The sequence below is a fragment of the Lactuca virosa genome, chromosome 2, assembly GCF_052849685.1.
Source record: "Lactuca virosa cultivar CGN04683 chromosome 2, Lactuca_virosa_CGN04683_v6, whole genome shotgun sequence".
Lineage (NCBI taxonomy): Eukaryota > Viridiplantae > Streptophyta > Magnoliopsida > Asterales > Asteraceae > Lactuca > Lactuca virosa.
Genome location: NC_136427.1, coordinates 100,986,060 through 101,058,148, shown reverse-complemented (window position 1 = coordinate 101,058,148; position 72,089 = coordinate 100,986,060).

Genomic DNA, 72,089 nt, shown 5'->3' with positions numbered 1-72,089 from the left:
TTAGACAGGTGCTCGTGCTGGGAATTCAGAAGATGGAACATTATAGCTTCAAGTCTTGTTTTGTTATTTGTTTATGAATTCTATGTTTTGTGAACACACACATTGTAAACACTTTCTTTCGAAATGAAATGGTTATTCATTACTTGTTTACCATATACATATCTCATGATACTGAACATGACGTCCTCCACCCCCGAACGATTCCGCCGTTCCGGTTTTGGGTGTGACATTTAAAAGGTCTTAATTGATTAAGAAGTTGAGATAAGCAGTTAACGGACAAGCAAAGTCGTAAAGTTGGAAACTTTATGTGTCACACCCCGAAACCGATGGCATAAACGTTCCGGGGCGGAGGACGTCATGTGTAGTATCACAACAGTTGTATCATTGTAAGCGAAGTAAACACAACCATTACATTATAATAAGAATATTTACATTGTTGAAAACATGGTTTATACATAACCGTATATAACAAAAGTAAAAGACGTGACTTCAGAATGTCCTGCCTTCTCCAAAAGTTGGCAGGAGTACCTGTCTATTGATGCCCTGAGAATACAGGCAGTTTTAAAAATATCAGCATAAAGCTGGTGAGTTCATAAGCGTTTAGTTCAGGTGAAAGAAATGCTTCTTTGATTCTTTGAAAAGTGTTTCCCAAGAAAATCCTATATTTTCTTATGAAAGAAGTTTGATTATTCATATGTTAAACAGCCTGTTTACGAAAGGTTTAGTTATCCCAGGAGAATCCTATATTTTCCTTAAAAGTTGATAGTTGGTTATCGATTTTGAAATGAGGTGTACAAGTATCTACCATACTTGTATCGTTAGATGTAGTTTCCTTGAAAAACCCTGTTTACTCTCAGTGAGATGTATTAGCCTTATTACATAAATAAAACTAATAAATAATTAGTGAACTATATCCTATGGGCATTACTAATGCCCTCTAGTAATCAAATTAGTTATTACTTTGAGGTTAGTTCACTTGTTTCATTATTACAAAAGTAAATCTCTGTTATCTAGGTTGCGAGTTTTATAACCATACATTAAACTAGATATGGCACGTAACGGGGCCAGTATCCTTTTTATGAATTTGTTACCCCATGCATGGCTGCCTAACTGTAGCTAGCAGTTTAGGTGCTGGATAGTCAGTCCTGTATAGATCTATACACAATAGTCACGCTCTCCCTACAAGAGATTCTGGTTATAAGGGCTAGTCCTACACTCACGAATCCGGTTGAGTGTTACCAAGGACGTGTCTCCAATACTAAAATAACAAACTTACAAGTAATAGTACCGAAAATCCTGTTTAGGTTTTGTATAAATCCTTTATAAAATATCACATTCTATGATAAGATTTACAAGTTCCTTGCTTTAGTTTTGAAAACTGTTTCTACGAGTTGATTTCTTAATCGATTGGTAAAACGGTTTTTTGAGTTAAAAACATGTTGAACATATAATCATTCTATGCAAAAATGAGATAACTTGAGCACAAGTTTCCTTTTACTTTTGCTTGTATTCCCCCCTGAAAACATGAAAAACTCGGAAAAAGCATAGGGGTATGAACTCACCTGAAGTGAGTGATGCGAATGTAAGATTGGAAAAAGGATGCTAAGTGTCAAGTGAAGTCTTGAGCATACGCACGGATCCTATTTAGCATATAATGACATATATATATGTATACAATTAGTGTTTACTCAACTAATCCGGTAAAGAATAACACTTTAAGGACTAAGAAATCCTTAATGGAAGTGTTACAATCACTTAGGATTGCATAAGAGGGTTGTAAAGCCACTTAAGGGAAGTTTTCGGTCCAAGTGGTTTTCGGTCCATGAAGGTGACCGAAAACTCATGATGTTTGGTGTATGTGGTGATTTTCAAGGGCTTTCAAACATGCATAGGGGTTCTAAGTTTTATCCAAAGCCTTAAGTGAGTTTTAAGGTCTTAAAGGCACCTTTCTTTAGGGTTTTCGGTCAAAGGAGATGCACTATACCGAAAACTCCTTTTGTTCTTGGAAAATGACGATTTCAAGGCCTTAAATAAGAGTTTCAACTAGATAATAAGTGCAGAAAGTAATACTTACGATTTAGAGGCTAAAAGAGTTGATTTTTGGACCAAAACACTAGTGTGTGTTCTTGGTGTTCTTGGTGTTCTTTAAGATTAAACCCAAAAGATGAAGTTAATGGGTGAAATCGAAGGGGGGTGCTAGTTAGGAAGATCTATCAAGGATTTAAGGTGAAAGAAACACTTACATTTTTCGAGAACTTTAAGATCAAAGTGAAGAACTCGATGATACTTGAGAGAGAATGGATGTTTTCTGGCTTTGAAAAGGAAAGAATGATCCAAATGATCATGAAATATATATGTAGGATGGGGTTTTCGGTCACCTTGACCGAAAACTCCTTTTTGAGGAGGTTTTCGGTTTGCTTCATGTCCAGAACTTCAACAAATTCATCCTAACCCCGATTCATTTGATGCATTAAGTTTAGAATATTCCGTTAGTCCAAAAATATTACTGACGTGAACAGAAATAAATCCGAATTGATTTATTTAAACGCAAAGTCTTTCCTAAACTATCAAATTTGACGGAGTTAAATAAAAACCCGAATTTGATTAACGGAAATTGAGTAAGGATAACGGAAAAAGTTTCGGGTTGTCACATTATGACTCTTGAGAGTATTTTAGCCATGGATCTGAAAAATGGACTTGAGTGCTTAAGACATTAAGCACTTATTGAGTTTTGATGCTTTTGGAAGTATGCCCTGCGTACTCGGAGTATGCCCTGCATACGAGGTCAACGATGGTGGTCAACATGAGAGGATGTGAGTACGCCCAACATACCTTCGGAGTACGCCCCGCGTACTCACTCGGAGTTGATTCGGTTGAGTTGACTCAGTTGGGTTGACTCAGTTGACCTAATTGGTTTGACCACTTTGACTTTTACTTTGACCAAGTTTGACCTTAAGGGTATTTTCGGTAATTTGGGATTTTGATGGTGATTGGTCATTTGTTTGGAATAGGTGTTGGTTAGAGAGATGAGATTTGGAGTCGGGACCTAACCAGCTTTTGTCCAGTTTGTGATGTGAGTTTTCCTCACTATACTTGCAGGTCGAAGGCACTAAGGTCAGTCCTTTGGATTTGATATCCTGTTATGTGATAGTATGTTATCGTGTTGTAGTGATCTGTTAGATCGGTATCGTGGTATATATGATGATGCTATGCTTAGTGATTTGTAGAATAACCTGACTATCTGTAGACTGTTATATGATTATCTGTTATATGTGCACATATTCCAACATGATAGTTGATTGGGCCTAGGGGTATTCCAACCTGATGGTTGATTGGACCCGACATGCTGTTATTGTATATGTTATCTGTTTATGTGTTGGTACTTTGGGGGATCTCACTAAGTGTTGGCTTACCGTTTTGGCTTATGTTTCAGGTACTTCGGATGACCGCGGGAAGGCGAACGCATGACTATACACATCCTCTTGTTTGTGACTTATGGTTTTAGGGGACTCTGATGTTTGAAAATGTTGGAAAACTATGTTTGTAAACAATTTATGATTTTGGGTTGGTTTTAAAAAGTTTAAATTTCTTGTGATCTTTATGGGTGTTACAAGTTGGTATCAGAGCCTTGGTTTGAGTGAATTGGAGGAACACTCATGTGAATCCAGTGTCAAACTAAGGAAAAAGATTTTTTTGAAAAATGATTTTCAAATTGTTTTCAAAATAATCAAGGACGATGCGATGTGTACGATCAGTCGGATCCAATAAGTATACCCCAAATTACCACACTGTTACTTGATATTGTGATATGTTAGAACAACATGCTAGTGATAGGCTAGGGATCTTCAGGAATTGCATGATAGAATTTCCTGATTATATGATGCCTGATAACCTAGGGTTTTTCCTTATATGAAATTGACATCATTATTGTAGTTGCTTAGTGTATGCATGCTAGTTGTACATAACTAAGATTCTATAGCCTGAGAATGTTTGGTTTAGCCTTATTTCCTATTCTTGTTTGATGAAGGGCTTAGGGTAGAATCAGTTATTCGACTATCTATAAGGTCGAGTGTTATGCATGATTACCATACACGAGTGTTGCAGGGTTGGTGGAAGTTTGATGGATGGGTTGTGTGGGGACAGTCGGCCAGTTTCGTAATATTTAGCCTTCCTCTAGGAAGTGAGAATTGAGTGTATGTGTATGCTAGTGTGTATTGTTATGGTTATTGTGATGATCCTCTAAGAAAAATACGGGTAGGTGTGGAAGGTAGTATGGGCTCGTACTACTGGAAGCACAGGACCCGTACGCGTAGCAGGGAAGTCATAACCCCTAGGGCTTTATTGGGAGTTGGTTCCCCTGGTATGATATGTATTTTGTATGATATCTCTCTGGTTTATTTTCAGTATGGTGATGACGAAACAGTTTGATGCGAGATACGGGTTAGGATCGGGAGCTGGTGGCCAGGATAGGCCAACTTTGACTGAGGAGCGAGTAAGGGAGATCATGCAGGAGGAAGTTGTTTCCATCTTTCAGGAATAGTTTCCAGAGATGTTTGGGTCTATTATGACTACCATGGTGGAGTACTTTGACGAGCCTTATGCTGCATTGTCTAAGGCTGCTTCTGCAGCAGCCACCGCGGCCGTTGCAGCAGCAGGGATTGGTGCTTTGAGAGCGTTTCAGTATCGGGACTTCGACAATACGAATCCCCCGACAATTGTTGGAGTTCAGAATCCGATCATAGCCATGAGGTGGCTTTCTGACATTAGGGGATGCTTCTTCACTTGCTCTTGCCCAGCTGACCAGAAGGTCAGGTGCTCTGAACCTTCTTACGAAGGATTGGTGGAGACTTGTTACCAGCTCGTATTCTCCTGAGCAGAGGACTGCAGTGACTTGGGAGCAGTTTTTGGAGATGATCCGTTCTAGATATGTTCCGCAGGCTTAGCGTGAGAGGTTGGCCCAGGATTATTTGGACTTGAGACTGGGGACTAAGTCGGTGATGGAGATCACCAAGATGTTCACAGAGAGGGCCATGTTTTGTCATGAGTTTGCTGCTACTGAGCAAGCTAAGATGAGTCGTTACTTGAGCATGCTTAAGACGAACATCAGGCAGTTTGTATCCAACCAACTTTTTGGTTCATTGTTGGAGTTGCAGGAGGCCGTCAGGCGGCATGAGATTAAGATGGAGCTCCAGACGAGGGAGCAGAGACTGTCCCCGACGTAGTCGTAGCTTGAACTGAAGCGATTCATAGCTAGTAATACTAGATATGGGAGTCAGAAGGTCCACACTTGTGGGAAGTATGACAAGGTTCAAGATGGATCTTGTCGATCCTCTTCGGGATGCCACAAATGTGGCAAGGAGGGTCACATTGCGAGGGACTGTCTGCAGCAGGCTCCAGTATCCAGAATCAAGATTTGTTATCATTGTGATCAGTTGGGCCATATGAAGGCCCAATGGCCCTTGCTTGCTGCTAGGATGGTGCAGGCTCCATCGCTGGCTACTTTAAGGATCACGGATGGGAGTTAGGGCAGGGCAGAGCCCCCGAGGGCTCGGGGTCACGCTTTCTTGTTCATGACAGAGGAGGACAGGTCGGCACCAGACATCATGACCGGTATGTTTCTATTTAAATTTCTGTTGATTATGTTTTATGTTATGCTACTGTTTATGCTCCTAATAGGTACGTTCTTAGTGAACTCTTTGCTTTCCCTTGTATTATTTGACTCGAGCGTGAGTCGGTCCTTTGTATCTCGATCATTTAGTAGGGAGTTTGATATGCCTATTGGGGAGTTAGAGTGCCTGTTGTGGGTTTCCATCGCCAACGAACACGAGGTTTCTGCATCCATAGTGTATCAGGGTTGTATATTGGAGATCTTCGGAGTGCCTTATCCGATTGATCTAATCCCTATCCCCATGGGGGATGTATGTGTGATAGTAGGTATGGAATTGTTGGATTAATGTCTAAGTCTATAACTATATTTGGTATGTACTTGACCCGACCCGACATGGTCCATTTGGGTTGCACTTCACCGGCACAATTTATATGGATAGTCTTTTGAGAATAGTATATTTATGATTTATATTAATATATTATAAGTTCTAATATATTAATATGGAATCATATTATTTAATTAGTATTGATCAAGAATTAATTTAGAATTAATTAAATGATCAAAAAGAACTAATTAAATATGGACTCTTATATATATGGAATGGGCCAAGTTCATTTAGGTTGGGCTAAGCTTTCATGGATGGTCCATGGAGCTTTTAACCCATGGATCCTATGTAAATGAAAGGTCATGGGTATTAGGGTTTACATGGATGTAACCCTAATCCTCCATAATATATAAAGGGGTCCTTGGCTCACAAAATTGTAACAAGGGTGTGAAAATAAGAGTGGGCCGATTTTAGTGTGCATACATATTCTCTCAAGTTCTTCCAAGGTGTTTTGGTGATTTGTGATTCCATTTGAGGCTTCCACACTATTGGGGCTAAGCTCTTAAAGCTTGAAGACATCAAGCTACATCAAAAGGTATGCCATCTAACTAGAACTTTGTAGTATAGGTGCTTCATAATATGCTAGTTAGGATGAAACTTTGGAATAGTTAATATTTGCATGTATAATAGAGAAAACATAGATCCAAGGTTTATAGGGTTGCATGTACACCATAGGAGTGTTAGAATGCTCAAAACCCAACAGTGGTATCAGAGCCAGGTTGTTTTATGTTATATTGATGCAAATGTTTTATTTTCAAGTTGAAAAAAAAAAGAAAAAAAAACATGACGTTTGTCAAATTTTAAGATAATTACTTGTTTTGTGAAAAACGAATTATTTGTAAAATTTGAATCATTTGTTATATGAGTTGAATTAGGTCAAATTTAGTAAAAGATAAAATGATATGATTATTTTATTAGTTTTAAAAGTTTGATCTAAATGTTTTAAGGAGTTACATATTTTGTCATAAAATTTTGGAGCTCAAAAGTTTTTTTTTAAAGTTGTGATCTTAAGGGTTTTTGAAACTTCCATAAGTTATGGATATGAAAGTTTTTTTAAAAAAAACAAAAAAATTTTGATTCAAAGTTTTTATGGAGTGACAAAATTTGGTGTTAATGTTTTAAAGAATTCCATAACTTGTTCTTAAGTTATGGAACATGGAAAGTTTGTTTAAGCTGTTAGTGGAGCGTGTGTGGTTAACCGGCACACTAACCTGGACTTAACAAGGTAAGCAAAGTGTAACTTAATGTTTATCATAGTATCGTTGGAGCGTGTGTGGTTAACCGGCACATCGATTGATGGGTAAATATTAAGGGTACCAAGTATATTTGCATGGTTACTTCACACCTTGTTTTTTGATCCTCGTCATCCTAGTCACAAAACCTGAAGGGCACACTCGAGATTGAAACATGCCATTGAAAAGTTCAATGAATCTCAAAAGAATCTAGGAGTTTCAAAACCAGTGAAAACCTAATAATACATTTCGTTTATCTTGGTGGAAATTGGTGAATCGTCATTCACCTACCTTCAAATATTTTATAGCTTGGATTACGGCATCCCTCTTCCAAGTTATAAAATAGTTTGTTGGGTCCTAGCCTTAATATATCATATTGGGTGTTATATTAAGGACTTAAATCAACTTTACGTGAATTTCTCCCATTGTTGATGTCTGGTTTAGACAACAATGATCTTCCCAAACCAAGCTTTCCTAATGAATATGACTTCCCGAGTTTGGCTCATGGAAGTCATACTTCTCTTCCTCTACCTCCTCCAATTATTCTCCCTAACCCACAAGTTCAAGGTCACTCAAGCCCTAATGGCAAGCAAGGTCTATGTGTGATCACATCTTAGAGATGAAGTCACATATTGACAAGCCGGGAGAGTTGGGTGTCAAAGTCTTGAGAAAGTTGGATGTTCAATCACTTTCTAAGTCACATAATGAGTTCCTTTGGGACTACTATGAAACAGACTATGACATGAACCTTAATGATCATATCTATTTGCTTGGTGCTGCTGAAACACCAATGATTTGGAACGATAGTAAAGCAAATTTGATTAGAAGATCAACTTCCCAAAAACTTTATGGACAGTGACAATGGTGACACTGGAAATATAGAAAAAGCATTCTCTTCCCAATGGAAAGGGATTGGCCATAGTCAACCTGGTTGACCAAATGGTAAAGAGAAAGGCTAAGTCTGAGATAGTCCCATTACCAAAGGGTCCATATGTTTATTTTGCCAAAGGAAGGGGCGTTGATTGCAAAGCTGCCAAATTTACCGAAGGATGTTAAAGTCAATAAGTTTGACTCTACATCAGGTAGAGCCCATTATCTAACTCTATTAAGTTCTATTCTGAGATCCTCATTACATGATGTGACTGGGTCACATGTTGATGTTTTAAGAATCAAAGAATAGAGAGAAATCTTAAAGGAAGTATATGCTGATTCTGATCGCGAAGGTGGATTTCGATCGCATCAGAATTTTGAGCAGTTGCTTAAGAAGTTATGATACATTGCTAAGGAATAGATAACAACAATTTTCCATGTGGATTGTAAGGATAAGTTTTTCCACAAAGTTTTAAAATAAAAGAAAATTGTTTAATTTTATTTATTTGAAGTATCCTTACAATGGCATTTGTGGAAAATTGTTGCTTATATGATTCCACTGACAGTAATATTGGAAAATGGATTTGATTCTTTCATTTGTGGTAGTGTCTAAATTTACCAAATTAGGAAAGTTCCTCATCACCCAAGTTTCAATTGGACCGAAACTTGGAATCATGCAAGTTGAATAGTATGATGAATGAGAACTTTCAAGCATTGGAAAATCATGACTAATTACTTGTTCATATAGATGTGTGAGTCAAGTGAAGGACAAAAGTGTGACAACCGTCAAAATTCGAGTCAGTTCTAGATTTGACTAGACTTAGTTGCATATATAGGCACTACACATACTAGACTTAGAAACTAGAAGCTAAGTTATAACCTACTAGAAACTTGGAATCAATTAGAATCAATGGATAGTGTACTTAGATTTCACATTGATATGTGAATTCTACATCTACTGAGCTGTAGTGACTATCCATATTTGGGTCACTCTTTGACTCGAACAACATTTCATGAATCATATACACAGATCATGCACTTGACCTAGAAGTAGAAGTTAGTTCAAAGTCTCATAGAAACTTAAGTCAAAGTTGAAGAGTAGGACTAGTATACTTGATTCCTCAATTTCGCTTGAATCTCGGAATCACTACATAGAATGCCAATAAACCGATAAAAATAAATTACAAACATTATTTATAACTATAAAAGAGTTATAATACCATAAGACAATTTGAAATCTCAAAGATTCAATTGATTTTTATATTCAAAGTTTATGAAACTCCAAAACCCTAAAAGTCATAAACACTCAAATTTATGAAGTTTTATATTAAAATCTTATAATTTTTTTTATAAACACTATAATATCAAATTAATATATTTAAAATGTTGAAATGTAATCAAGGAAATTAATTTAATTCATTAATATTGACATTACATTTATAAGTTAAACATCCAAGAGTTATGAACAAATTTTATATAAAATGCATATTTTATATAAATTGAAAGAAAATTTATAAAAATTTAGGAATTAATATAAAATAAATAAGCAAAACAAGATAAAATCTCATCTCTCCACTCAAAGGTCGGCCTCATCCCTCCCAAGACCACTCTTCCCCAAAACTCAATCAATTCACTCACTTATTCACTCTACCACTCCATCTTCTCTCTCACTCTATCCCTCATTCTCTCTCACACTCTTCATCACCACCACTCCACTTCTCTCTTCATTTCTCTATACCCACGAAATTTTCCAGAGAATAAGTCCAAGAACACACCTCAAACTCAAAATCTGCATCATCTAGTGGTGTTCATTAAGGTAGAACACGATTTCCTTTCATTTTCCTCCATGTTTTCAAGGTTTTTCTTGCATTTCCTTCTTCTTCTACACCTTTCTCTTAGAAAATATGTGTGCATGTTCATTCACTTTCGTTTTGATGATGATGGTGGTAGGATTTCACCCAAAAACAACATGCATGTTGTAAATGGTGAAATCCAAGGACCTAAACCTAAGTCAAGATCATGAAAATGCACTTTTCTACAAGTTTTGGTGGAAAATCACCACATGCACTCTAAGTTTTCTTTCAAAAACGATTTTTGAACATTTCAAACTCATGAATGGTCTTCAAACAAACATGCATGTGATGATCTTCAAGCTTAGATGCTAGACCATCAAAGTATGTTGTTAAAAGCTTTCAAATATGTTCATGAAGGATTTATTTCCAAATAAATATCTAAAACTCCTTTTCTGACCAAATCTGATTTTTCCCAGATTCCCATCAACAAAATGAGATGTTCAACAAATTTTCCGAAAATAATTCATTTTTCTCGAATTATTATAATTATTGAAATAAAATAGGGCAATAAATCATATAAAATACTTTCTGAGGTCTATAAATCCTAGGTAAATTCGTGGATGACCCCTATGCTAAATAATGACCCCACATTAAATTTCATCGGTTTTTGTTACTGTTTAATATAGTTTTGAATTTTCTGTTTGTTTAGCCCCAATAAATCATAAAACTGCTTTAGATAATTTGAAAAGGGTATATAATAATTTTCGCAGCTTATACTCTCTGTGGAAGACTTAGAAAAATATTTTCAGAATTTTTCATAATGCATTCCTATTTTTCTCCGATTTTTGTATTTATAATGGACTAAAAACAGGAAAAATAGTTTTACTCATCTAAAAATTATGAAAATGTAACAAAACACCTTGTAGTACATTAGGAGGCTACATAAAAAGTTTGATGATTTTTCTCTACTGTATACTATTTTTCTCCTATTTTTTAAGATTAAATACACTTAAATACACAAAATCGGATTTCAGTATATAAAAACCACATTTGGTATTTTTCCCAGATTATTAACTCTGTAAATGAAGTGTAAATTTTTTTTGGTAATTTACTTTAACTGTTTAATAATTATTATTCAATTAATGATTATTTAAGAGGATTAAACAAGGAAAAATAGCAACACTAATTGAAAAATATCTTTTATATTTTTCACAGCTTCTATATATGTAATAACAGTGTTACAAAAATTTTGGACAATTTTGGAAACTGTTTTCTATTTATCTCGATTTTTATTAAAATAAATGCACAAAAATCATAAAATTTGGTTAAACAGTTTATAAATCCATTTTTATATTTTTCCCAGCTTAAGTATGTGTAATGACAATAATATAAGAAGTTTAGAGAATTAATTATAAGAAAATTGGTTATACATATCTATAAACCATGAAAATTTATCTGGAAGTCTTTTAATGTAGTTAGAACCAAAATCTGAAGTTTGGTAATTTTTATTAACTTTTTTACTATTTTTCCATGATTTTATGATTATTCAAGGAATTAAATGGTGAAAAATAATTAGACAAATCAAAAAGTCAAGAAAATTTATCTTAAGGTCTTTGACTTCAATTAAAACTAAAATGAAAACTTTGGGAAATTTTAGAACTAAATTAATTTAGTTTTTGAATATTTAATCATTGGAACACCTCTTAAAATGTTAAATATTAGCATTTCAATAATGGGAAATTTCCACTTAAATTGTTATATAACAATTGATTCATTGAAATTAAATTTTCACAGAAAAATGTTTGTAACTTGTCAATATTAAATTTTGACACACTATTGGCATAATTCTATTGTAGTAGTAAGTATACTAGTGTTAGATTTCGATTAGAGACTCACTAGCGAATACCATTATTGTAGGAATCAATAGTGGTACGAGTGGAGCGTAGTCAAGGCACCATTTGCATCATCTCAATGCATATTGTGAGTATTCACGCACTCCCCTATTTTCAGTTTTTATGTTTTGGGGTGGAAAAGCATGTCCCGAAAAACTATTATTTGAATGTTGTATTTAAATTGATTTGTATCAAACATGATTGCTATTTTATTGCTATGTCTCTCTATGTATGTCTATGCAACACGGAACATGAGAACTTATCGTACTAAGGCCCTTCCCTTATCTCTAACCATTAACTCTTTGAGCCAATGGTCATTATGGATAGCGCTATTAGGAATTGACAACTCCTCACTCGCCCTATTGCTGGAGTGCATGATACCATATTCATCTATGGAACGATAAGCATAGATCTTGATAGGGCTTCAGTCATAGGTTTGGTTGAGACTCATTGTTTGCTCATACACATACAAACTCGTTACTTATTATAGCAATAAACTTGTTTATTAATTATAGCAATGAACTTTGTTTCTCATTACAACAACGAACTGTTATTACTGAAAACTTATATACATGTTTTAGCAATGAAATTGTTTGCTCCTTGTAGCAACGAAATTGATTACTCATTTTAGTAATGAAACTTGTTTGCTCGTTTGAGTAACGAACTTTATCTTCCATGAGAATATGAATGTTGCATCTTATTTGGGCAACATACCTTATCTCTCATGATGACAAAGAACTTTGTTTTTACAAACTTATTTACTCATTTTAACAATATACTTTTATTATTGGAAACTTTTATCAAAACTTTGATTTCAATTCATGGAACCAGTATTATTTTGTTTATCTGTGAGTACTCACCAACTATTTTTATAGTTGACGCTCGTTTTACATGCTTTTTCAGGAATCATCGAGTAAGTGGCACTTAGGGACACTTCACTTTTAGGAGCATTCGCATGTGTTGTATTTCAATTTACATTGTAATTTCTTTTAAAAGTTTTTCAAACCCATTGTGAATTTGCAATGATTTTTAATACCATGGTTGGTGTTGTCTTTTAACTTTTGCGATGAAACCCTTTGTACTGCCACGCCCTGTGTTTCCGCTTTAGCGGGGTGTGACAGAAAATGGTATCAGAGCCGAAGGTTATAGAGAATACCGGTTTTCCTTTGGAAAACCACAACTATAGCCAAAAAATTTCTAAACGTTTTTAAAATACTGAACATACTACTGGTATAACTAATTCGAGTACGCATTATTGGACTTTAATTAAGTATAGCCTGGCCAACTATGCTTAATTAAGGAAAGTTAATGTGAGGCTGGAAACGGTTATAGTAGAATTATGTTCAAAACAATTTTCAACTTAAACTTTTGAAAAACAAAATTTTTTTGGTGTGCGTACGGGCATTGCATATTATAGGCATTCATCTAGATACACTTAGAAACTAAGTGCACTTTTATAACAATGTCTTTATTTAGAAATATTCTTGTCCCTTATCAAGTGCTAGGTTAACCACTTAAGTTATATCACTAGCCACTCTAGGAGCAATGCACTTAGTACTAAGAATGAGTATTCCTTGGTAGCTATTGACTTTAGATGTAAGGTTAGTAGCTAGATATACACTAGTAATAATCATAAGTCGAAACCTATACGAATTATTCCTCAATACCTCTTCATCGTCTTCGTACTAGAGTTACAACTATGAAAAAGCGTTTTGATATCGACACAGATGAGAATTGGAGCATCACGTAAGGAGGTAGATGAGTCTCCACTAAATAATCACTTGGATACCATTGGCGGGCATTCCGGATTCAACTCACGAGGAGATACGGACGTTTAACCCATACGTGAGACCTTATTACTACGTTACGACTTAGCTCTAGGTTGTTTCCACCTTGAGCTTAAAACTTAACATAAGATGTCCCTTTGACCTCTATAAAAGGTCGTAAACTACATTGACATCATAAAACGTTTTTCAAACAATTTTTCTTGTCCTTTATCTTTGGAAAAAAAGACATCGGTACTCGTCTTATACTCGCCTTGTACTCGCCTTAGTATTTAGGTACGATCAGCTACACTAACATACTTATTCCTTACTTCTTAATCTTCCATCGAAAAATTATTTCGCTTCATCGGTTTTATTTATCATTGATAAAATATTTTATAACCACTTCATTCAACTTAGTAGACATTTCCTAACAATGTAAGCCATATTCTCGCTAAAAATCTTTTGACAACTTGCTTTAATTTAACACTTTTCTTCAAAACTCAATTTAACCAATATTTGTTTTAACATTGCTATTTCAATTTCATTTCAATCCATTTCAATGGATAGATGTGCTTTTAAGGGCATATACACCATTTTAAACCTTGCTTACCATTTTGGCACGTTTTCGAAAAACTTAGAAACATTTTCTTTTATAAAAGTGTTTAAACTTTATGCTATAAAACTTAAACATATGACGTTAAAGTTCATATTATGTGTAAAAGCTTCATCGGATCTTCAAACCACTTTTGTTTTAAGACTTTTGACTACCTTCTCATTTAGGCATTGTACTTTACTTAAATGTGTTTTCTTGAAACCCAATACGGTATTTTTACAACTTTCTAATTTAAACATGTTTATAAGAAATCTCTAATTCCTACATTTCCAACATACCTCATTTTTTTATTTTATTTCAAATTAGTTTTATAATTTGTAAAGTTTCTAAAATTTAAAGAATTGAAAACTTAGTGTTCACTTTTAAATTTTCAGTGAGGCACTTTCAAATAAAAAAGTAATTATTCTTTTAAATATGTTAAGTATTTACCTTATCCGTTTTAACCATTGTTGGACCCCAGTAAAAAAAAGTCAAAATTGTCAGATTTTCAATTGCCATTTGTAGGGCTTCTTCTTTTTCACAAATGGAGTTTAACTTAATATGTAACTTATGAATTTTTAGCAATCCTTAGCAAACACTTTAGAACTCCCACATGTCTATTTAATCATCAATATACATCAAATATTGATGTTTGAAATATATCTCAACCTGGTTTTAAATCTACCTATAGGTATTGTTCTTATAATTTTAACAATAGCAATCATTGCCGCCGCTACCTTCCTTTTTCTTCCCCCCTAACTTGATTTCTCGCTCTCCTTCTGATTTTAGATCTCGCACGCCCATGATAACAACATAATATATTGTCTAACTTTGTTTTTGTATATTTTGCTTCTCTTGGTACCATGTTCTTACACATGCAGACTAGAAGTCTACCCTTTCGTTTTGAGCAATTAATACGTGTATAGTCCTGAGACATAATTTTGATTTAGTCAACTTTGATATATTCAATTACGCCTTTTATCATATGCATCTTGTTTTTATTTTGAAATCTCTATAAACAACCGATCCTTATTTACATTTTCTCTTTTGTTCTAAATTCAGAAACTTGATATAAAATACAATTTCCATTATATTTTTCCTTATAATTAATACACACTATGAATACCTTTATGCTTATAATTTTTTTATATCCGAAAAATATATGTGGAGGATATGTATCCTTATGTTTCTTCTTTTCTTTAAATACATCAAAAGTTTTGAATTTTACGATTATCTATTCTCTAAATGATTGTTTTTGTAGAAACACTAAACTATGAATGCACTATTTTCAAAGATTGACATTTTTACACCTTTCTTAAAATAATATTTTACTTTGCAATTTTCAGTGAGTTCCTAAACTCTCAAACTTGTTTTCATAAGTATTCTGAGTCCTCGTAAACTTGAATTTGTCCTGACTTTGACAATTGGACAATTTCTCAAAAGTTTAATACAAATATTTCTATACAAATTCCTTTAATGACGACTTAAACCTTTAACCTTAATTAATCTTTATATTATTTCACTACTTTGTTGGATCGCCACACATATATCTTCATTATCTTGGAATTATTACACATTTTGATAATAGTGAGATTAATTATCATTTATAAACACACATTTTGATAACAGTGAGATTTTTATCACTTCTAAGCACTTAAAATGCTATCTACACAATGTGATTTAATTTATCATAAACTTTCACCGCCTTCATTAGAAAAAATGACTCTCTAATTATATATACTCTTCGAATATAGTTCTATTATTGTAAGAGTAACCGTAGTAGTAATTATAGCCTCGAAGATCCTCAATCATTTCGTAATTTATTTTGTAGACGACACTTAAATAGCCTTTACATTTGAGATGTACCAAAACTTCGTTACCTACCCTTAGTACGTATTTTTAGGAACTTACCCTCGATCGCTTCCCTTTCATTCGTGCTACCCCTTCTTATTTCAAAATATATCTTTTCCAGATGTAGTAGCCAACCCGAAAGTGAACAAATTGTTCCTAATCTCTTCTTTTTTTTAAGCGGCGAAGTTACACGTAGTGCTAATTTAGAATGCAACTTAAAGATCAATGCGGATTTAACGCTCAGTGCAGTTGGTGCATCGTCGAAACTTATACCGCTCTCTTAATTCAGATAATATCTAACTAGAAAATCTTTTCAACTAGGTCGCCATGGTCGGATCATGATTTCCATGATCCTAATTTCTCGCAATCTAGGCTGTAGAACTCGAATTAAGGAAACACTAAATTGTTGATAGCAAAAAGAATTGGGCTTTTCCCTTGAGGAATTAACCCAAAATAATCAAAGAGCTCTTCAAGTCACCACCTCTCCAACTATACAATAGTATTCGGCTGAGTTCTAATAGAATACGTCACGAATTGAATTTCGGGACGAAATTCTTTCAACCGGGGGAGACTCTGACAACCGTCAAAATTTGAGTCAGTTCTAGATTTGACTAGACTTAGGTGCATATATAGGCACTACACATACTAGACTTAGTAACTAGAAGCTAAGTTATAACCTACTAGAAACTTGGAAACAATTAGAATCAATAGATAGTGTACTTAGATTTCACATTGATATGTGAATTCTACATCTATTGAGCTGTAGTGACTATCCATATTTGGGTCACTCTTTGACTCGAACAACATTTCATGAATCATATACACACATCATGCACTTGACCTAGAAGTAGAAGTTAGTTCAAAGTCTCATAGAAACTTAAGTCAAAGTTGAAGAGTAGGACTAGTATACTTGATTCCTCAATTTCGCTTGAATCTCAGAATCACTACATAGAATGCCAATAAACCGATAAAAATAAATTACAAACATTATTTATAACTATAAAAGAGTTATAATACCATAAGACAACTTGAAATCTCAAAGATTCAATTTATTTTTATATTCAAAGTTTATGAAACTCCAAAACCCTAAAAGTCATAAAAACTCAAATTTATGAAGTTTTATATTAAAATCTTATAAATTTTTTTTTATAAACACTATAATATCAAATTAATATATTTAAAATGTTGAAATGTAATCAAGGAAATTAATTTAATTCATTAATATTGACATTACATTTATAAGTTAAACATCCAAGAGTTATGAACAAATTTTATATAAAATGCATATTTTATATAAATTGAAAGAAAATTTATAAAAATTTAGGAATTAATATAAAATAAATAAGCAAAACAAGATAAAATCTCATCTCTCCACTCAAAGGTCGGCCTCATCCCTCCCAAGACCACTCTTCCCCAAAACTCAATCAATTCACTCACTTATTCACTCTACCACTCCATCTTCTCTCTCACTCTATCCTTCATTCTCTCTCACACTCTACATCACCACCACTCCATTTCTCTCTTCATTTCTCTATACCCACGAAATTTTCCAGAGAATAAGTCCAAGAACACACCTCAAACTCAAAATCTTCATCATCTAGTGGTGTTCATTAAGGTAGAACACGATTTCCTTTCATTTTCCTCCATGTTTTCAAGGTTTTTCTTGCATTTCCTTCTTCTTCTACACCTTTCTCTTAGAAAATATGTGTGCATGTTCATTCACTTCTGTTTTGATGATGATGGTGGTAGGATTTCACCCAAAAACAACATGCATGTTGTAAATGGTGAAATCCAAGGACCTAAACCTAAGTCAAGATCATGAAAATGCACTTTTCTACAAGTTTTGGTGGAAAATCACCACATGCACTCTAAGTTTTCTTTCAAAAATGATTTTTGAACATTTCAAACTCATGAATGGTCTTCAAACAAACATGCATGTGATGATCTTCAAGCTTAGATGCTAGACCATCAAAGTATGTTGTTAAAAGCTTTCAAATATGTTCATGAAGGATTTATTTCCAAATAAATATCTAAAACTCCTTTTCTGACCAAATCCGATTTTTCCCAGATTCCCACCAACAAAATGAGATGTTCAACAAATTTTCCGAAAATAATTCATTTTTCTCGAATTATTATAATTATTGAAATAAAATAGGGCAATAAATCATATAAAATACTTTCTGAGGTGTATAAATCCTAGGTAAATTCGTGGATGACCCCTATGCTAAATAATGACCCCACATTAAATTTCATCGGTTTTTGTTACTGTTTAATATGGTTTTGAATTTTCTGTTTGTTTAGCCCCAATAAATCATAAAACCGCTTTAGATAATTTGAAAATGGTATATAATAATTTTCGCAGCTTATACTCTCTGTGGAAGACTTAGAAAAATATTTTCATAATTTTTCATAATGCATTCCTATTTTTCTCCGATTTTTGTATTTATAATGGACTAAAAACAGGAAAAATAGTTTTACTCATCTAAAAATTATGAAAATGTAACAGAACACCTTGTAGTACATTAGGAGGCTACATAAAAAGTTTGATGATTTTTCTCTTCTGTATACTATTTTTCTCCTATTTTCTAAGATTAAATACACTTAAATACACAAAATCGGATTTCAGTATATAAAACCACATTTGGTATTTTCCCAGATTATTAACTCTGTAAATGAAGTGTAAATTTTTTTTGGTAATTTACTTTAACTGTTTAATAATTATTATTCAATTAATGATTATTTAAGAGGATTAAACAATGAAAAATAGCAACACTAATTGAAAAATATCTTTTATATTTTTCACAGCTTCTATATATGTAATAACAGTGTTACAAAAATTTTGGACAATTTTGGAAACTGTTTTCTATTTATCTCCATTTTTATTAAAATAAATGCTCAAAAATCATAAAATTTGGTTAAACAGTTTATAAATCCATTTTTATATTTTTCCCAGCTTAAGTATGTGTAATGACAGTAATATAAGAAGTTTGGGGAATTTTCTTAACTGATTGCTATTTTTCATGAATTTTTATCTATTTAGAGAATTAATTATAAGAAAATTGGTTATACATATCTACAAACCATGAAAATTTATCTGGAAGTCTTTTAATGTAGTTAGAACCAAAATCTGAAGTTTGGTAATTTTTATTAACTTTTTTACTATTTTTCCATGATTTTATGATTATTCAAGGAATTAAATGGTGAAAAATAATTAGACAAATCAAAAAGTCAAGAAAATTTATCTTAAGGTCTTTGACTTCAATTAAAACTAAAATGAAAACTTTGGGAAATTTTAGAACTAAATTAATTTAGTTTTTGAATATTTAATCATTGGAACACCTCTTAAAATGTTAAATATTAGCATTTCAATAATGGGAAATTTCCACTTAAATTGTTATATAACAATTGATTCATTGAAATTAAATTTTCATAGAAAAATGTTTGTAACTTGTCAATATTAAATTTTGACACACTATTGGCATAATTCTATTGTAGTAGTAAGTATACTAGTGTTAGATTTCGATTAGAGACTCACTAGCGAATACCATTATTGTAGGAATCAATAGTGGTACGAGTGGAGCGTAGTCAAGGCACCATTTCCATCATCTCAATGCATATTGTGAGTATTCACGCACTCCCCTATTTTCAGTTTTTATGTTTTGGGGTGGAAAAGCATGTCCCGAAAAATTATTATTTGAATGTTGTATTTAAATTGATTTGTATCAAACATGATTGCTATTTTATTGCTATGTCTCTCTATGTATGTCTATGCAACACGGAACATGAGAACTTATCATACTAAGGCCCTTCCCTTATCTCTAACCATTAACTCTTTGAGCCAATGGTCATTATGGATAGCGCTATTAGGAATTGACAACTCCTCACTCGCCCTATTGCTGGAGTGCATGATACCATATTCATATATGGAACGATAAGCATAGATCTTGATAGGGCTTCAGTCATAGGTTTGGTTGAGACTCATTGTTTGCTCATACACATACAAACTCGTTACTTATTATAGCAATAAACTTGTTTATTAATTATAGCAATGAACTTTGTTTCTCATTACAACAACGAACTGTTATTACTGAAAACTTATATACATGTTTTAGCAATGAAATTGTTTGCTCCTTGTAGCAACGAAATTGATTGCTCATTTTAGCAATGAAACTTGTTTACTCGTTTGAGTAACGAACTTTATCTTCCTTGAGAATATGAATGTTGCATCTTATTTGGGCAACATACCTTATCTCTCATGATGACAAAGAACTTTGTTTTTACAAACTTATTTACTCATTTTAACAATATACTTTTATTATTGGAAACTTTTATCAAAACTTTGATTTCAATTCATGGAACCAGTATTATTTTGTTTATCTGTGAGTACTCACCAACTATTTTTATAGTTGACGCTCGTTTTACATGTTTTTTCAGGAATCATCGAGTAAGTGGCACTTAGGGACACTTCACTTTTAGGAGCATTCGCATGTGTTGTATTTAAATTTACATTGTAATTTCTTTTAAAAGTTGTTCAAACCCATTGTGAATTTGCAATGATTTTTAATACCATGGTTGGTGTTGTCTTTTAACTTTTGCGATGAAACCCTTTGTACTGCCACGCCCTGTGTTTCCGCTTTAGCGGGGTGTGACAAAAAGGGATCGAGTACACATTCTTGTGCACTGGTTATGTCCACCACAAAGCTCGTTAAGACTATTTGATTTACTAAAGTTTAGTAAATATGGTTATACTTACAAGTTTAAGTATAATTCTGAAACATTGGAAAAGTCTCAATGTATGGCAGAACGAATGGGAAGAATTAAATTAGGCAGAAAGATAAAAGTTTCTCAAATTTGAAAAGATGGGAGAGTACTTTAGTATCATGTTTGTGATCATCTTAATGATTTAGAAATCATATCACAATTAGTCCTCTAAAGGTCATCTTAGTGCATTCTTATGACTAAGAAGAGGAGTCATGAATTGTTGAAATGGTTAGATCAAGAAGATGAGTCATACTTCGTTCCAAAACAATTCTTAGAGTCATACTCCAAGATTGTAACTTGAGTGACATATCTTAAAGAAAGGTTTAAAACACTTGTCAAATGTAAGAGTAAAAGTGTCCTACTCTTGTACATTTGAAATTGGTAAGTTGTGATGTTTTGGATAAAACAAAGACCAACTAAGGCCAATTGTGTGAAGTGTTTGTCTTGATAAAGAATCTGCACTATCTCTTGAATATTTGGCAAGATAGTTTTATATGTCAAGAGGATAGTGGGAGTCTTAAAGATCCTAAAAAGAATTTCAAGAACTAATCAAGAATAAAACCTGAGGTTCTTCACTAGCACACGACTTGAGGTTTATAACCTATCGTGTTGACATATTCTGTGCCCATTCCAGTTAAAGTTGGCTTTGCATAGGAGTTCTGAAAGTTCTCAATTGGTTGCATAACAACTTGGAAGCAATGGCAGGCCTTGTACTGCCAGGTGGCAAGAAGTTAAGATTGCATAAGTTCAGTCCATATGAGTTTGGATTTGTCATTATCCTTGTCTTGTGACTATGGTTTTGACGATTCACATGGATAAGAACACATACACCATAAAATCTAAGGGTCATAAGGTTTCTCTCCGATTCATGAAAATGATGGTGAGGAAACACTTCCACCAAGTAGATTTGAAGCAGATGGCAAAAGGTCTAAACAATTGAGACTATGATTACGGCATCCCTTTTCATAGTTCTGAAATTGTTTAGAGACACATGCATGTTATCTAAGGAAAGGTGTATGATTTTGATAAAGTTTTATCAAAGCATCTCGTATCAGAAATCTGAACTTTGGTAAGAAAGTCAATAAAGTATTGATTTCTAGAAGTCCAGCTGATTTCTGAGTACATGTCAAAGCTAGTGGGAGCATAAGTGTTATGCTAATAATCATCATGTTAGTGGGAGCATGATAATTATTGTTAGTGTTGCAAGTTAGCAATGTTAATTATAGAAAACAAAAGTTTCAATTCGTGAGGCTGCAGGGATTGAAAAAGTTGTTTTGCTATAATTAAGGGAGAGGATATACTTCATTTCAGTTCTAAAGGCTTAGATTAAGACCTTAATCATCTTTAGTCAAGAATATATATATGAATTTCATGTTGGATTGGTTCAACTTAAGGAAATTCTATATATTGCGTTCTAAAAATTCGATTATGATTACGGCATCCCTCTTCATAGTCAAATTTTGAAAACATGGCAAATAAAAAATTATAGCAAAAGACTGGTCTAGACTCATGTCTTTATGTGAGACATCATGAATCGTGTACCATTTGCTTTGGGTACAGGATCGATTGCATGTGCTATAATATTTTTCATTTCTAAATTTTTCCAAATGTCGAGAGGCATTAAGAAGGGAAAAGGTCTAGAATTGGATATGACTAAAATGATTAAGCAATTGTCGAGGACAATCTGAGGTTTACCAAAGATTGGTTGCTCAGGGACAGTTGGAAGTATAGTGCTAAGTTTGGAAGGACCATATTGACATATTCTGAAAAGAGGTATCTCTTATTCAGAAGTGATAGTCAAAATGAGAATATGGAGTTGTCTCCATAGGTGGAAGTTATCTGTGTAAGATTAGAAAACTTAATGCAAGAAGCATGTCCAAAGCAATGTACTTTGAATATGAGACTTAGTTTCCATGGAGTTGATCTCCATTGGAATACCTTATAATGACTGTTGACAAGTCTTTGTGACTTTGTACATATTCATTACAGGAGGGTCAGTGCATATATGTTTAAAATCTAAACAGATTTCGATAAATGATAGGAATTTGAAATTCTCACATTTTTCAATAAGGATTTGGGAGTGTGAAATTAGAATCATTGAAATTATGTTCAATTGGTTTATTTCACAAAGTAAGGGTCATAGACAAACATAGAGTGCATACTTGGTGTATGGCAAATCTATTGTTTAAGAAAAACATAGTGTACATGCTTGGAGAATGGGACAACTAGTGTTGTTAATTCAAGTATAAAGTTGATAAAACCAAAACAATGAATAATGAGTAATGAGTATGGTGATAAATAAAAGTGTTTATTTATATTCATAGGATTTGATACCATATTTGATTCATTTATTCTTGTGTTTCACTTTGCATGTTTTGACTTCCAGAATAACTAAGTCGCTCTTCCTGAATGATTAAGTTAGTCAAACCATCCACAGTCGGTCATATGTTGGAAGTAGATATGAATCAAGACTGTCATGGGTTGGTTTGTAGAGGTCCAAGTTGGTGGACAGAGTGGTGCTACAACACTCATGAGTGCTCATAAGTTCTGAGTATTGGATTCAACCCACGCTCATTTGAATCACTTCATGGATTTTATCACGAGTGATCATGAGATGATAATATCTTATATTCTTAAAACCTAGAGATATGAGTTGTTATTATGACTTGGTTATACATTGATTGCACGAAAACGCATTGGTAACTCGATGTTATAAAACGTGCCTTTGTGTATGATTCAACAAGTAGTAGAACAAGCCATATGAGTCGAAGTTTATCCATTCCTTTTACGTTCGGGATAAAAGCGATATCTGTGGGCCCCTCGATGATTTAGCGATGACACATGTGAGTGCTTGGCCAAGCCAGGACTGATTTGATTTGTTCAATCAGTCAGTCATCATAAATCGAAAATCGGGAAACAACAAATGGACAGAGAGAATGATTATAATCCATGTCTCAGTCCATATGATATCTAGAATGGAGGAATATATGATCCCTTATCTAATGGACAAGTCATTGACAAGGTCAGAGTTCGACAGCGGCTTTAAGAGCTACGATTGCCAGTTAGGTTTTGAAGTCATACTCAATAATAGTTTTAGACTTATCCAAGTAGGAGACTGTTGGATTAATGTCTAAGTCCATAACTATATTTGGTATGTACTTGACCCGACCCGGCATGGTCCATTTGGGTTGCACATCACCGGCACAATTTATATGGATAGTCTTTTGAGAATAGTATATTTATGATTTATATTAATATATTATAAGTTCTAATATATTAATATGGAATCATATTATTTAATTAGTATTGATCAAGAATTAATTTAGAATTAATTAAGTGATCAAAAAGAACTAATTAAATATGGACTCTTATATATATGGAATGGGCCAAGTTCATTTAGGTTGGGCTAAGCTTTCATGGATGGTCCATGGAGCTTTTAACCCATGGATCCTATGTAAATGAAAGGTCATGGGTATTAGGGTTTACATGGATGTAACCCTAATCCTCCATAACATATAAAGGGGTCCTTGGCTCACAAAATTGTAACAAGGGTGTAAAAATAAGAGTGGGCCGATTTTAGTGTGCATACATATTCTCTCAAGTTCTTCCAAGGTGTTTTGGTGATTTGTGATTCCATTTGAGGCTTCCACACTATTGGGGCTAAGCTCTTTAAGCTTGAAGACATCAAGCTACATCAAAAGGTATGTCATCTAACTAGAACTTTGTAGTATAGGTGCTTCATAATATGCTAGTTAGGATGAAACCTTGGAATAGTTAATATTTGCATGTATAATAGAGAAAACATAGATCCAAGGTTTATAGGGTTGCATGTACACCATAGGAGTGTTAGAATGCTCAAAACCCAACAGGAATGACTGAGGAGGTTTGGTGCCATGATTGATTGTGAAGGCCAGTGAGTGGTAGTTCGAACCCCAAGTGGGGAAGAACTGGTCATCTATGGAGAGGGCACCAGGGTTGGTTCAAGGATCGACAATATATTCAGCACGGGTGTGCAGGTTATTTGGCTTATGTGGTTGATACTCGGGGTGGGGAGCAGATTTCAGTTTCATAGGTTTCACTTATCTGGGAGTTTGCTGATGTTTTCACGGAGGAGTTACCCAGTGTGCCCTCTGAGAGGCTAGTTGAGTTCACTATTGATCTTGTGCCAGGTGCGGCTCCGATTGCCAAGATGTCGTATCGCTTGGCACCACCTGAGATGCAGGAGTTGTTATATCAGCTTCAGGAAATGCTAGGCAAGCAGTTCATCAGACCGAGCAGTTCTCTGTGGGGAGCGTCGATACTGTTCGTCAAGAAGAAGGATGGTTCACATCGGATGTGCATTGATTAACGGGAGTTGAACAAGTTAACGGTGAAGAACCGTCATCCCCTTCCGCGGATTGATGAGCTCTTTGATCAGTTGCAGGGTGCATCTTGGTTCTCCAAGATGGATTTGAGGTCTGGGTATCATCAGGTGAGTGTGAGAGAGGATGAAATGGAGAAGACAGTGTTCCAGACTCGTTATGGGCATTACGAGTTCTTGGTGATACCATTTGGGCTCACCAATGTGCTTGTTGTGTTAATGGAATTAATGAATCGGGTATGTAGGCCGGTCCTCGAGTGATCTATCATTGTGTTTTATTGATGATATCTTGGTGTATTCCATGTCCAGAGAGCAGCATGAGGAGCACCTTCGAGAGCTTATGGGGGTTTTAAGGCGAGAACGACTTTATGCCAAGTTCTCGAAGTGTGAGTTTTGGTTACGAGAGGTCCAGTTCCTTGGGCAGAGGTTATGTGAGGCCCCAGTATTGACCCTCCCAGAAGGGATCGAGGATTTTGTGGTATTCTGTGATGCATCCATCACCGACTTGGGGGCGGTCTTCATGCAGAGAGGACGAGTTATTTCTTATGTTTTGTGGCAGCTGAGGCCGCATGAGACACGATATCCCACGCATGACCTAGAGTTGGGGGCAATGGTGTTTGCCCTCAAGATTTGGAGACATTGTCTATATGGGGTTCGTTGTACTATCTACACGGATCACAAGAGTTTGAGATATCTGATGGATCAGCCGAACCCTAACATGAGGCAGCGCAGGTGGCTAGATATGGTCAAGGATTATGACTGCGAGATCCTTTACCATTCGGGTAAATCAAATGTGGTAGCGGATGCTTTGAGCAGCAAGTCGGATGGATCTTCAGTTGGGGAGATGTGTATGAGGATATCCGTTGATTCTCTGCTTTTGGGATTGATCAGAGAGGCTCAGGTAGAGGGAGTCCACAAGGAGAACTAGAAATAGGAACAAATCAAGGGTGAGATAGACACATTTGTCACGGATAGTCGAGGTTTGTTGACCCGGTGTGATCGGCTTTAGGTTCTAGTTTCTGGTGGGATCAGGCAGATTCTGTTAGAGGAGGCTCATAACTCTCGTTTTTCTATACACCCGGGAGCTACCAAGATGCATATGGATTTGAGATTGAGTTACTGGTGGTCGTGTATAAAGAGGGAGATAGCATGGTATGCCGAGAGGTGCTTGACCTGCAGGATGGTAAAGGCGGAGCATCAGAGGCAGCATGGCAAGCTGCAGCCTCTGGAGGTTCCCATGTAGAAATAGGAGCATATCACCATGAATTTTATCACCAAATTGCCGAAGACGGCAAAGGCTTTTGATTCTATATGGGTCATCATGGATCGATTGACCAAGAGTGCCTACTTTTTGGCTATCCGGGAGAGTTGTTCGCCCGAAAAGTTGGCCGGTATTTATGTCCGGGAGATCGTTTCTCGCCATGGGGTCCCGATATCCATTGTTTCGGACCGAGATGTTCGGTTCACTTCCCGATTCTAGCAAAAGTTCCACGAGGAACTGGGCACAAGATTACATTTCAACACTGCATATCATCCGCAGACCGACGGCCACAGTGAGCGGACTATACAGACACTGGAGGATATGTTGCAGTTTGATGTTATTAATTTTGGTGGGAATTAGGATTCCTACCTACCCATTGCGGAGTTCTCCTACAACAATAGTTATCACTCCAGCATTGGTGCTCCACCTTTTGAGCTCTTGTATGGTCGAAGATGTCATACCATGGTTTTTTGGGGAGAGTTTGGTCACAGGGTTATGGGAAGGACCGAAGTAGTCGTTTAGACCATGTAGCTTATCCAATAGATCAGGCAGAGGCTGTAGACCAGTCAGAGTCGGCAGAAGATATATGTCGACCGACGTCGATCAGAGTTGGAGTTTCAGGTCGGCGATATGGTGCTCCTGAAGGTCTCACCCTGGAGGTGTGATACGCTTCAGGAAGAAGGGGAAGTTGGGTCCCAGGTTCATTGGACCTTTTTGGATGATTGACAGGGTTGGCAAGGTGACCTACATATTGGATTTCTCGAGCGAGCTCAATCAGATCCACAACACTTTCCATGTCTCTCAGTTGCAGAAGTGTGTGTTGGACAGCGAGATGTTGGTTCCATTGGATGATATTCAGGTCGATGAGCGCCAGAACTATGTCGAGAGGTCGGTAGCTATTCTAGAAAGAAAGATGAAGGTCCTGCGCAACAAGGAGATACCTTTGGTAAAGGTACATTGACAACATCAGAGAGGCTCCGAATGGACCTGGGAGCCGGAGGCTAAGATGTCGGGGCATTATCCTGAGTTATTCTCTGCGGCATACTTCGAAGAAGAAGTCTAGTTCAAGTATGGGAGAATTGTAATTCCCCAATCAGCTTGTGTATCAATCAGATCCGTTTGATGGTGCGGAATCCCAATCAAAACGGATGATGCCAGATCAAATGAAGAAGAAGAAGAAGAAGAATATGATCAATCTATGTATGAATTGATTAGAATGAAGATCCAGATACAAGAGATTCACACACACAAAACTTCTCTCTAATTTCTCTCTCTAGAACACCTTGGGTTTCACACACTTAAGCTCTCCTCCTTGCTAAAATTATGCACTCCTCACCCTATATATAGTAGACATGGGCCTTGAATGGGTTTACGGCCATAAACCTGTTCACGGCCGTAAACACAACCGTAAACATATATACGGCCGTAAACACCAAGCTGTTTACGGTCCAAGACACAAAACTACATTTTCCTACAAAAGTAAAGTATAAACCATATTTTTGACCCAACAATCTCCCCCTTGGTTTATAGCTTTCTTTTCTAATTGACCCAACAAGCTCCCCCTAAAAAGTAGCTGGCTTTTCTTGTTAATCTTCATCGGGAGCTTGGCTTCAGCATTAATCTTCAAATTCTTCACACCTTCAAGATGAACTTGATGAATCTTCAATGAATGACTTCATGTTGAGCAGTTGGGCTTTTCGTCAGGATTTGGCTTTGAACGCACGTTGGGTGAGGAGGCTTCTTGATAAGATTCTTGAAAGATAGCGCTTTCAGCTTGAGAATCTTCAGAGAGAACATCAGAGAGAACTGATCTTCAAGATCACTTCAGCAGGTACATAGACAGGAGCAAATTGATTGAGGAGGCTTCAATGCAATCTGTCACATAATCTTCAAGTACAGCTTGACCTTGTTTCTGGGGTTGAAGGATTGAAAGTTGAAAGAATAATCTTCATTTCTTGCTCCTTCGAATGAGAATTCTTCGATGCTCACGGATGAAGCCTTGGCTCAGAAATTTTCGATTCAGTCTCCATGAGTCTCATCTACATCTGAATTCACTTTTCAAGACAAAACAAAACTAAAAGAAAACTTAGCACACAATATTTTTGGATTTTTAATTTTCTGATTTTTGTTTGGTTTTTAAAATTTTTAATTATCCCCTAATATTTTTTAAATTAGAAGAAAACTATAAACAAATTCAACAAAAATAAAAATAATAGCTAACTTTAAGAGTGATTTGGGATCAAAGTTTTTAGACAACCTTTATCCGTTTATCAGTACCTCTCCCTTCATGAATAGATCTGGTCAATCGCCGGTATTGTGGTCCACTTAAACACGAGAGATTGTGATAAAATTGGGACATACTACAAGTGATAAGACAATGTGATCCTATGTTCCTAGATAATATTCCTAAAGGACCATTCAGCTGACGACGACCAAAGATATTGTTGTCCACCAAAATTGAGCAGCGAGATCTACAGACAACCTAGTGATTGTTCAATTTTAAATGTACTAGAACATGTTTCCCGCTTCCTGACATACCCCAATAATCAGGAACTTCCAAAGTACTCCTTACTTTAGGTGAGCAGACAATTATTATGAGAGAAGTCAGATTTAGAATGCATATGCTATACACCCAGGTCGGATCTCTTCCAATCTCGCAGAGGGTGAAACATATGACTAACCAGATTTAGAGGGATTGAGAAGTAGAATGGTGCATATGTTGTGTACCAGGTCGGATGGTTAATCACGCAAAGGAGACAGCATATGGCTAACAGGTAGGAAGAATTGCATAGATATAAGATGCATAGAAATAGAGTTGCATATGTTGCAGTCCAGGTCGGATGTATTTCAATCACGCAGAGGAGGCAACATATGACTAACAGAAAGAAAGAAAGAAAATAATTTCCAACAGACCTACTTTATCGGAATTCCCCAGTCGCCCCAACAAAACCGGAATTAAGGACAAAGACCGTACATCGAGGAAGAGTTAAACCACAGTTCTAGATACGGATTACTTTAATGTGACCGGTTGATTATCATGTATATCTCCCTGCTCAACCTATCTGAGCATCGTATTGTCAGGATAAGTGGATCTATCTAGGTCAAGATTTTTCAAGTTTCTAGATTCCTTCAGTTCATTAATGCCTAGTCAAGTCCATTTTAATCTCTCGTGCCTACCAGCGCATCGAACACGGAGCCTAGACAATTCAGATTCAGTCCCTTCCACAGATTCAGATTTCCTGTTATCACATGATTATATTACTTCCCAAAACATCTCCCTCAAGCACATTTCATAAACACCATATTTTTTGATTTTTTGATTTTCTAATGTTTTTGGATTTTTTTAAAATTTTAAAATTTTTATTTTGTTTTTATTTCTCCCCCTAAATTTGTGCATAGGAGAGAAACGAAATTAAATGCACAAATTTAAACTATCCTAAAACAAAAATTAGTCTTTAAAGCGAATCAGCTTAAGAAAAACTCAGGAGTATCGAGAAGAAAACTCAAACCGTAAGTCACCGATTGAATTTGCATCCAGAAGGTCTGAGAACAGCACACATAATCTCATAACAGATCCAAAAATTCTTCACATCGTTAAGCACTAACCCCATGAGTGATCCCTTCCTTTCTTCCTTTCCCGCAAAGGAGACATACTCTCAAACAATGTTCTGAGTGTTGTATAGTTGAGAAATGCCTCCTATCATGTGCTTGGAGCAGCCACTACCAACAAACCGAAGTCTGATGATATGCCTCCATAGCTGCTCCGACACAGAGTGGGATCAGTTGGTCTTTGGAACCCAGTCCCTTTTGAAACTGGGTTGACCTTTGTCGTCTTTGCAAGGAACTCTCTCCCATGACATGTTCTGTTTATCACAAACAGAAGATGTAGAAATATTAGAATCATTAGATGATTTGGGAGATTGAACCTTCGGAACCCATCTGTAGTCGGGTTTAACCGATTTCTTTTTCGATTTGTTGGGTGCCCCGACACTTGTTTCAGAACTTGAAGCCGGTCTTCGAGATGACTTTGACATAACCGGTCTTGGCTTCACTGGAACCCATCTGCCACCCTTATGCATAGTAGGGAACGTATGCACGATTTGGACAATTTATGACAATGTGTCCAGGTGTTCCACAGTGAAAACAAGTCTTTTTCTTCACGGGGAAGTTGTTTCTTCCTGCCCCTGGTGGCGTATGCTTGCTTTGTCGCTTGTTGTTCCCACAAGCACAATTACAGCACGCACTTTGTTTCGCTTGTCTGAATTGTTCTCTCACTCTATCCATCAGTCTGAGGATGGTAAGCTGTGCTCATATCCAGCTTAGTTCCAAGAGCTTTTTGTAGTGACTGCCAGAACCTCGAAGTGAACCTGCTATCTCGATCGGAGATAACGGACACAAGCACACCGTGCAGTCGGACTATCTCTTGGATGTAGATTCGCGTGAGTCTCTCCATTTTGAAAGTTTCTTTGATTGGTAGGAAGTGGGGGGACTTCGTCAACCGATCGACAATTACCCAGATGGCGTCGTGCCCACTCGGAGACATGTGTAATTTGGTGATAAAATCCATAGTAATTCTCTCCCACTTCCACTCAGGTATCTCCGGCTGGTGGAGTAGACCTGAGGGTTTCTGATATTCGACCTTCACCTTGGCGCAAGTTAGGCACTTGCCCATGAAGGTAGCGATCTCTGCTTTCATGTTCGGCCACCAATACAGTTTCTTGAGATCGAGGTACATCTTGTCCGAACCTGGGTGAACGGAGTATCTAGTCTTGTGAGCTTCATTCATTACAACCTCTCTATAACCCCCGAACTTTGGGGTCCAGATCCGGTCCATGAAATAATAGACTCCGTCTCCCTTGATCTCTAGGTTCTTTTCCATTCCTCTCAAGGCTTCACCCGACATGTTCTCTGGTTTTAAGGCTTCCAACTGAGCCTCCTTGATCTGCACGGATAAATGGGAATGGATAGTCATGGTCAGTGCCTTCACTCTACGACCTGAGTATTCCTTCCGGCTGAGGGCATCTACGACCACATTGGCCTTGTCGGGATGGTAGCAGATTTCACACTCGTAATCGATGAGTAGTTCAACCCATCGCCGTTGTCTCATGTTCAGCTCCTTCTGTTCGAAAATATATTGCAGGCTTTTATGGTCAGTGAAAATAGTGCACTTGGTTCCGTAGAGATAATGTCTCGATATCTTCAGTGCGAAGACCACTGCTCCTAATTCTAAGTCGTGCGTTGTGTAGTTGACTTCGTGTACTTTCAGCTGTCTTGAGGCATAAGCAATGACTTTTCCCCGTTGCATGAGCACACAGCCTAGGCCCTGGTTAGACGCATCACAGTAGAGAACGAAGTCCTCCATACCTTCGGGCAGGGACAAAATAGGTGCACTGCATAGGGCCCGCTTCAATGTTTGGAACGCAGTATCTTGCTTCTCACTCCAACAAAAGGGTACGCCTTTCTGAGTCAGAGTGGTTAAGGGTTTGGCAATTCTGGAGAAATTTTGGATAAATCTGCGATAGTAGCCAGCGAGACCCAAGAATTGACGGATTTTTGTGGGTGTCTTCGGTGCTGACCAGTTCTCTATCGCTTTGATTTTGGAGGGGTCCACGTGTATGCCTTCTTCGCTTACCACGTGACTTAGGAAGGTTACTTTTCGAATCCAGAATTCGCACTTGGAGAATTTCGCGTACAGCTTCTCCGTCCTTAGGGTTTCCAGCACCGATCTCAAGTGATGTCGATGATCTTCCTCACTTCTGGAATAGACAAGTATATCGTCGATGAACACAATTACGAACTTGTCCAGGAAAGAACGGCACACCCGATTCATCAGGTCCATGAATACCGCCGGTGCGTTGGTTAGACCGAAGGGCATCACTACAAATTCGTAGTGACCATACCGAGTCTGAAATGCTGTCTTAGGAACATCACTCTCATGGACTCGCAGCTGATGATACGCGGATCTTAGGTCTATTTTGGAAAAGTAAATGGCTCCTTGAAGTTGATCGAAAAGGTCGTCGATTCGAGGAAGAGGGTAACGGTTTTTGACTGTGAGCTTGTTCAGCTCTCGGTAGTCAATGCACATCCGAAAGGGTCCATCCTTCTTTTTCACAAATAAGATCGGGGCTCCCCAGGGTGAGGAACTCGGTCTGATGAACTCCTGTATTTCGGCCGGCGCCAATCGGTATGGGGATTTAGCTACGGGGGTAGCTCCGGGGACTAAGTCGATACGAAACTCGGCTTGGTATTCGGGAGGGATTCCCGGGAGGTCTTCGGGAAAAACATCGGGAAAGTTGCAGACTTTGGGGATGCTCTCGAGGTCTTTAACTTCCTGCTTCTCGTTAAGGACGTGATCGAGGAATGCATAACACTCCTTTCACAGGAGTTTCTGGGCTTGGATGCATGAAATGATAAGGAGGTTCGAACTAAGTTTATCGCCGTAAATCATGAGAGGAGAGATTGAGGCGGATAGCTTTTTCGTAACACAGGATATCAGCATGATTGGGGCTCAACCAATCCATGCCGATGATGACATCGAAGGTTTTTATGGAGACTGGCATAAGGTCGATGGGAAAAGAATGATCGTTTAGGGTAAGAGTACAACCTACCTATATATCATTATTGCTCTCTTTCTCACCGTTAGCCATCTCGACGGTAAATGTTTCAGTTAATGGTTGAGGTTTATGCCTAAGAAGATGTTTGAATGCATGACTAACAAAACTTCTCTCCGCACCAGAATCGAAAAGAATGCATGCATAAGAGTTGTCGAGGGGGAACGTACCCGAAACAACGGTGGGGTCTGCAACTGCCTCTTCTTGACCCATCGTTAGAACTCTCCCTATTCCACCTGCTGTTGTTGCCTTGAGGCAGTGTCTCTTGAAATGCCTGACTTCCCCACAGCCATAACAGGCTTTACCGACACCTGCTCCAGAGGCCTTATCGGTTGGTTGGACTTGTGTTCTGCAGCTTTGAGCCATGTGACCCTTCTTGCCACAGTTGTTGCAGAGCGTTTCACGGCATGGGCCGGGGATGAGACGATGATAGTTGCATTTGCTGCACCAAGGGAGGGTAGCAGTATATCCACTGGTAGGTGCTTGAGTGGCAGGAGCAGCAGAAGGAGTAGTAGCAGCGTGGACTGCCACCGTTTACTGTTTCTTCGAGGGCTCCTGTGAAGACTGGCCCTTCCGCTGCTTCCAAAAATTTCTTTTCTCACCACTCCCTTTAGCTGGCTCAGGAGCGGTTGCCACTTTATCAAGATCAACTCCGTGATCTATGAGAGTTTGCGCCAGACACTTAGCACTGTCAAAGGTGTTCGGCCTAGCAGCCAAGACATTTCCTTTGGTGGGTTGTGTCAGTCCCCACACGTATCTCTCTATCTTCTTGCTTTCCGGGGTAACCATTCCCGGGCAAAGAAGCGCTAGGTCTTCAAACCTAGAAGTGTAGGCAGCAATGTCGGATTCTTTCATCCTCAGGTTCCAGGGTTCGTGCTCTAGTTTCTGCATCTCGCCTCGTGGGCAGTACTCGACTATCATGAGTTCCTTTAAACTTTCCCAACCCATAGCATTTGCCACTGGTAGGGTTAGGGATTTGACCCGACCATTCCAGCAGGTCAGTGCCCTGTTGGCGAAGGTGCAAGCGGCGAATTTTACTTTGTTGACCTCAGAACAGGAACAGATTTCGAAAATGGACTCGATCTTTTCGAACCATTGAGTCAGGGCAATAACTCCTCCTTTTCCATCGAAAGATGTGGGTTTCGCGCTCATGAAGTCCTTATAGGAACATTCCTTCGGGTGTCCCTGACCACCTTCATGATTTTATGGATGCGTACCACCTCCCTGACCACCAGATCTGTCAGGATTCATCTGTGACATCGCGGCAGCCACAGCAGCGGTAACAGCTGCTTGGAACATAACGGGATCGAACTGAGGGGGCGGTGGTGGTGGTGGAGTATCGTCATTTCTTCTGATGGGTCTTTTTCGGGGAGGCATCTCGTTCTAAAAACAACCAGGAAGAAGAGAATGGTAAGTCCTCAAGATATATGAAACAAAATATAACTCGTTCTGAAAATAAAGCGTTCTACCAAGCGATAGGCAAATAAAAGTTACTAATGCAAGTAAGTTATCGCTAAGAAACGAATAGGTAGCAACACTAGGAATGAATTTCTACAATGTATTCGGCTCTGACTAAAATACTCCTATGGTATTTTAAGTTGTATAGATATTGGGTAAGTTTTAGGCCTGTTGCAACACCAAAATCACTCCCAAGCACATGTTGGTCCTAAAGTGAGTTTTTGGAGTGGTTTTGAAGAGAGAAGAAGGCGGTGAGAAGAGCTTTGAGTGGATAGCACTTTGGATATGGGATTTCTTCTTGGTGTGCATCATGTTGAAGGTATAAAGCTTGCATCCTTCCCACTCCATCTTGTCGATCTAGGTTTTTACTCTCTTAAGTCACTTTTTGGTCCGAAGATGATGATTTTTGACCCATTGAGATGCCCCCCACCATTGGAAAACGATTTGAGCACACTTTACCATGAGTGTATGGCCGCACACTCCCCTGGCCGCACACCCATGGCCGCACACTGCCTTAGTTTGAATCACACGTGATTCCAACACTTGGTCAAAGTGTTTCCTAGTCCCATGAAGTGATTCCTTGCATTTTGTTGCTTCCAAGCACTATATTTATGTCAATATATGTCATTATATGTCGTTTAGGACTCGTTAAGTCTCGGGATCTTCATTCGTGGAACTTCTCATCCTTACCCACATACCCGTTTGAATCACCCCCATCAGGTGAGTTCATACCCCGTAATGAATCTTTTAACTGTTTTAACTGTTTTAAGGGGGGAATACAAGTTGAACACAATGATAATTGTGTAAATGTTTGTTATAAACGTCTTTCAAAATGTTACTTTCTAGTTATACAAAACCTTGTTTTTAAGGTACAAACATAACTTAGTAGATAAACGAGCTTTCCAGTAACAGTCCAAGTAGACATTAGTAAGCTATAATAGGTATAGTTTAGGAGAATGCTATTCATTACTTCTAGTACAATGAAGCAAACAAGGATCCAGTTCATACATGAGTCAAACACACAGTGAAGAGAATCAAACAATACCATACAAAATATATAGTGAAGAGAATCAAACAATACCATACAGAACATATAGTGAAGAGAATCAAACAATACCATACAGAGAGAACACACAATTATGAGAACTCATACAGGATCTAACTATACCAATGAATCACTAACTCATTGTTTTAAACAAAAGGTGATAGTTATATTGGGTATACATGATCATATACTTTAATGTGAATTACACGGCTTGCAAGAATTTGCAGAGGTCGTGTTTGGTTCCATTAATCTCTTGACAAGGAGAGCGTCTAGTAGGGGTTCTAGCGTTCACATTATAACCGTAATAAAACAAATATGTTTTTAGGTTATTAGTACATTCGCATGTCATTATAAACGACAATTGTGTACTTACATTGCCCATTACTTTCATAAAGTGACAGTACCACTTGAAAGTCGAACTATTTTCTTGTTAAGATAGTTATAAACTAGGGAAAATTTACATTTTACAAACGACAAACAGAACAGTCGAGTGTAGCACATCACAGAAGATGCCTTGGTAGAAGGCTACGATTAAGAGAAAGGACCATAATGTTAGTCTTATGATTCCTTAATGTATACACCACAGGATATATATATACTAATAGAGTCTGACAGGTAATAGGATGTGTGCTCTCCGCTTCATTTCCTGTTCCTCGTTTGGTTGTGGGCTTGGAACGAATTCACCCAATCTATTTTCTACCCGATTATATATATATGTATGCGTAGTATACATTAAGTCATCATAAGGGTACCAGGTATGGGTCAGGTTATAGGACACAGAGTCAAAGCACAGTTTTTCTAGTACAAAACATACTTTCAGTATTTTTGGTATACAAAACTAGAAACTTCCTAGTAAAGGGTTTAATCCATTTTATTAAACCAATACAAATTAAAAGACCTTAGGTGAGTAACTCTATAAAACCTTAGTTTATACACCATGTTTATATATAAAACTAATACCCAATAGGTAGTTGGATGTGTGCTTTCCGCCTTAATCCCTGTTCCTCGTTTGGTTGTGGGCTTAGGGCAGATTCACTCAATTAACTTTTTATCTAATATTAGATTATATATAGCAGTATAAACTAAGCTATTATAAAAGTTGTCACTGTGGTCACTATTTTATTATAAGAAATAAGGGTTTTCTTAAGGAACTTTTCATTAGATATAAAGGAACCATTACAATTAACTCCATGAGTAACAAGTGTTTACACAAAGGCTATATACGACGATGACCTAACAACCAATGGGATGTGTGCTATCCGCCTTAATTTCTATTCCTCCTTTGGTTGTGAGCATAGGGCAGATGCGCACAATCGATTGTTTGTTTACTCTGAGTCTTATATAACTCGTATCCGCTTAGTACCCATAGAAAGGGTTGTAGTGTTATTTACTTAAACTTACATCAAAGTAGGAAATATATGATTTTCTAGAGGAACAGGTGATCTTTTCAAAACAGAACTCACAACTTACATCATTTTACATCTACATTTTTAACAACACTTTACAGCTTACTCACAACACTAAAATCTTATGAACTCACCAGCTTAATTGCTGATCAACCCTTTCAAATAACTTGTATTCTTAGGAGACTATTAGACAGGTGCTCGCGCTGAGAATTCAGAAGATGGAGCATTATAGCTTCAAGTCTTGTTTTGTTATTTGTTTATGAATTCTATGTTTTGTGAACACACACATTGTAAACACTTTCTTTCGAAATGAAATGGTTGTTCATTACTTGCTTACCATATACATATCCCGTGATACTGAACATGACGTCCTCCACCCCCGAACGATTCTGCCGTTCCGGTTTTGGGGTGTGACAGATTGGTATTAGAGCATTATTTATAGTGAACTAAGTATATCAACCGATAAAAGATATACAACTATAAATACAATGGGGCTTAAGTGCTCTAGATAATGATATATTTTAGAGTATAACTACGAGTTATAAAAATATACCTACTTGCTTATACATGTACATAATAGAACTAGTGTCACGAGGAGAACATAACTAAAGTATTTAAAGGTTGGGCACTGTCGTCAACCTGAACAGTTATGTAATCATAGCTAGGATCAATATAGCCTGATCAACTATATTCATTCGAGATGTGACCGACATGTGTTTGGGAATGACGTGGTGTTGCAACAGTGTTAAAACTTACCAGAACACCAGAACAAGTACATTCAGAGTTAGAATACTATAGGAGTATTTTAGTCCACATAAATAACTTATGTGAGAACTTAAAAGACCCTTGCGGATAGGTCTATAATCTTCCAAAGTATATTCCTAAAGTTCTATATATAATCAAGATCTTATAGACTTAGAATCTGTGGTCTACGCTTCGCTATCTATTCCTCTTAAGGGTGTAGTGTTGGGGTAGGGTCACTTATTCGAAGGTCTATTTAATCTTCAAATATATACCAACTTGTGTACCTTGTACAATTATCGGAGGACTCCGTAAGGATCACCCCATAAAGTTACCTTAAAGCTCATAGATTCTTTAGTCACTTTCATTCTCGCACGAAAAGCCCAGATAGATGTAACCACTTCGTCATAATAGACAACAGAAGAGTCCAGGAGGAACAAGAAAAAGTTCATGAGAAGTTTTCAAAGAGGGATCAGCCGGAGTAACCAAAACGTCTTGCACGTCACACTATTAAATAATAATCTTGTTAAAAGAGCGAGTGGAAACACTGCTCACATTATATGTTAGGATTATTTTCTTACATGCAGCTGATAACAGTTATTCAGGCAACATATATTCGTTCGAGGATAGTTATTTCAAATTCATAAGAGTTTATTAGGTATAGACTCTTTTATGAATTGTTTCTAGAACCATGTGGAAGTCAGGACCCGATACACCCAGAACTAGGATAACCCTTGTCTTTTCGGCTTTCGGCTTGTGTCCATTGCTTTAGACTTATTCTGTCTCGTCTTTGTATTCTTTTAGCATAGATGCCTCCTCGCAGATCTAACAGACGCGCTACTCCGATAACTCCAACGCCGCCTCCTTCGCAAATAGATATGGCAGCTATAAACGCTGCAGTGACTGCGGCTGTCGCAACAGCCATGGCTCAATATCACTCCATCAGTACCAGTGGAGGTGAAACGCCTAATGATCCTACTCGAGGTGAGGTCCTCGTGCGCTCGAGAGAGTTCTCCTACAAGGACTTCACCAATTTCCAGCCATTGTACTTTAATGGGACTGAAGGAGTCATTGCCCTCATGCAATGGTTCGAGAAGACAGAGTCGATCTTCGAAATCTGTTTATGCCCAGAAGGAAGCAAAGTGAAGTTTGTTGCCTGCACCTTCTCTGGCAAGGCCCTAACATGGTGGAACAGCCATGTTAAGTCACTGACCCTATCAGTGGCTAAATTAATAGGTTGGGAAAACCTAAAAGAGTTAATGCGGGAGGAATACTGCCCGTTAGGCGAGATTCAAAAACTGGAACAAGAGCTGTGGGGACTATAATCAGGAGTCGGGGAACAAGAGGAAGAAGAAGCGAACAACACAAGACACCCCGCAAGAGCAACGAGCGAGTAGTATGTACGCCGCTACAACGCCTACTGTTCCAGCACCTGCCATTCGATATGCTGGAAACCTCCCGAAGTGTAGAAAGTGCAACTTTCACCACACCGGAGTATGCCAGGAAATGCAGTGGCTGAACTGCCGCAGAAAGGGACATACAGTCCGTTTCTGCAGGGCACCGGCTCAACCGATCTCCCAAGTCCCCGGAGCTGAAGAAAACCAAGCCTGCTATGGCTGTGGTGAGACTGGACACAATCAGAGGGGCTGCCCGATAATAAGGAACTCAGGCGCGGATGGACGCATTCTGATGATCACCGCAGGAGAATCTACCCCGGAGTCGTCGACGAGTAGTGGTACGTTTTCAAAATAGTAATTACTTTTAAAAATTAATTTATATTCATATAAGATTATAATTTGGGGATAACACCTAAAAGTAATTATAATAACTCACATGTTGAAATAGGTCACAGTATTCAAGAGAACTAAAAGATCCGTTTAGAGAAGCTATTATGGCTTACCATATACATCAGGGTTGTGCATAACTAAGATGTTGCAGACTTAGAGTGAGTGACTCCGCTTAGGTCCCCATTCCTTAATTGGTTGAGGATTTGCGGCAGAGTTACTCAGTCGACTGCCTGGTTCATCTTAAATATTCATAACTTGTATATGGAAGGCAATGGTAGTGGTACCAAGGAGGATTATGATATAAAGTATCCCCAACAGTTAGGAGAGCACTTTTGTTCGTATGTATGCGCACATAACGGTAGGATACGTAGGAGTGTTAACTTCAAAAGGAAAACATAAAGTACTAAAACAATTACAAAGAGTACGTTGTCGAACAGGAATAAATCGTCGTATATCAGACGTTTCTTTCATTTGACCAAAACTTTGTTAAGTAAAGAGTCCGTTGCTTTCATTCGTCATGGGTTGGCGTGGTCCTCACCATACTGAGTTCATATGTTTCTATCGCCTCGATTGGCAAGTTCTCGAAACTTTCGTCCTTCGTATCGAAAGTCCGACCTAAACCTAAATTTTATCTTTCATATGCTAAACCCCCAAAGTACTCGTGCGAAGAGTACTCTGTCCTCCGAAGACTTATCGTCAGATGTCCGTAGACTGTCACGAAATACCACTCGTCCAGCAGACCAAGTTCGAGCATAGGGGCTATGGACGAATACAGCCCACCTATTACTATTTAGTGTATACGCGAGGGTGGTATATGATTATGATTATGCAGACTTAGTATGTGTGTTTCCGCCCTTTCTCATGTTCCTTGTTTGGTTGTGGACCTGGGGCAGAGTCGCACATCTGACCGTCTTACTAACCCTAATTATATACGACTTGTATACACGAGGTAATGATAGATGGACCAAGTACGAATCCTATCATGAACAGAAGCGTAAAGTTGCCAAGTCTACGAGTGGGTATTCTGCCAATCAGAAGAGAGCAACCCCAGTAGTAATGCTAAGAAAGCTAATTTCGGGACGAAATTCCCTCTAACGGGGGGATGATGTGACAACCCGAAATTTTTTTAAAATTTTGTCCTGGTAAAACTCAGCCATTCAGCTCAACTGAGTGTCAAACTCATTCCTGCTATCATTTAGACTTGTTTAAAGGCGATTTAAAGGTCCAAAGGTTAGTACATGCAAGCATTGAACATAGAAAAAGATCGCGTGCGCTTTTAGCATCAAAACCGGGCCTTACACTCCAAAACAAGGAGTGTACGGCCGCACACATTTTAAGCTTAGATCTTCGAGTTGGTAACTGTTCTTCTCCCGATTTGTTGTTAATCTTCATAAATTAGTTACATCCCTTCATTTCATCCATTTGAAATCATGTTTTGTCTAGATCTTCAAGTTACACCAATGTAACAACAGCAAAATTTACGTAAAAATTTAGACTTTTATAAAACCATAATTGAGTATACTGAGTGGTAGATATCGTAACTAGGTTTCCGAAAATATAAAGAACACTAAAATCCGAGTTATAACGAGGAAGTTATGACCAATCGAAGATCCGCGGCAATGCCGATAAAACACTGTTAGGCGTAAAATGCGAAATTCCAATAAAATACTTTTTAGCCTTAAGTATCTAAATGAAAGTCGTAGATATCATTAAACCATGAACATACATAAAAAGAACGCCCAAATCTGACTTCGTATGAGGAAGTTATGATTTTTCGAAGTTTCGGTATAACAGTAGACAGCTAAAAACTCGAAATAGAGATCGAGCGGTCTTTAGCCGACACAACCTAAACGGAAGTTGAAGACCCCGTCAATAGGAGTACAACAGTAGAAAGTCTGACGAAAATGGACATCAGATGAAGGAGTTACGAAATTTAAACGGACTTTTCCAGGTCCGGCCTGCTAAAAATAAATAAAAAAAATAAAGTCAAAATTTGCTGACGAAGTCTAAACGAAAGTTGTAGAGCGTAGTCTCACCTACGCGTGGATATAAATAACGTCGAACACGGAGTTCGTATGAGGAAGATATGAATTTTCGAAGTTTATTAAATAATTAAATATTAAATTTAATTCTAAATACCCGATATTATCCGAAGGAGGAGGAGTCACCGGGCTGATCCGAGTTACGCCCAGTGTACTCGGGTGCTAGGCATCGGTTCGTCCACGTCGCCCCTACGCCTCTATGCCCTCCCATTCGAAGTATGTATGCAATGACGTCCCGTTACGCCCCGCGTAACCCCGTACGCCCAGCATATCGAGGCGGTTCAGCCTCCCTATAAAAGGGGTGCGAGGGTTCCGGGCATATTTGCTCATTTCTTCTCTTTCTCGTGCCGAAGCTCTGCGTTTAAACCCCCGAAGCCATCCCGACATCCCGGATTTCATACCCAAGTTTAAACCCCCGAAGCCATCCCGACATCCCGGATTTCATAAAAGGGGTGCGAGGGTTCGAGGCGGTTCAGCCTCCCTATAAAAGGGGTGCGAGATTCCCGAGATTCCCGAGAATCCCGAGAAAAATCAACTTTTCCAATCAAAGTTCTGCTTGATTCTTCTCACGACTACTTCAAAACAACCACTTCAATCAAGTGAGTTCATACCCCTACACCTTTTCCAAAATTTTTATATGTTTTATAGGGGGGGAAATACAAGTAAACACTCGGTTAATCCCGAGTGAAAACATGAATCTTTTGATAAGCTTTTCTTACTATTGCTACAACCATTTTATGAAACTGTTAACATGCAAAACACCTCACGACACTACTTTACCCTATCTGAATGCTATATGGGTTATAAATAGAAATCCGTTTTATTTATACGTTTACAAATCTCGTTATACCTATGCTACCTATTTCAACTACAACAATTTATGTATCCAAGTAAATGCAACTTAATTAATGCCATTATCAACACCGTCAAAAGGATAATATCTTCATACAAACTCATATAGATTATATTGGTTATAATTTACAAATCAAATACACTTTTATATCGCACAAAGTTATAAATAAAAATCGTTATTTTTATTTACTAAAAGGGATGTATCAACAATTTTAATGATCTTATTGTTAACATATAATTTGTGAGACAGAGGCTTTGTTTAGTATTAAATGAGAGTCCTTCCCTTAATCAGAGTCTCCCGTTCGGAGAGCGTGAGTTTGTGTATAGATCTATACGGGACAGACAATCCCATGCCCTGACTGTTAGCTACAGTTGGAACGAAAGTTCTGGGGTTACAAATGTCATTTACTAGAAGAATATCCGTCATATTAGTATGGTTATAGGAACTCGCCACACGGAAACAATAACTCACACACGAACTAATGTACTACTCTATCATACTGGGGGATAATAACTATATGATCACTTAGTATTTACATCAGGGTTATATATGGTTTTCATTTGATAAACAGTGGGATGTATGATTTCAGACTCATTTCCTGTTCCTTGTTTGGTTGTGGATTTAGGGTAGAATCACTCAATCGACAGTTGGTTCTAGTCTTAGTCATATATAACTTGTAGGGACTAAGTAATCATGATAGGGTATTATCAACATATTCTAAACACAACGAATCACAACTATTTTATTAGGAAAATATGGGATTTTCTGGATCTAATACGTTTACTTTAAACACAACGACTCACAACTATTTTATTAGGGAAAATATGGGATTTTCTGGATCTAATACGTTTACTTTAAACACAACGAATCACAACTATTTTATTAGGGAAAATATGGGATTTTCTGGATCTAATACGTTTACTTTAAACACAACGAATCACAACTATTTTATTAGGGAAAATATGGGATTTTCTGGATCTAATACGTTTACTTTAAACACAACGAATCACAACTATTTTATTAGGGAAAATATGGGATTTTCTGGATCTAATACGTTCATTTTACAACTCAACGAATCATAACACTTTTCATTAGAAAACATCGGATTTTCTGGAAACATATACAAGTATTTTCGTATTGATGTGATCACTTAGTGGATATGTTTGGGTTATATAAAATGAAGACTCGATAGATTGTGGAATGTGTGGTTTCCGCCTCATTTCCTGTTCCTTGTTTGGTTGTGGACTTAGGGCAGATCCACTCATTCGACTGTTAGTTCGATCTTTGATTTTATATAACTTATATGCACTAAGTAATCATGGTAGGAACTAGATTTGGTTACTTTTCATATACAAATTCGAAGTATCATTTATCACTCTTTTAAACGTAAGAATAAAATATATTTACCATCAAGGCTAAGGGTTACACCTCAAACTATTAAGAAAATATAGGATTTTCTGTAATATCATACTAACATTTTCAAAGGAACAATAAACTTTCTTTCTAAATCAAATGCTTATGAACTCACCAACTTAAATGTTGATACACTTTCCAAATCACTTGTATTCTCAGGAAACTAATAAGCAGGTACTCGTGCAAGTGTCAAGAAGTTGGAGCATAGTAGCTTCAAGTCTTTGTTTTGGTTATCTACTTTTGAAATCACATTATCTACTTTATGTATTCAATGTAAACACTTTATTATCAATAACATGGTTGTTGTTGCTTTGATTACTATTTTACAATTGTTATGATACTGTTCATGATGTCCTCCGCCCCCGAATGTTTCCGCCGTTCTAGTTTGGGGGTGTGACAGATTGGTATCAGAGCATTGTTTATAGTGAACTAAGTATATCAACTTATAAAAGATATACAACTATAAATACAATGGGACAAAAACACTCTGAGCAACAGTTATACTTTTAAATATAATAGTATTTTTATAAAAGTATACAAGTGTACATATATACAAGTATAGTATCATAATTAAAACAAGACAAAAGTATTAAGATTGTTGAAAAACTCGAGTAGGCCTTGGAATATATAATCAGGTCTGGGATGAATATAGCCTGATCAACTATATTGTTCGAGAGATGATTATCATATGCCTAGGAATAGTCGTGGTGTTGCAACAAGGTCTAAAACTTACCAACCCTTCGTACAAAAGAAATTCTGAAATCAAACATAAATTTAAAATACTATAGGAGTATTTTAGTGCAATAGGAATAACTTATGTGAAAACTAAAAGACCGTTACTGGCAGGTCTATAATTGCGGAGTGCATGCTCCAAGGTTATATATAATTAATATTACATAGACATAGAAGTAGTGATCTTCGCTCTACTACCTGTTCCTTGTTTGGTTGTGGTATTAGAGTAGGATCACTTAATCGGAAGTCTATTTAATCTCAATTATACACAACTGGTATACACTGAATAATTATAGGAGGAACCAATAAAGGATCACCATAAAAACTATTAATATCCATTATTCATCCTCATTCTCGCACGACAACATAGTTAGATATAACCACTCCACTACATCAGTAAACAGAAGCGTCAAAGGAGATCAAAAAGTGACTCCTAAAGAGAATCCCGAGAAGGGAACAGACAAGGATCAAGGAAATAGAGAATCAACAAAGACCTGATGCGTCATACTAATAGCTAATAAATTGATTTAACCTAGTGAGTTGGTGATTACACTACTCACACTACGTGTTAGGCTTAATGCTTTTTCTAACATCACAAGTAACAGTAAATTAAAATCATGGAATTTCAAGTGGAGATTTTCAATATCAAAAATTCATAAGTTTATTTTATAAACCTCTATTGTGAATTGTTTTCAAAACACTTTCGAATCATGATGCGTTTAAAAGCTAAGATAGACAAGCTCTTATGCCATTCGATTTATAACCATATCCAGTATCTTATCAACCTTTCATCTTTAATCAAAAGGATGCCTCCTCGTAGATACAACAGGCGTAACAACAACATGTCAACAAACCCACCACCGCCTCCCCCACCGTTGGATCCTGTTGCGATCCAGGCTATCATAACTGCCGCTGTAGCAGCTGCCATAACTCAAATTCAAGCGAATGGTGCCAGTGGAGCGGGAAGTGGTGCCAACAACTTTAACTTCGGCAATAACCACAGACACTCTAGGGAGTGTACATACAAAGACTTCATGAACTACAAACCCAAATCCTTTAGTGGAAGCGGAGGAGTCATTGCTCTAATGCAATGGTTCGAGAAAGCAGTATCTGTATTCGAGATATGCACATGCCCGGAAGGAAGCAAAGTTAAGTTTGCTGTCTGCACCTTCTCAGATAGGGCTCTTACATGCTGGAATGGCCATGTCAAGTCACTAACACTCACAGTGGCAAATTCAATAGGCTGGGAAGGCCTGAAGGCATTGATGATGGAAGAGTACTGCCCAAGGGGCGAGATACAGAAGCTAGAGCAAGAACTATGGAACCTGACTATGACAGGCTCTGATATAGTAGCCTATACTGATAGGTTCAGTGATCTAGCGGCACTATGCCCCGGGATGGTTACCCCGGAGAATAAGAAAGTGGAGAGTTATATCTGGGGACTAGCCCCTCAGATTCAAGGGCATGTATTAGCTTCAAACCCAACTACTTTCGATAGCGCTAAACGCTTGGCCCAGAGACTCATCGACCATGGAGTCCGCCAAGGCGTGATGACCTCAACTCCTGAGCTAACAAAAATGGACGACTATAAGCGGAAATCATGGAGTAAGAAAGAGGGACCACAAACACAAGAAACCTAGAAAAGACAGCAGATAGATGCTGATTATACTACTACAACACCTGCCACTCCAGCACCTACTAGTCGATATGCTGGGAACCTTCCGAAATGCAATAAGTGTAATTTTCATCACACAGGAGCTTGTCGGAGGATGCATTGCAAGAACTGCCATAGGAAGGGACACACTACTCGTTTCTGTAGAGTACCAGCACAACCTATCTCGCAGATTCCTGGCTGTTATAGTTGTGGCGAAACGGGACACTTCCAGAGGGATTGTCCAATAACAAGGAACTCTGGCGGAGATGAAGGAATACTAATGATCACCGCAGGAGAGACTACTCCAGAACCCCTGTGAACAACGGTAGGTTTTACGAAGCTTAACTTTTTCTATAGGAATTTTATTATGAACATGTTCAACCATCGAAACAACCAATTGCTAGTAAACGCTAAACAAAGTACAATATTCGCAGTAGTAATAACAAGGATAGACTAAAAACACTGAAAACAAATACGTAGAATGCACTATCGCCCTATCAAACACTTTTCCCCGATTGGCTTAACACCTATTACGAAAGAAGTTTCCTTTGAGCTATTAGAAATGGATTGGCTTGGTCTTCACCATACAAATTGCATGAGCTACAAAACCAAGCTGCTGTAAACTACGAGTGAGCATGCTAACTATTAGATGAACATAAACCCAAAACCACACGACCTCTATCGGTCGAAGCGATAGACGGAATAATGAAGGTCCGCTGAAACACCCACGCTACGAACTAGATTCACTAGAGAACAAGGAGAACAAATGGATCAGAAGCACATACACCTTTCTTCAACATTTGGAGTCCCAGACGAAATGCGAATTTCGGGACGAAATTCCCTTTAACAGGGGGATAATGTAACAACAGCAAAATTTAGGTAAAAATTTAAACTTTTATAAAACCGTAATTGAGTATACTGAGTGGTAGATATCGTAACTAGGTTTCCGAAAATATAAAGAACACTAAAATCCGAGTTATAACGAAGAAGTTTTGACCAATCGAAGATCCGCGACAATGCCGGTAAAACACTGTTAGGCGTAAAATGCGAAATTCCAATAAAATACTTTTTAGCCTTAAGAATCTAAATGAAAGTCGTAGATATTATTAAACCGTGAACATACATAAAAAGAACGCCCAAATCTGACTTCGTATGAGGAAGTTATGATTTTTCGAAGTTTCGGTATAGCAGTAGACAGCTAAAAACTCGAAATAAAGATCGAGCGGTCTTTAGCCGACACAACCTAAACGGAAGTTGAAGACCCCGACAATAGGAGTACAACAGTAAAAAGTCTGACGAAAATGGACATCAGATGAAGGAGTTACGGAATTTAAACGGACTTTTCCAGGTCCGGACTGCTAAAAATAAATAATAAAAATAAATCAAAATTTGACGATGGAGTCTAAACGAAAGTTGTAGAGCGTAGTCTCACCTACACGTGGATATAAATAACATCGAAAACGGAGTTCGTATGAGGAAGATATGAATTTTCGAAGTTTATTAAATAATTAAATATTAAATTTAATTCTAAATACCCGATATTATCCGAAGGAGGAGGAGTCACCGGGCTGATCCGAGTTACGCCCAGCGTACCCTCGTACGCCCAGCGTACTCGGGTGATAGGCCTCGGTTCGTCCACGTCGCCCCGACGCCTCTATGCCCTCCCATCCGAAGTACGTATGCAATGACGTCCCGTTACGCCCCGCGTAACCCCGTACGCCCAGCGTACCGAGGCGGTTCAGCCTCCCTATAAAAGGGGTGCGAGAGTTCCGGGCATATTTGCTTATTTCTTCTCTTTCTCGTGCCGAAGATCTGTGTTTAAACCCCCGAAGCCATCCCGACATCCCGGATTTCATATCCAAGTTTGGAAGGAAGTTTTACGCTCCCGAGATTCCCGAGATTCCCGAGAATCCTGAGAAAAATCAACTTTTCCATTTAAAGTTCTGCTCGATTCTTCTCACGACTACTTCAAAACAACCACTTCAATCAAGTGAGTTCATACCCCTACACCTTTTCCAAACTTTTTATATGTTTTATAGGGGGGAAATACAAGTAAACACCCGGTTAATCCCGAGTGAAAACATGAATCTTTTGATAAGCTTTTCTTACTATTGCTACAACCATTTTATGAAACTGTTAACATGCCAAACACCTCACGACACTACTTTACCCTATCTGAATGCTATATGGGTTATAAATAGAAATCCGTTTTATTTATACGTTTACAAATCACGTTATATCTATGCTAGCTATTTCAACTACAACAATTTGTGTATCCAAGTAAATACAACTTAATTAATGCCATTATCAGCACCGTCAAAAGGATAATATCTTCATACAAAATCATATAGATTATATCGGTTATAATTTACAAATCAAATACACTTTTATATCGCACAAAGTTATAAACAAAAATCGTTATTTTTATTTACTAAAAGGGATGTATCAACGATTTTAATGATCTTATTGTTAGCGTACAATTTGTGAGACAGAGGCTTTATTTATTATTAAATGAGAGTCCTTCCCTTAACCAGAGTCTCCCGTTCAGAGAGTGTGAGTTTGTATATAGATCTATACGGGATAGACAATCCCATGCCCTGACTCTTAGCTACAGTTGGAACGAAAGTTCTGGGGTTACAAATGTCATTTACTAGAAGAATATCCGTCATATTAGTATGGTTATAGGAACTCGCCACGCGGAAACAATAACTCACACACAAACTAATGTACTACTCTATCATACTGGGGGATAATAACTATATGATCACTTAGTATTTACATCAGGGTTATATATGGTTTTCATTTGATAAAGAGTGGGATGTATGATTTCAGCCTCATTTCCTGTTCCTTGTTTGGTTGTGGATTTAGGGTAGAATCACTCAATCGACAGTTGGTTCTAGTCTTAGTCATATATAACTTGTAGGGACTAAGTAATCATGATAGGGTATTATCAACATATTCTAAACACAACGAATCACAACTATTTTATTAGGGAAAATATGGGATTTTCTGGATCTAATACGTTTACTTTAAACACAACGAATCACAACTATTTTAATAGGGAAAATATGGGATTTTCTGGATCTAATACGTTTATTTTAAACACAACGAATCAAACCTATTTTATTAGGGAAAATATGGGATTTTCTGGATCTAATACGTTTACTTTAAACACAACGAATCACAACTATTTTATTAGGGAAAATATGGGATTTTCTGGATCTAATACGTTTACTTTAAACACAACGAATCACACCTATTTTATTAGGGAAAATATGGGATTTTCTTGATCTAAGACGTTCATTTTACAACTCAACGAATCATAACACTTTTCATTAGAAAACATCGGATTTTCTGGAAACATATACAAGTATTTTCATATTGATGTGATCACTTAGTGGATATGTTTGGGTTATATAAAATAAAGACTCGATAGATTGTGGAATGTGTGGTTTCCGCCTCATTTCCTGTTCCTTGTTTGGTTGTGGACTTAGGGCAGATCCACTCATTCGACTGTTAATTCGATCTTTGATTTTATATAACTTATATGCACTAAGTAATCATGGTAGGAACTAGATTTGGTTACTTTTCATATACAAATTTGAAGTATCATTCACTCTTTAAACGTAAGAATCAAATATATTTACCATCAAGGCTAAGGGTTACACTTCAAACTATTAAGAAAATATAGGATTTTCTGTAATATCATACGAACATTTTCAAAGGAACAATAAACTTTCTTTCTAAATCAAATGCTTATGAACTCACCAACTTAAATGTTGATACACTTTCCAAATCACTTGTATTCTCAGGAAACTAATAAGCAGGTACTCGTGCAAGTGTCAAGAAGTTGGAGCATAGTAGCTTCAAGTCTTTGTTTTGGTTATCTACTTTTGAAATCACATTATCTAGTTTATGTATTCAATGTAAACACTTTATTATCAATGCAATGGTTCTTGTTGCTTTGATTACTATTTTATAATTGTTATGATACTGTTCATGATGTCCTCCGCCCCTGAATGTTTCCGCCGTTCTGGTTTGGGGTGTGACAACCAAGAACACCAAGAACACGCACTTGTTCTTGGTGATTTTGGACCTTCTCGGGTTTCCGGATCGTAAGTACTTCTTCCGAATGCTTGAAACTTGTTAAGAACACTTGTTTAAGTCCTTAGAAATGCCCAGAACTCGTGACCTTCTGGTGTGTGCGGCTGCACACACTCATGTGGCCGCACACCCCTCAAAAACCCTCAAAACACCATTCAAACACCCCTAAAGGCTTCCATATTGTAAGTACCATTCCCCAAGCTTGTTGCTTACTAGATATGAGCCTTAGAAAACATCCAAAACATTTTCATCAAGGTGTGTTTGGCCGCACACACTCATGTGACCGCACACCCCTTTGTTTGGTGCTTTAGGGCTTCCAAAGTGCCTTTCTAGCTTCAACACTTGATGAGAATCAGTCCTACTAGTCCCCCCACCATTTGGAAAACGATTTGAGCACACTTTACCATGAGTATGCGGCCGCACACCCATGGCCACACATTCCCATAAGTGGCCGCACACTCCCTTAGTTTGAATCACACGTGATTCCAACACTTAGTCAAAGTGTTTCCTAGTCCCGTGAAGTGATTCCTTGCATTTAGTTGCTTCCAAGCACTATATTTATGTCAATATATGTCATTATATGTTGTTTAGGACTCATTAAGTCTCGGGATCTTCATTCGTGGAACTTCTCATCCTTACCCACATACCCGTTTGAATCATCCCCATCAGCTGAGTTCATACCTCGTAATGAATCTTTTAACTGTTTTAACTGTTTTAAGGGGGGAATACAAGTTGAACACAATGATAATTGTGTAAATGTTTGTTATAAACGTCTTTCAAAATGTTACTTTCTAGTTATACAAAACCTTGTTTTTAAGGTACAAACATAACTTAGTAGATAAACGAGTCTTTCCAGTAACAGTCCAAGTAGAACATTAGTAAGCTATAATAGGTATAGTTTAGGAGAATGCTATTCATTACTTCTAGTACAATGAAGCCCACAAAGAGCCAGTTCATACATGAGTCAAACACACAGTGAAGAGAATCAAACAATACCATACAAAACATATAGTGAAGAGAATCAAACAATACCATACAGAGAGAACACACAATTATGAGAACTCATACAGGATCTAACTATACCAATGAATCACTAACTCATTGTTTTAAACAAAAGGTGATAGTTATAATGGGTATACATGATCGTAGACTTTAATGTGAATTACACGGCTTGCAAGAATTTGCAGAGGTCGCATTTGGTTCCATTAATCTCTTGACAGGGAGAGCGTCTAGTAGGGGTTCTAGCCTTCACATTATAACCGTAATAAAACAAATATGTTTTTAGGTTATTAGTACATCCGCATGTCATTATAAACGACAATTGTGTACTTACATTGCCCATTACTTTCATAAAGTGACAGTACCACTTGAAAGTCGAACTATTTTCTAGTTAAGATAGTTATAAACTAGGGAAAATTTACATTTTACAAACGACAAACGGAACAGTCGAGTGTAGCACATCACAGAAGATGCCTTGGTAGAAGGCTACGATTAAGAGAAAGGACCATAATGCTAGTCTTATGATTCCTTAATGTATACACCACAGGATATAGATATACTAATAGAGTCCGACAGGTAATAGGATGTGTGCTCTCCGCTTCATTTCCTGTAACTCGTTTGGTTGTGGGCTTGGAACGAATTCACCCAATCTATTTTCTACCCGATTCTATATATATGTATGCTTAGTATACATTAAGTCATCATAAGGGTACCAGGTATGGGTCAGGTTATAGGACACAGAGTCAAAGCACAGTTTTTCTAGTACAAAACATACTTTCAGTATTTTTGGTATACAAAACTAGAAACCTCCCAGTAAAGGGTTTAATCCATTTTATTAAACCAGTACAAATTAAAAGACCTTAGGTGAGTAACTCTATAAAACCTTAGTTTATACACCATGTTTATATATAAAATTAATACCCAATAAGTAGTTGGATGTGTTCTTTCCGCCTTAATCCCTGTTCCTCGTTTGGTTGTGGGCTTAGGGCAGATTCACTTGCTTTCCGCCTTATCCGATATTAGATTATATATAGCAGTATAAACTAAGCTATTATACAAGTAGTCCCTGTGGTCACTATTTTATTATAATAAATAAGGGTTTTCTTAAGGAACTTTTCATTAGATATAAAGGAACCATTACAATTAAATCCATGAGTAACAAGTGTTTACACAAGGGCTATATACGACGATGACCTAACAACCAATGGGATGTGTGCTATCCGCCTTAATTTCTGTTCCTCCTTTGGTTGTGAGCTTAGGGCCGATGCGCACAATCGATTGTTTGTTTACTCTGAGTCTTATATAACTCGTATCTGCTTAGTACCCATAGAAAGGGTTGTAGTGTTATTTACTTAAACTTACATCAAAGTAGGAAATATATGATTTTCTAGAGGAATAGGCGATCTTTTCAAAACAGAACTCACAACTTACATCATTTTACATCTACATTTTTAACAACACTTTACAGCTTACTCACAACACTTAAATCTTATGAACTCACCAGCTTAATTGCTGATCACCCCTTTCAAATAACTTGTATTCTCAGGAGACTATTAGACAGGTGCTCGTGCTGGGAATTCAGAAGATGGAGCATTATGGCTTCAAGTCTTGTTTTGTTATTTGTTTATGAATTCTATGTTTTGTGAACACACACATTGTAAACACTTTCTTTCGAAATGAAATGGTTGTTCATTACTTGTTTACCATATACATATCTCGTGATACTGAACATGACGTCCTCCACCCCCGAACGATTCCGCCGTTCCGGTTTTGGGGTGTGACATTTAAAAGGTCTTAATTGATTAAGAAGTTGAGATAAGCACTTAACGGACAAGCAAAGTCATAAAGTTGGAAACTTTATGTGTTACACCCCGAAACCGATGGCATAAACGTTCCGGGGCGGAGGACGTCATGTATAATATCACAACAGTTGTATCATTGTAAGCGAAGTAAACACAACCATTACATTATAATAAGAATATTTACATTGTTGAAAACATGGTTTATACATAACCGTATATAACAAGAGTAAAAGACGTGACTTCAGAATGTCCTGCCTTCTCCAAAAGTTGCAGGAGTACCTGTCTATTGATGCCCTGAGAATACAGGCAGTTTTAAAAATATCAGCATAAAGCTGGTGAGTTCATAAGCGTTTAGTTCAGGAGAAAGAAATGCTTCTTCGATTCTTTGAAAAGTGTTTCCCAAGAAAATCCTATATTTTCTTATGAAAGAAGTTTGATTATTCATATGTTAAACAGCCTGTTTACGAAAGGTTTAGTTATACCAGGAGAATCCTATATTTTCCTTAAAAGTTGATAGTTGGTTATCGATTTTGAAATGAGGTGTACAAGTATCTACCATACTTGTATCGTTAGATGTAGTTTCCTTGAAAAACCTTGTTTACTCTTAGTGAGATGTATTAGCCTTATTACATAAATAAAACTAATAAATAATTAGTGAACTATATCCTATGGGCATTACTAATGCCCTCTAGTAATCAAATCAGTTATTACTTTGAGGTTAGTTCACTTGTTTCATTATTACAAAAGTAAATCTCTATTATCTAGGTTGCGATTTTTATAACCATACATTAAACTAGATATGGCATGTAACGGGGCCAGTATCCCTTTTATGAATTTGTTACCCCATGCATGGCTGCCTAACTATAGCTAGCAGTTTAGGTGCGGGATAGTCAGTCCTGTATAGATCTATACACAATAGTCACGCTCTCCCTACAAGAGATTCTGGTTATAAGGGCTAGTCCTACACTCACGAATCCGGTGGAGTGTTACCAAGGACGTGTCTCCAATCCTAAAATAACAAACTTATAAGTAATAGTACCAAAAATCTTGTTTAGGTTTTGTATAAATCCTTTATAAAGTATCACATTCTATGATAAGATTTACAAGTTCCTTGCTTTAGTTTTGAAAACTGTTTCTACGAGTTGATTTCTTAATCGATTGGTAAAACGGTTTTCTGAGTTAAAAACATGTTGAACATATAATCATTCTACGCCAAATGAGATAACTTGAGCACAAGTTTCCTTGTACTTTTGCTTGTATTCCCCCCTGAAAACATGAAAAACTCTGAAAAAGCATAGGGGTATGAACTCACCTGAAGTGAGTGATGCGAATGTAAGATTGGAAAAAGGATGCTAAGTGTCAAGTGAAGTCTTGAGCACACACACGGATCCTATTTAGCATATAATGACATATATATATATATATATATATGTATACAATTAGTGTTTACTCAACTAATCCGGTAAAGAATAACACTTTAAGGACTAAGAAATCCTTAATGGAAGTGTTACAATCACTTAGGATTGCATAAGGGGGTTGTAAAGCCACTTAAGGGAAGTTTTCGGTCCAAGTGGTTTTCGGTCCATGAAGGGTTTTCGGTCCATGAAGGTGACCGAAAACTCATGATGTTTGGTGTATGTGGTGATTTTCAAGGGCTTTCAAACATGCATAGGGGTTCTAAGTTTTATCCAAAGCCTTAAGTGAGTTTTAAGGTCTTAAAGGCACCTTTCTTTAGGGTTTTCGGTCAAAGGAGATGCACTATACCGAAAACTCCTTTTGTTCTTGGAAAATGACGATTTCAAGGCCTTAAATAAGAGTTTCAACTAGATAATAAGTGCAGAAAGTAATACTTACGATTTAGAGGCTAAAAGAGTTGCTTTTTGGACCAAAACACTAGTGTGTGTTCTTGGTGTTCTTGGTGTTCTTGGTGTTCTTCAAGATTAAACCCAAAAGATGAAGTTAATGGGTGAAATTGAAGGGGGGTGCTAGTTAGGAAGATCTATCAACGATTTAAGGTGAAAGAAACACTTACATTTTTCGAGAACTTGAAGATCAAAGTGAAGAACTCGATGATACTGGAGAGAGAATGGATGTTTTCTGGCTTTGAAAAGGAAAGAATGATCCAAATGATCATGAAATATATATATATATATATATATATATATACATATATATATACATATATATATATATATATATATATATATATATATATATATATATATATATATATATATATATATATAGGATGGGGTTTTCGGTCACCTTGACCGAAAACTCCTTTTTGAGGAGGTTTTCGGTTTGCTTCATGTCTAGAACTTCAACAAATTCATCCTAACCCCGATTCTTTTGATGCATTAAGTTTAGAATATTCCGTTAGTCCAAAAATATTACTGACGTGAACAGAAATAAATCCGAATTGATTTATTTAAACGCAAAGTCTTTCCTAAACTATCAAATTTGACGGAATTAAATAAAAACCCGAATTTGATTAACGGAAATTGAGTAAGGATAACGGAAAAAGTTTCGGGTTGTCACATTATGACTCTTGAGAGTATTTTAGCCATGGATCTGAAAAATGGACTTGAGTGCTTAAGACATTAAGCACTTATTGAGTTTTGATGCTTTTGGAAGTACGCCCTGCGTACTCGGAGTATGCCCTGCATACGAGGTCAACGATAGTGGTCAACATGCGAGGATGTGAGTACGCCCAACATACCTTCGGAGTACGCCCCGCGTACTCACTCTGAGTTGATTCGGTTGAGTTGACTCAGTTGGGTTGACTCAGTTGACTTAATTGGTTTGACCAGTTTGACTTTTACTTTGACCAAGTTTGACCTTAAGGGTATTTTCGGTAATTTGGGATTTTGATGGAGATTGGTCATTTGGTTGGAATAGGTGTTGGTTAGAGAGATGAGATTTGGTGTCGGGACCTAACCAGCTTTTGTCCAGTTTGTGATGTGAGTTTTCCTCACTGTACTTGCAGGTCGAAGGCACTAAGGTCAGTCCTTTGGATTTGATATCCTGTTATGTGATAATATGTTATCGTGTTGTAGTGATCTGTTAGATCGGTATCGTGGTATATATGATGATGCTATGCTTAGTGATTTGTAGAATAACCTGACTATCTGTAGACTGTTATATGATTATCTGTTATATGTGCATATATTCCAACATGATAGTTGATTGGGCCTAGGGGTATTCCAACCCGATGGTTGATTGGACCCGACATGCTGTTATTGTATATGTTATCTGTTTATGTGTTGGTACTTTGGGGGATCTCACTAAGTGTTGGCTTACCGTTTTGGCTTATGTTTCAGGTACTTCGGATGACCGCGGGAAGGCGAACGCATGACTGTACACATCCTCTTGTTTGTGACTTATGGTTTTAGGGGACTCTGATGTTTGAAAATGTTGGAAAACTATGTTTGTAAACAATTTATGATTTTGGGTTGGTTTTAAAAAGTTTAAATTTCTTGTGATTTTTATGGGTGTTACAAGTTGGTATCAGAGCCTTGGTTTGAGTGAATTGGAGGAACACTCATGTGAATCCAGTCTCAAACTAAGGAAAAAGATTTTTTTGAAAAATGATTTTCAAATTGTTTTCAAAATAATCAAGGACGATGCGATGTGTACGATCAGTCGGATCCAATAAGTATACCCCAAATTACCACACTGTTACTTGATATTGTGATATGTTAGAACAACATGCTAGTGATAGGCTAGGGATCTTCAGGAATTGCATGATAGAATTTCCTGATTATATGATGCCTGATAACCTAGGGTTTTTCCTTATATGAAATTGACATCATTATTGTGGTTGCTTAGTGTATGCATCCTAGTTGTACATAACTAAGATTCTATAGCCTGAGAATGTTTGGTTTAGCCTTATTTCCTATTCTTGTTTGATGAAGGGCTTAGGGTAAAATCAGTTATTCGACTATCTATAAGGTCGAGTGTTATGTATGATTAGCATACACGAGTGCTGCAGGGTTGGTGGAAGTTTCATGGATGGGTTGTGTGGGGTCAGTCGGCCAGTTTCGTAATATTTAGCCTTCCTCTAGGAAGTGAGAATTGAGTGTATGCGTATGCTAGTGTGTATGGTTAGGGTTATTTTGATGATCCTCTAAGAAAAATACGGGTAGGTGTGGAAGGTAGTATGGGCTCGTACTACTGGAAGCACAGGACCCGTACGCGTAGCAGGGAAGTCATAACCCCTAGGGCTTTATTGGGAGTTGGTTCCCCTGGTATGATATGCATTTTGTATGATATCTCCCTGGTTTATTTTCAGTATGGTGATGACGAGACAGTTTGATGCGAGATACGGGTCAGGATCGGGAGCTGGTGGCCAGGATAGGCCAACTTAGACTGAGGAGCGACTGAGGGAGATCATGCACGAGGAAGTTGTTTCCATCTTTCGGGAATAGTTTCCAGAGATGTTTGGGTCTATTATGACTACCATGGTGGAGTACTTTGACGAGCGTTATGCTGCATTGTCTGAGGCTGCTTCTGCAGCAGCCACCGCGGCCGTTGCAGCAGCAGGGATTGGTGCTTGGAGAGCATTTCAGTATCGGGATTTCGACAATACGAATCCCCCGACAATTGTTGGAGTTTAGGATCCGATCATAGCCATGAGGTGGCTTTCTGACATTAGGGGATGCTTCTTCACTTGCTCTTGCCCAGCTGACCAGAAGGTCAGGTGCTCTGAACCTTCTTACGAAGGATTGGTGGAGACTTGTTACCAGCTCGTATTCTCCTGAGCAGAGGACTGCAGTGACTTGGGAGCAGTTTTTGGAGATGATCCGTTCTAGATATGTTCCGCAGGCTTAGCGTGAGAGGTTGGCCCAGGATTATTTGGACTTGAGACTGGGGACTAAGTCGGTGACGGAGATCACCAAGATGTTCACAGAGAGGGCCATGTTTTGTCATGAGTTTGCTGCTACTGAGCAAGCTAAGATGAGTCGTTACTTGAGCATGCTCAAGACGAACATCTGGCAGTTTGTATCCAACCGACTTTTTGGTTCATTGTTGGAGTTGCAGGAGGCCGTCAGGCGGCATGCGATTAAGATGGAGCTCCAGACGAGGGAGCAGAGACTGTCCCCGACGTAGTCGTAGCCTGCACTGAAGCGATTCATGCCTAGTAATACTAGATATGGGAGTCAGAAGGTCCACACTTATGGGAAGTATGACAAGGTTCAAAATGGATCTTGTCGATCCTCTTCGGGATGCCACAAATGTGGCAAGGAGGGTCATATTGCGAGGGACTGTCTACGGCTGGCTCCAGTATCCAGCATCAACATTTGTTATCGGTGTGATCAGTTGGGCCATATGAAGGCCCAATGGCCCTTGCTTGCTGCTAGGCTGGTGCAGGCTCCATCGCTGGCTACTTTAAGGATCACGGATGGGAGTCAGGGCAGGACAGAGCCTCCGAGGGCTCGGGGTCACACTTTCTAGTTAATGACAGAGGAGGACAGGTCGGCACCAGACATCATGACCGGTATGTTTCTATTTATATTTCTATTGATTATGTTTTATGTTATGCTACTGTTTATGCTCCTAATAGGTACGTTCTTAGTGAACTCTTTGCTTTCCCTTGTATTATTTGACTCGAGCGTGAGTCGGTCCTTTGTATCTCGATCATTTAGTAGGGAGTTTGATATGCCTATTGGGGAGTTTGAGTGCCTGTTGTGGGTTTCCATCGCCAACGAACACGAGGTTTCTACATCCATAGTGTATCAGGGTTGTATATTGGAGATCTTCGGAGTGCCTTATCCGATTGATCTAATCCCTATCCCTATGGGGGATGTATGTGTGATAGTAGGTATGGAATTGTTGGATTAATGTCTAAGTCCATAACTATATTTGGTATGTACTTGACCCGACCCGGCATGGTCCATTTGGGTTGCACTTCACCGGCACAATTTATATGGATAGTCTTTTGAGAATAGTATATTTATGATTTATATTAATATATTATAAGTTCTAATATATTAATATGGAATCATATTATTTAATTAGTATTGATCAAGAATTAATTTAGAATTAATTAAGTGATCAAAAAGAACTAATTAAATATGGACTCTTATATATATGGAATGGGCCAAGTTCATTTAGGTTGGGCTAAGCTTTCATGGATGGTCCATGGAGCTTTTAACCCATGGATCCTATGTAAATGAAAGGTCATGGGTATTAGGGTTTACATGGATGTAACCCTAATCCTCCATAATATATAAAGGGGTCCTTGGCTCACAAAATTGTAACAAGGGTGTGAAAATAAGAGTGGGCCGATTTTAGTGTGCATATATATTCTCTCAAGTTCTTCCAAGGTGTTTTGGTGATTTGTGATTCCATTTGAGGCTTCCACACTATTGGGGCTAAGCTCTTAAAGCTTGAAGACATCAAGCTACATCAAAAGGTATGTCATCTAACTAGAACTTTGTAGTATAGGTGCTTCATAATATGCTAGTTAGGATGAAACCTTGGAATAGTTAATATTTGCATGTATAATAGAGAAAACATAGATCCAAGGTTTATAGGGTTGCATGTACACCATAGGAGTGTTAGAATGCTCAAAACCCAACAGTGGTATCAGAGCCAGGTTGTTTTCTGTTATATTGATGCAAATGTTTTATTTTCAAGTTGAAAAAAAAAGAAAAAAAAAACATGACGTTTGTCAAATTTTAAAATAATTACTTGTGTTGTGAAAAACGAATTATTTGTAAAATTTGAATCATTTGTTATATGAGATGAATTAGGTCAAATTTAGTAAAAGATAAAATGATATGATTATTTTATTAGTTTTAAAAGTTTGATCTAAATGTTTTAAGGAGTTACATATTTTGTCATAAAATTTTGGAGCTCAAAAGTTTTTTTTTTAAAGTTGTGATCTTAACGGTTTTTGAAACTTCCATAAATTATGGATATGAAAGTTTTTTTTTTTTAAAAAAAAATTAAATTTTATTCAAAGTTTTTATGGAGTGACAAAATTTGGTGTTAATGTTTTAAAGAATTCCATAACTTGTTCTTAAGTTATGGAACATGGAAAGTTTCATCATAAAACACCATTAATTCCATAAGTTATGGAATCCAAAGGTTTTCAAGAATTACAAAACTTGCCCTCAAGTTTTGGAATTTGAAAAAAATGTTTTTTATGAAAAAAAAAAAGAATTGAATTCTAAAACTCTTGGGTTCATAACTTAAACAATTAATTAAATGGTTTTAATTTTCAGTTTAATAATTGGAATTATGATGTTTTGTTGAATAGTTCAAATTAACTCTTATAGACTTTATTAATAGTTAATTAAAACGTTTAATTAAAAGAGTATTATTACTCCATAAATATATGGTTTGAGTTTAATTAAATTAAAAGTCTAGTTTAATTAATAGATTAAACCACCAAGTATTTTAAATGTCTAAAATACATCCTTATACTATTATAATATTAAAAGTTTAATATATTATATGTATAAGAGCAAGTCGTCTTACCATTAGTAGGCCTCATTCACGAAGCCGGTCTATAAGGGGGGTATAAGGTTACTGCCTATAAAATGGCAGTTTAATGGGTGTCCACTCTCACTCACCGTTTCCTTGACCGGTGGAGGGTCGTTAGCCGAACAGGTAGGACAAGGACTATAATTCTCCTTTCATTATAAGTATAATGATAAATACTAAGTAACTAAACACTTATAAATTCCCAATCTTAGTTACTTAGGAAAATGTGAATAAGGTGCTAATCCATGAAATTACACTTTGCACTTTGTTTAAGCTGTTAGTGGAGCGTGTGTGGTTAACCGGCACACTAACCTGGACTTAACAAGGTAGGCAAAGGGTAACTTAATGTTTATCATAGTATCGTTGGAGCGTGTGTGGTTAACCGGCACATCGATTGAGGGGTAAATATTAAGGGTACGAAGTATATTTGCATGGTTACTTCACACCTTGTTTTGTGATCCTCGGCATCCCAGTCACAAAACCTGAAGGGCACACTCGAGATTGAAACATGCCATTGAAAAGTTCAATGAATCTCAAAAGAATCTAGGAGTTTCAAAACTAGTGAATACCTAATAATACATTTCGTTTATCTTGGTGGAAATTGGTGAATCGTCATTCACCTACCTTCAAATATTTTATAGCTTGGATTACGGCATCCCTCTTCCAAGTTATAAAATAGTTTGTTGGGTCCTAGCCTTAATATATCATATTAGGTGTTATATTAAGGACTTAAATCAACTTTACGTGAATTTCTCCCATTGTTCATGTCTGGTTTAGACAACAATGATCTTCCCAAACCAAGTTTTCTTAATGAATATGACTTCCCGAGTTTGGCTCATGGAAGTCATACTTCTCTTCCTCCACCTCCTCCAATTATTCTCCCTAACCCACAAGTTCAAGGTTACTCAAGCCCTAATGGCAAGCAAGGTCTATGTGTGATCACATCTTAGAGATGAAGTCACATATTGACAAGCCGGGAGAGTTGGGTGTCAAAGTCTTGAGAAAGTTGGATGTTCAATCACTTTCTAAGTCACATAGTGAGTTCCTTTGGGACTACTATGAAACAGACTATGACATGAACCTTAATGATCATATCTATTTGCTTGGTGCTGCTGAATCAGCAATGATTTGGAACGATAGTAAAGCAAATTTGATTAGAAGATCAACTTCCCAAAAACTTTATGGACAGTGACAATGGTGACACTGGAAAACTAGAAAAAGCATTCTCTTCCAAATGGAAAAGGATTGGCCATAGTCAACCCGGTTGACCAAATGGTAAAGAGAAAGGCTAAGTCTGAGATAGTCCCATTACCAAAGGGTCCATATGTTTATTTTGCCAAAGGAAGGGGCGTTGATTGCAAAGCTGCCAAATTTACCTAAGGATGTTAAAGTCAATAAGTTTGACTCTACATCAGGTAGAGCCCATTATCTAACTCTATTAAGTTCTATTCTGAGATCCTCATTACATGATGTAACTGGGTCACATGTTGATGTTTTAAAAATCAAAGAATAGAGAGAAATCTTAAAGGAAGTATATGCTGATTCTGATCGCGAAGGTGGATTTCGATCGCATCAGAATTTTGAGCAGTTGCTTAAGAAATTATGATACATTGCTAAGGAATAGATAACAACAATTTTCCATGTGGATTGTAAGGATAAGTTTTTCCACAAAGTTTTAAAATAAAAGAAAATTGTTTAATTTTATTTATTTGAAGTATCCTTACAATGGCATTTGTGGAAAATTGTTGCTTATATGATTCCACTGACAGCAATATTGGAAAATGGATTTGATTCTTTCATTTGTGGTAGTGTGTAAATTTACCAAGTCAGGAAAGTTCCTCATCTCCCAAGTTTCAATTGGACCGAAACTTGGACTCATGCAAGTTGAATAGTATGTAGAATGAGAACTTTCAAGCATTGGAAAATCAAGAATAATTACTTGTTCATATGGATGTGTGAGTCAAGTGAAGGACAAAAGTGATCGAGTACACATTCTTATGTACTGGTCATGTCCACCACAAAGCTCGTTAAGACTATTTGATTTACTAAAGTTTAGTAAATATGGTTATACTTACAAGTTTAAGTATAATTCTGAAACATTGGAAAAGTCTCAATGTATGGCAGAACGAATGGGAAGAATCAAATTAGGCAGAAAGATAAAAGTTTCTCAAATTTGAAAAGATGGGAGAGTACTTTAGTATCATGTTTGTGATCATCTTAATGATTTAGAAATCATATCACAATTAGTCCTCTAAAGGTCATCTTAGTGCATTCTTATGACTAAGAAGAGGAGTCATGAATTGTTGAAATGGTTAGATCAAGAAGATGAGTCATACTTCGTTCCAAAACAATTCTTAGAGTCATACTCCAAGATTGTAACTTGAGTGACGTATCTTAAAGAAAGGTTTAAAACACTTGTCAAATGTAAGAGTAAAAGTGTCCTACTCTTGTACATTTGAAATTGGTAAGTTGTGATGTTTTGGATAAAACAAAGACCAACTAAGGCCAATTGTGTGAAGTGTTTTTCTTGATAAAGAATCCGCACTATCTCTTGAATATTTGGCAAGATAGTTTTATATGTCAAGAGGATAGTGGGAGTCTTAAAGATCCTAAAAAGAATTTCAAGAACTAATCAAGAATAAAACCTGAGGTTCTTCACTAGCACACGACTTGAGGTTTATAACCTATCGTGTTGACATATTCTGTGCCCATTCCAGTTAAAGTTGGGTTTGCATAGGAGTTCTGAAAGTTCTCAATTGGTTGCATAACAACTTGGAAGCAATGGCAGGCCCTGTACTGCCAGGTGGCAAGAAGTTAAGATTGCATAAGTTCAGTCCATATGAGTTTGGATTTGTCATTATCCTTGTCTTGTGACTATGGTTTTGACGATTCACATGGATAAGAACACATACACCATAAAATCTAAGGGTCATAAGGTTTCTCTCCGATTCATGAAAATGATGGTGAGGAAACACTTCCACCAAGTAGATTTGAAGCAGATGGCAAAAGGTCTAAACAATTGAGACTATGATTACGGCATCCCTTTTCATAGTTCTGAAATTGTTTAGACACACATGCATGTTATCTAAGGAAAGGTGTATGATTTTGATATGTTTTATCAAAGCATCTCGTATCAGAAATCTGAACTTTGGTAAGAAAGTCAATAAAGTATTGATTTCTAGAAGTCGAGTTGATTTCTGAGTACATGTCAAAGCTAGTGGGAGCATAAGTGTTATGCTAATAATCATCATGTTAGTGTGAGCATGATAATTATTGTTAGTGTTGCAAGTTAGCAATGTTAATTATAGAAAACAAAAGTTTCAATTCGTGAGGCTACAGGGATTGAAAAAGTTGTTTTGCTATAATTAAGGGAGAGGATATACTTCATTTCAGTTCTAAAGGCTTAGATTGAGACCTTAATCATCTTTAGTCAAGAATATATATATGAATTTCATGTTGGATTGGTTCAACTCAAGGAAATTCTATATATTGCGTTCTCAAAATTCGATTATGATTACGGCATCCCTGTTCATAGTCAAATTTTGAAAACATGGCAAATAAAAATATTGTAGCAAAAGACTGGTCTAGAATCATGTCTTTATGTGAGACATCATGAATCGTGTACCATTTGCTTTGGGTACAGGATCGATTGCATGTGCTATAATATTTGTCATTTCTAAATTTTTCCAAATGCCCAGAGGCATTAAGAAGGGAAAAGGTCTAGAATTGGATATGACTAAAATGATCAAGCAATTGTCGAGGACAATCTGAGGTTTACCAAAGATTGGTTGCTCAGGGACAGTTGGAAGTATAGTGCTAATTTTGGAAGGACCATATTGACATATTCTGAAAAGAGGTATCTCTTATTCAGAAGTGATAGTCAAAATGACAATATGGAGTTGTCTCCATAGGTGGAAGTTATCTGTGTGTAAGATTAGAAAACTTAATGCAAGAAGCATGTCCAAAGCAATGTACTTTGAATATGAGACTTAGTTTCCATGGAGTTGATCTCCATTGGAATACCTTATAATGACTGTTGACAAGTCTTTGTGACTTTGTACATATTCATTACAGGAGGGTCAGTGCATATAAGTTTAAAATCAAAACAGATTTCAATAAATGATAGGAATTTGAAATTCTCACATTTTTCGATAAGGATTTGGGAGTGTGAAATTAGAATCATTGAAATTATGTTCAATTGGTTTATTTCACAAAGTAAGGGTCATAGACAAACATAGAGTGCATACTTGGTGTATGGCAAATCTATTGTTTAAGAAAAACATAGTGTACATGCTTGGAGAATGGGACAACTAGTGTTGTTAATTCAAGTATAAAGTTGATAAAACCAAAACAATGAATAATGAGTAATGAGTATGGTGATAAATAAAAGTGTTTATTTATATTCATAGGATTTGATACCATATTTGATTCATTTATTCTTGTGTTTCACTTTGCATGTTTTGACTTCCAGAATAACTAAGTCGCTCTTCCTGAATGATTAAGTTATTCAAACCATCCACAGTCGGTCATATGTTGGAAGTAGATATGAATCATGACTGTCATGGGTTGGTTTGTAGAGGTCCAAGTTGGTGGACAGAGTGGTGCTACAACACTCATGAGTGCTCATAAGTTCTGAGTATTGGATTCAACCCACGCTCATTTGAATCACTTCATGGATTTTATCACGAGTGATCATGAGATGATAATATCTTATATTCTTAAAACCTAGAGATATGAGTTGTTACTATGACTTGGTTATACATTGATTGCACGAAAACGCATTGGTAACTCGATGTTATAAAACGTGCCTTTGTGTATGATTCAACAAGTAGTAGAACAAGCCATATGAGTCGAAGTTTATCCATTCCTTTTACGTTCGGGATAAAAGCGATATCTGTGGGCCCCTCGATGATTTAGCGATGACACATGTGAGTGCTTGGCCAATCCAGGACTGATTTGATTTGTTCAATCAGTCAGTCATCATAAATCGAAAATCGGGAAACAACAAATGGACAGAGAGAATGATTATAATCCATGTCTCAGTCCATATGATATCTAGAATGGAGGAATATATGATCCCTTATCTAATGGACAAGTCATTGACAAGGTCAGAGTTCGACAACGGCTTTAAGAGCTACGATTGCCAGTTAGGTTTTGAAGTCATACTCAATAATAGTTTTAGACTTATCCAAGTGGGAGACTGTTGGATTAATGTCTAAGTCCATAACTATATTTGGTATGTACTTGACCCGACCCGGCATGGTCCATTTGGGTTGCACATCACCGGCATAATTTATATGTATAGTCTTTTGAGAATAGTATATTTATGATTTATATTAATATATTATAAGTTCTAATATATTAATATGGAATCATATTATTTAATTAGTATTGATCAAGAATTAATTTAGAATTAATTAAGTGATCAAAAAGAACTAATTAAATATGGACTCTTATATATATGGAATGGGCCAAGTTCATTTAGGTTGGGCTAAGCTTTCATGGATGGTCCATGGAGCTTTTAACCCATGGATCCTATGTAAATGAAAGGTCATGGGTATTAGGGTTTACATGGATGTAACCCTAATCCTCCATAATATATAAAGGGGTCCTTGGCTCACAAAATTGTAACAAGGGTGTAAAAATAAGAGTGGGCCGATTTTAGTGTGCATACATATTCTCTCAAGTTCTTCCAAGGTGTTTTGGTGATTTGTGATTCCATTTGAGGCTTCCACACTATTGGGGCTAAGCTCTTAAAGCTTAAAGACATCAAGCTACATCAAAAGGTATGTCATCTAACTAGAACTTTGTAGTATAGGTGCTTCATAATATGCTAGTTAGGATGAAACCTTGGAATAGTTAATATTTGCATGTATAATAGAGAAAACATAGATCCAAGGTTTATAGGGTTGCATGTACACCATAGGAGTGTTAGAATGCTCAAAACCCAACAAGAATGACTGAGGAGGTTTGGTGCCATGATTGATTGTGAAGGCCAGTGAGTGGTAGTTCGAACCCCAAGTGGGGAAGAACCGGTCATCTATGGAGAGGGCACCAGGGTTGGTTCAAGGATCGACAGTATATTCAGAACGGGTGTGTAGGTTATTTGGCTTATGTGGTTGATACTCGGGGTGGGGAGCAGATTTCAGTTTCATAGGTTTCACTTATCTGGGAGTTTGCTGATGTTTTCCCAGAGGAGTTACCCGGTGTGCCTTCTGAGAGGCAAGTTGAGTTCAGGATTGATCTTGTCCCAGGTGCGGCTCCGATTGCCAAGATGTCGTACCGCTTGGCACCACCTGAGATGCAGGAGTTGTTATATCAGCTTCAGGAAATGCTAGGCAAGCAGTTCATCAGACCGAGCAGTTCTCTGTGGGGAGCGTCGATACTGTTCGTCAAGAAGAAGGATGGTTTACATCGGATGTGCATTGATTAACGGGAGTTGAACAAGTTAACGGTGAAGAACCGTCATCCCCTTCCGCGGATTTATGAGCTCTTTGATCAGTTGCAGGGTGCATCTTGGTTCTCCAAGATAGATTTGAGGTCTGGGTATCATCAGGTGAGAGTGAGAGAGGATGAAATGGAGAAGACCGTGTTCCAGACTCGTTATGGGCATTACGAGTTCTTGGTGATGCCATTTGGGCTCACCAATGTGCTTGTTGTGTTAATGGAATTGATGAATCGGGTATGTAGGCCGATCCTCGAGCGATCTATCATTGTGTTTTATTGATGATATCTTGGTGTATTCCATGTCCAGAGAGCAGCATGAGGAGCACCTTCAAGAGCTTATGGGGGTTTTAAGGCGAGAACGACTTTATGCCAAGTTCTCGAAGTGTGAGTTTTGGTTACGAGAGGTCCAGTTCCTTGGGCAGAGGTTATGTGAGGCCCCAGTATTGACCCTCCCAGAAGGGATCGAGGATTTTCTGGTATTCTGTGATGCATCCATCACCGACTTGGGGGCGGTCTTCATGCAGAGAGGACGAGTTATTTCTTATGCTTTGTGGCAGCTGAGGCCGCATGAGACACGATATCCCACACATGACCTAGAGTTGGGGGCAATGGTGTTTGCCCTCAAGATTTGGAGACATTATCTATATGGGGTTCGTTGTACTGTCTACACGGATCACAAGAGTTTGAGATATCTGATGGATCAGCCGAACCCTAACATGAGGCAGCGCAGGTGGCTAGATGTGGTCAAGGATTATGACTGCGAGATCCTTTACCATTCGGGTAAATCAAATGTGGTAGCGGATGCTTTGAGCCGCAAGTCGGATGGATCTTCAGTTGGGGAGATGTGTATGAGGATATCCGTTGATTCTCTGCTTTTGGGATTGATCAGAGAGGCTCAGGTAGAGGGAGTCCACATGGAGAACTAGAAATAGGAACAAATCAGGGGTGAGATAGACATATTTGTCACGGATAGTCGAGGTTTGTTGACCCGGTGTGATCGACTTTAGGTTCTAGTTTCTGGTGGGATCAGGCAGATTCTGTTAGAGGAGGCGCATAACTCTCGTTTTTCTATACACCCGGGAGCTACCAAGATGCATATGGATTTGAGATTGAGTTACTGGTGGTCGTGTATAAAGAGGGAGATAGCATGGTATGCCGAGAGGTGCTTGACCTGCAGGATGGTAAAGGCGGAGCATCAGAGGCAGCATGGCAAGCTGCAGCCTCTGGAGGTTCCCATGTGGAAATAGGAGCAGATCACCATGAATTTTATCACCAAATTGCCGAAGACGGCAAAGGCTTTTGATTCTATATGGTTCATCATGGATCGATTGACCAAGAGTGCCTACTTTTTGGCTATCCGGGAGAGTTCTTCGCCCGAAAAGTTGGCCGGTATTTATGTCCGGGAGATCGTTTCTCGCCATGGGGTCCCGGTATCCATTGTTTCGGACCGAGATGTTCGGTTCACTTCCCGATTCTAGCAAAAGTTCCACGAGGAACTGGGCACAAGATTACATTTCAACACTGCATATCATCCGCAGACCGACGGCCACAGTGAGCGGACTATACAGACACTGGAGGATATGTTGCAGTTCGATGTTATTAATTTTGGTGGGAATTAGGATTCCTACCTACCCATTGCGGAGTTCTCCTACAACAATAGTTATCACTCCAGCATTGGTGCTCCACCTTTTGAGCTCTTGTATGGTCGAAGATGTCATATCATGGTTTTTTGGGGAGAGTTTGGTCACAGGGTTATGGCAAGGACCGAAGTAGTCATTTAGACCATGTAGCTTATCCAATAGATCAGGCAGAGACTGTAGACCACTCAGAGTCGGCAGAAGAGATATGTCGACCGACGTCGATCAGAGTTGGAGTTTCAGGTCGGCGATATGGTGCTCCTGAAGGTCTCACCCTGGAGGTGTGATACACTTCAGGAAGAAGGGGAAGTTGGGTCCCAGGTTCATTGGACCTTTTTGGATGATTGACATGGTTGGCAAGGTGACCTACAGATTGGATTTCTCGAGCGAGCTCAATCAGACCCACAACACTTTCCATGTCTCTCAGTTGTAGAAGTGTGTGTTGGACAGCGAGATGTTGGTTCCATTGGATGATATTCAGGTCGATGAGCGCCAGAACTATGTCGAGAGGTCGGTAGCTATTCTAGAAAGAAAGATGAAGGTCCTGCGCAACAAGGAGATACCTTTGGTAAAGGTACATTGACAACATCAGAGAGGCTCCGAATGGACCTGGGAGCCGAAGGCTAAGATGTCGGGGCATTATCCTGAGTTATTCTCTGTGGCATACTTCGAGGAAGAAGTCTAGTTCAAGTATGGGAGAATTGTAAGTCCCCAATCTGCTTGTGTATCAATCAGATTCGTTTGATGGTGCGGAATCCCAATCAAAACGGATGATGCCAGATCAAATGAAGACGAAGAAGAAGAAGAAGAAGAATATGATCAATCTATGTATGAATTGATTAGAATGAAGATCCAGATACAAGAGATTCACACACACAAAACTTCTCTCTAATTTCTCTCTCTAGAACACCTTGGGTTTCACACACTTAAGCTCTCCTACTTGCTAAAATTATGCACTCCTCACCCTATATATAGTAGACATGGGTCGTGAATGGGTTTACGGCCGTAAACCTGTTCACGGCCGTAAACACAACCGTAAACATATATACGGCCGTAAACACCAAGTTGTTTACGGTCCAAGACACAAAAATACATTTTCCTAGAAAAGTAAAGTATAAACCATATTTTTGACCCAACAATCTCCCCCTTGGTTTATAGCTTTCTTTTCTAATTGACCCAACAAGCTCCCCCTAAAAAGTAGCTAGCTTTTCTTGTTAATCTTCATCGGGAGCTTGGGTTCAGCATTAATCTTCAAATTCTTCACACCTTCAAGATGAACTTGATGAATCTTCAATGAATGACTTCATCTTGAGCAGTTGGGCTTTTCGTCAGGATTTGGCTTTGAACGCACGTTGGGTGAGGAGGCTTCTTGATAAGATTCTTGAAAGATAACGCTTTCAGCTTGAGAATCTTCAGAGAGAACATCAGAGAGAACTGATCTTCAGGATCACTTCAGCAGGTACATAGACAGGAGCAAATTGATTGAGGAGGCTTCAATGCAATCTGTCACATAGTCTTCAAGTACAGCTTGACCTTGTTTCTGGGGTTGAAGGATTAAATGTTGAAAGAATAATCTTCATTTCTTGCTCCTTCGAATGAGAATTCTTCGATGCTCACGGATGAAGCCTTGGCTCAGAAATTTTCGATTCAGTCTCCATGAGTCTCATCTACATCTGAATTCACTTTTCAAGACAAAACAAAACTAAAAGATAACTTAGCACACAATATTTTTGGATTTTTCATATTTTCTGAAAAAGAAATAAAACAGAAATAACACTATTTTTGGATTTTTAATTTTCTAATTATTGTTTCGTTTTTAAAATTTTTAATTATCCCCTAATATTTTTTAAATTAGAAGAAAACTATAAACAAATTCAACAAAAATAAAAACAATACCTAACTTTAAGAGTGATTTGGGATCAAAGTTTTTTGACAACCTTTATCCGTTTATCAGTACCTCTCCCTTCATGAATAGATCTGGTCAATCGCCGGTATTGTGGTCCACTTAAACACGAGAGATTGTGATAAAATTGGGACATACTACAAGTGATAAGACAATGTGATCCTATGTTCCTAGATAATATTCCTAAATGACCATTCAGCTGACGACGACCAAAGATATTGTTGTCCACCTAAATTGAGCAGCGAGATCTACAGACAACCTAGTGATTGTTCAATTTTAAATGTACTAGAACATGTTTCCCGCTTCCTGACATACCCTAATAATCAGGAACTTCCAAAGTACTCCTTACTTTAGGTGAGCAGACAATTATTATGAGAGAAGTCAGATTTAGAATGCATATGCTATACACCCAGGTCGGATCTCTTCTAATCTCGCAGAGGGTGAAACATATGACTAACCAGATTTAGAGGGATTGAGAAGTAGAATGGTGCATATGTTGTATACCAGGTCGGATGGTTAATCAAGCAAAGGAGACATCATATGGCTAACAGGTAGGAAGAATTGCATAGATATAAGATGCATAGAAATAGAGTTGCATATGTTGCAGTCCAGGTCGGATGTATTTCAATCACGCAGAGGAGGCAACATATGACTAACAGAAAGAAAGCAAGAAAATAATTTCCTACAAACCTACTTTATCGGAATTCCCCAGTCGCCCCAACAATACCGGAATTAAGGACAAAGTCCGTACATCGAGGAAGAGTTAAACCACAGTTCTAGATACGGATTACTTTAATGTGACCGGTTGATTATCATGTATATCTCCCTGCTCAACCTATCTGAGCATCGTATTGTCAGGATAAATGGATCTATCTAGGTCAAGATTTTTCAAGTTTCAAGATTCCTTAAGTTCATTAATGCCTAGTCAAGTCCATTTTAATCTCTCGTGCCTACCAGCGCATCGAACACGGAGCCTAGACAATTCAGATTCAGTCCCTTCCACAGATTCAGATTTCCTGTTATCACATGATTATATTACTTCCCAAAACATCTCCCTCAAGCACATTTCATAAACACCATATTTTTTGATTTTTTGATTTTCTAATGTTTTTGGATTTTTTTAAAATTTTAAAATTTTTGTTTTGTTTTTATTTCTCCCCCTAAATTTGTGCATAGGAGAGAAACGAAATTAAATGCACAAATTTAAACTATCCTAAAACAAAAGTTAGTCTTTAAAGCGAATCAGCTTAAGAAAAACTCAGGAGTATCGAGAAGAAAACTCAAACTGTAAGTCACCGATTGAATTTGCATCCAGAAGGTCTGAGAACAGCACGCATAATTTCATAACAGATCCAAAAATTCTTCACATCGTTAAGCACTAACCCCATGAGTGATCCCTTCCTTTCTTCCTTTCCCGCAAAGGACACATACTCTCAAACAATGTTCTGAGTGTTGTACAGTTGAGAAATGCCTCCTATCATGTGCCTGGAGCAGCCACTACCAACAAACCGAAGTCTGATGATATGCCTCCATAGCTGCTCCGACACAGAGCGGGATCAGTTGGTCTTTGGAACCCAGTCCCTTTTGAAACTG